Below are 72,089 nucleotides of genomic sequence, written 5' to 3' on the forward strand. Positions count from 1 at the left end.
ATCTGGTGACCGATCAGATAACAAACAGAAGGGTTCTGTAAGACATCTGATCGGTCTGGAGACCGATCAGAAGAGTTGAGCAGAGACACAGCCACCTCTCGTACAGAGAGGTGGGATCGGTCCGGGGACCGATCAGACTGGGGCCTGATCGGTCCCCATGACCGATCAGCAGGAAGCCTGATCGGTCCACGGGACCGATCAGGGTACGCACAGAGAGTTGGGCAACTCTCTGTGCTCTATTCTGATCGGTCTGGGGACCGATCAGCATAGAGCCTGATCGGTCCCCACGACCGATCAGACCAGCCCCAGACCGATCAGGGTGATGCCTGATCGGTCCACACACTAGCCGTTGCGACACAACGGCTAGATTCTGTGTCTTCTGTGTCTTCTTCGCAGGTGCAGGTATAAGACCTCTACAGGAGACGAAAAAGACAACAACTCTCTTTCTCACGAGACTGTGATTTGGGCTTTGCTGAGCTCTCATTGTGTTGAAGCTCTGCGTGAGTTTCCTGCTGGTTTTCTAGCCGAGTTTGGATCCTAGAAGCTGCTGCTTCACCTGGTTTCCAATCGACAACAAGAGGCAAGCAAGTGTCTTTACATTCCTGTTGTTCTTGTTTTCTTGTTCTTCTTGTACTCCTTATTGCTGTTACAAAGATTGTGGTGAGGTTTCTCCACCCAGAAGGAGTATATATATTAGCCGGTTCTCCGGGGACTCATCCACCGACGGATTGATAGGCTTCGTCCACCTTACGGGCACGCCGAGGAGTAGGAGTTTCATCTCCGAACCTCGTTACATCGACGCGTTGAGGTTTGATCTTCTTGTTTTCGTTTCTTGTTTTTATTTCCGCTGCGCTAACCCTAGTTTGTAGAAAGAAACGCGAGCAATTGGGGTCGGCTATTCACACCCCCCCTCTCTAGCCGTACGAAGAGATCCTAACAAGTGGTATCAGAGCAAGGTTTGCTCTTCATCGGATTAACACCTGGGGAGCACGAGCTAGAGGATGGATCTACTCGGAGAAGATGTCACCATTCCACCCTTCTACGAATGCGGCGACTTCGCGTATTGGAAGGTAAGGATGAAGTACTTTCTTATGACTTACATAATGAATTGGTTTTGTGTACAAGAAGGCTTTTCTCCTCCGGTGGATAGGGAAGGAAAACCTCTTGAGAAGAAGGAGTGGACCGGAGAACAAATTCACAAATCCGAAATCAACGAAGAGGTAACGAAAACAATTGAATTTTCATTACCTACTAATATTTTGTGTAAGATAGGTAAATACAACAATGCCAAGGAGTTGTGGGATAACTTGGCCAAGTACCATGAGGAGAGCTCCACTTCAAGCCATGAAGAGGAGCCTAGTGAGTCAAGTAGCTCACATCATGGAGGGAGCGAATTGGGAGTTGAGGGCTACTCAACATCCAAGGAAGAAGAGGAGGAGAGTTCCTCTTGCTCAAGTTCGGAGCAAGAAGAAGAAGTTTCCACCTCCGGAAGGGTTGAAGAAGAAAGCTCATCTCCATCCACAACCCTAGGTAACTCAAACACTGTGATTTCAAGCAAATTACACATAATGTGTTTTGAGTGTAGGGAACATGGACATTACAAGAGTAAGTGTCCAAAGAGGGTAAGAAAGACTCCACCGGCGCCAAAGGTCAAGGAAGCCGGAGTCCCGAAACGCAAGGGCAAGGAGCACATCGTGTGCTTCCAATGCAAGCAAAGGGGACACTATAGGAGCCATTGTCCGAGGGGGAGGCAACCTCACAAGGGCAAGAGACCGGGCACATCGATAGGGGGAGCTAAGGCAAACTCTAAGGTAACCTCTAAGGTTCATTTTTTGCAATTCTAATAAAATGCATGCTAGGAATTTTATTGCACTTGTCGATAATGACAAGCATGATAACCTTAGGAATCAATACATGTGCTTAGGAGCTAAACATGTGAGTCTAGATAAGGATAATTCTAGAAAGGCTAACCCTAGGATCAACCCATCTAAGGCTAAGGATAACCTAGGTAGGAATCCCAAATCAACTAGACATATGCCTAGGAATACCTCAAGGAAGAGTGATAAATCAAAAATTGAGGTATTAGAGAAGGAAAATCAAGTCTTGAGGTCAAGACTTGATACTTTGGAAAATGCTCTTAAGAATTTGGAGAAGTCATCTCTAGGCTCTAAGGGTCAAAAACCAAAGTCCAAGGACAAGAAAGGTTTGGGTCACAAACCAAAGTCCCAAGTGGTCAAGCCCACTTATCATAATGTTCCATTCGATTATGGAACAAAACCTAGGGCTAGGAAGACCATTACCAAGGTTACAAGGGGAGTCACCCCTATAGTTGACCTTGATGAGGCCCAAATGACCAAGGCTTCAAAGCCTAAGAGGGTCATTAGGAGGGTTGCTAGGGAAGTCATCCCTAGTGAATATTTAGTGAACCCAATGAGCTCAAATAGGTATTGGGTTCCTAGGAGTATCTTCTCTACCCCATAAATGGGTTAGAGAGTGTCAACTCCAATAAGAAGGGTAGTTAACCCAACTTTGAGGGAATTGACACTCAAGGAGCATTTTCAAGGTTTTTGGGAACCTTTGAAAATGGAATGGAATAATCTTTATCATTCACTCCTTGGAAGAGTAAAGTGTGCCAAAGTGAGAATATATTAATCTTACTTTAAATTGACACAATTTGGAAAAACCTAGAGAAATATCAAATTGGGATTTTGATATTCTCTTAGGTAATCAAGGCAATCTGGGCCTTAATTTAGAAGTGCTACTCTTGTAGAATTTTTAAATGGTATAAATCAAACAAGAAATCAAGAAATGCCAATTTGGGTCTTGACATTTTCTTGGAGCACTTTGGGCAATCTAGGATTAGAATTTAAGTTAGCTAAGTGATTAAGGATACTTAGATAGGTAATCTAGGTATTTTATTTGTGTTAACTTACCATGGTTGTTTGCCATATGCCATGTCATGACATCATAGTTAATTTATGATCATTTGAAATGTCATGATAATGCTTAGGTTATTTATATGTCATGTTTATTTAAGTTTCAAACTTTATGCCATGACATCATGACATTGGCACATGTTTTCATTTATGATATTATTTCATGCCATGTCATCATCTCTTGCATTAAGAATCAATGAAATTGATTTAAGGATAAAAACACATTTTGATATTGAGATCAAAGTGTAGTTTAGAAAATGCATGAGAACTTAGCCTAAGATGACCTTAACCCATATCTCACATAAAATTGACTTGAATGTGGTTTGATACACCTTAGATGTGTGTGAGATATTAGGATCATGAATTAGGATCAAGGTGCATAGTTCTTGTACCTAGATGAGCCTAATTCAAGAAATGGAGGATCATAGGGAAAGCTTGTGTACAAGTCATGTACATTTAGCCCTAAGATTATGGTCCTAAATTCAAATGGTTTTAAAAGCATTTTAAAATTGATTTGAAAAACCTTGATGAAGCTTTCCTAGTGATAGCATTCATCATTGAACATTGTGATACAAAGTTGAGTTAAACTTGAACTATTTCAAAGTTTTTGAACTTTGTATCAAGATTGAAAAATGGAAGTTATCTTCATAGAAAACTATTTTTCCATGATAGTATATGTTATGAGGAATGTATCCTCAAAATTTTACGATTTTTGGAATTTTCTGGAATTTATTAGGAGTTTCTGAATTTCCGGAGAAGGGAAATCAGAAATCTCTGATTTCAGAGTATGGATCGGTCACCGGACCGATCCAGGGAAGTCCTGATCGGTCTGGTGACCGATCAGTGAATAACCAGAAAGCGTGGATCGGTCTGGGGACCGATCCGGGGGTTTCTGATCGGTCCAGGGACCGATCAGTGCGTGCCAATCTCTGATTTTTCAGCTGTTGTCTGAAATTTCAGTTATGGAAGTGGTGTTTTTGGATTTATAAAGGTTTGGAACTCTCAAAGACATTGTTGGTGCAATGGTCAAAGGGGGAGTTGACCTTTAGGGGGAGTTTTACCTAATTGTCAAGGGGGAGTTGACTTTTAGGGGGAGTTTTTACTCCTTAAGACTTTTGAGGATTAGTGATATGGGATTATCACTAAGTTGATTGTTGAGTTTAGTATAAAGGGGGGAATTAAGAGTTTCAATGAAAGGTATGGGATTTTCATTAGGAAAAAACTCTTGACCTTGATACCCTCCTTTTTCTTTTTGATGTGTGTCAAAAAGGGGAGAGTGTTCATTGGAGAATTATTGGAGAACCCAAGTTAGGTTATCGGGTTAACCTAAGCTAGGGGAAGAATGTCAAGGAATGTTCGAGAAAAGAACATTGGAATTCTTTTTGATGTGTGTCAAAAAGGGGGAGAATTATTGGAGAACCCAAGTTAGGTTATCGGGTTAACCTAAGGGGAGAATGTCCGGAGTATGTTCAAGGAAAGAACATTGGACATTGGAAGATGGTTGGAAAACCTAAGTTAGGTTATCGGGTTAACCTAACTTGATTATGGGTTTTGTCAAACATCAAAAAGGGGGAGATTGTTGGTGCAACCTTAGGTCAAGGTTGACCTGGTTGACCCGACTCGAGGTGACTTGACTCGAGCTGTATTTTGATGTTTGACTTGGGAAGATTGTCGGTGCAACCTTAGGTCGAGGTTGACCTAGTTGAGTTGCATGTTGATGTTTGACACTCGTAAGAGAGTTCTATTCTTGATGTGAGACAAGAATAGATGGTTGGGAGATTGTAGGTGCAACCTTAGGTCAAGGTTGACCTGGTTGACCTGAAAAGTCCAAGTATGGAGACTTGGCACGCGAAAAGTCCAAGTATGGAGACTTGGCACTGGAGAAGTCCAAGCAGGGAGCTTGGCACGGGGAAAGTCCTGGTGAGTGAAGCCAGGCAGTGGGAAAGTCCTAACTGGGATGTTAGGCAGTTGGAAAGTCACAGTGAGTGAAGCGAGGCGGTGAGAAAGTCCTAAGCGGGATGTTAGGCGGGAAATCTGTGAGTGAAGCGTGGAAATCTGTGAGTGAAGCCGGTGAAAGTCCCGTGAGTGAAGCCGGGCAAGGAAAATCCAGATGGATCGGGTGATCGGACATCTGTGGAGAAAAAGTCCAAGTGGGTCAAAGGATTGACCGGACACTTGGTGGAGAGTCTAGCAGTCAAGGGATTGACCGGATGCTAACATGATGTACCAACAGGTCAAGGTTGACCGGATGTTGGTTTGGGAGACTTGGGACTTGGTTTGGGTAAAACCAAGCTGGATCGATCTGCAGACCGATCCAGAGCTTGGTTTTTGCCGTCGATCCGGTGACCGATCGGATAACAAATGAAGGGATTCTGTAAGACATCGATCGGTGCAGAGACCGATCAGAAGAGTTGGCGAGACACGCCACCTCTCGCAGAGAGGTGGGATCGTCCGAGGACCGATCAGGTGATGCTGATCGGTCCCCATGACCGATCAGCAGGAAGCCTGATCGGTTCCGGACCGATCAGGGTACGCACAGAGAGTTGGGCAACTCTGTGCTCTATCGGTCTGGGGACCGATCAGCATAGAGCCTGATCGGTCCCCACGACCGATCAGACCAGCCCCAGACCGATCAGGGTGATGCCTGATCGGTCCACACACTAGCCGTTGCGACACAACGGCTAGATTCTGTGTCTTCTGTGTCTTCTTCGCAGGTGCAGGTATAAGACCTCTACAGGAGACGAAGAAGACAACAACTCTCTTTCTCACGAGACTGTGATTTGAGCTTTGCTGAGCTCTCATTGTGTTGAAGCTCTGCGTGAGTTTCCTGCTGGTTTTCTAGCTGAGTTTGGATCCTAGAAGCTGCTGCTTCACCTGGTTTCCAATCGACAACAAGAGGCAAGCAAGTGTCTTTACATTCCTGTTGTTCTTGTTTTCTTGTTCTTCTTGTACTCCTTATTGCTGTTACAAAGATTGTGGTGAGGTTTCTCCACCCAGAAGGAGTATATATATTAGCCGGTTCTCCGGGGACTCATCCACCGACGGATTGATAGGCTTCGTCCACCTTACGGGCACGCCGAGGAGTAGGAGTTTCATCTCCGAACCTCGTTACATCGACGCGTTGAGGTTTGATCTTCTTGTTTTCTTTTCTTGTTTTTATTTCCGCTGCGCTAACCCTAGTTTGTAGAAAGAAACGCGAGCAATTGGGGTCGGCTATTCACACCCCCCCTCTCTAGCCGTACGAAGAGATCCTAACAGAAGGTACATGTGGACTCGCCAAGCTCTAGACTCGTACGAATCAGTGAGGGAGTGAACTGGATGTCAGTTCCACCAACCCTGGTGAAATATGTAGTATCATCAACCTTTTCAAGGTTGTGATAGAAGTGGGCACACAAATCCTGGTTTACTGTATTGTTGTAGTAAACCAGTTTCCCTAGGTGATAGTAATCTATCATCTGGACTACAGGATGACAGAACTGGGAGAAAAATGTCCTACCTACATATCTAGGTTTAATGGACTCAAAGGTAAACCTAGCAAAATCTATCCTATGCTGCTCCGAGGGGAATCTAGGGTTCGTAGAAGGGGCCCTAGCCGGTGTAGGATCAACAATACGACGTTTCCTATTTTTGACAATATATATAAAAAGATGCAGGATAACTACAAATAAGGACAATAGGGAGGTTTGAGATATACCTAGGAGGCATTGTAGGGGTATGAAGGAGAGTGGATGGTTTGAAGGCGCCTTAGGGGAAGAAATCACACGTTTTAGAGAGGGAATTGCGGAGAGAAACGAATCGAGAACGAACAGAAAAGGTTCGTTTCTGAAATCTTGGGTTGGAGGCGCCTTATACGGTGTTTAAGGCGCCTCAAGGGGGTAGATAGAGGCGCCTCGGAGACCATCCGAGGCGCCTTTGGTTAAGGCGGCAGGAAATTTCCCGCCGTGGTTAAGGGCGCCTCCCTCGTGTGGGAGGCGCCTCCGCTGTGCGCCAACGTGTCACAATTTTTTTTTTATGTATTAAGTTAATTGTTTTTAAAGGTTAGGTTAATTAAGAAAAAAATAAGTTAATTAAGGTTCATTAAATTTTTGAAAAATATTAGGTTGATTAAATTTTTGAAAAATATTTTAAGTTGATTAAATTTTTTGAAAAATATTTTAAGTTAATTAAAATTTTGAAAAATATTTTAAGTTAATTAAATTTTAGAAAAATATTTTGAAAAATATTTTAAGTTGATTAAATTTTTGAAAAATATTTTAAGTTGATTAAATTTTTGAAAAATATTTTAAGTTGATTAAATTTTTGAGAAATATTTTAAGTTGATTAAATTTTTGAGAAATATTTTAAGTTGATTAAATTTTTGAAAAATATATTAATTAAGTTTTAATTATGAGTTTTAATTTCGAATTTGAATTTGAATTAATTTTAATTACGAATTTTAATTTTGAATTTTGAATTTTAATTTGAATTAATTTAATTTTAATTACGAATTTTAATTTCAAAATTTCTAATCCTTAGTTATTTCACCCGATTTAAATTTTCAATCAGGGAATCCTATAATTTTTGTGAGATGAATTATGGTTTAATTTTAGGGGTTGGTTTAACTTTGTGTTAGATTCAGGTTTAGCTTTGGGTTCAGCAAGTAGGCATTCTTTGGATAAACTTTTGGGCAATGGTGAGTCACAAGGACATCATTAAAGTAACCATGCCTTCGAGGTTTTCTAAATAGTCCTACCCATTGAACTTAGTACAAAACCTTGGTCTAACTGGTTAGGATCTATAAAGGGTAGCTTCGGTCAGTTCTACTTAGCCAAATGCACCAGGTTGAAGCCATATCTGTTAGGACCGAATATGTAGTTAGAGGGGGGGGTGAATAGCTTGGTGCACTCGTCGTGCTTGACGTTGCTTGTTTCTTCAAAGATACGCAGCGAAAATACAAGAAACAAAAATACAACGCTAACAAAAAGGATTTACTTGGTATCCACCTCACAAGAGGTGACTAATCCAAGGATCCACACACTCACGCACCCTCCACTATGAAAAACACTCCTTTATGGTAACTACCAAAGGCGGAGAAGCCCTATAAGTTCACACTACAAGAAGAAAGGGAAAGGGAACAAAATACAAGCAAAAGCTTACAAGTTTGCACAAGAGAAGCCCTAACCCTAGCTTTCTTCTTCAGCTGTAGATCCACCTCTTAACTTGGAAAAACCTCCAAGAACCTTCAAGAACCTTCAAGAACCGGCGATCTGAACTTTGTGGAGAAGCTGTGGAGTTGGTGTGAAGATCGGGAGTGAACAGTGCAAGTTCTACCGAAGGAATCGAACGCCTGCAGCTAAATATGATGCCAACGGTTGGATCCCGATCGATTGGATTGCTCCCAATCGATCGGGGAGGCTTTGGATCGATTGGCTGATCGATCCAAGGCTTATCGTGCGAAATCACACTTCCCAATCGATCCACTGATCGATTGGGGGCTCTGGATCGATCGACGGATCGATCCAGCGCTGTTCTGTGCGATCGCACACTCACCCCAATCGATCCACTGATCGATTGGGAGGAGGCTTGTCGCGAAGACTGGCCCAATCGATCGGCCGATCGATTGGGCATGAGCCAATCGATCGGCTGATCGATCCAGCTCATGATTTCTCCCAAAATCAAGTCTAAAGCCTCCTAAACCAACATCTGGTCAACCATGACCTGTTGGTACATTATGCCTAGCATCCGGTCACCCTTGACCTGCTAGAACTCGCTCACCAAGTGTCCGGTCAATCCCTTTGACCCACTTGGACTTTTCTCCTCGTGCCAAGTATCTGGTCAATCCCTTTGACCTACTTGGACTTTCCTCCTTGTGCCAAGTATCCGGTCAATCCCTTTGACCTACTTGGACTTTCCTCCTGCCTAGCTTCACTTACTAGGTCTTTCACCTGGCTTCACTCACCAGGATTTCTTCTGCCTAGCTTCACTCACTTGGTCTTTCACCTGCCTTTACTCACCAAGATTTCCTTCTGCCTAGCTTCACTCACTAGGTCTTTCCATCTGCCTGGCTTCACTCACCAGGACTTTCATTCCCTAGCTTCACTCACTAGGACTTTCCATCTGCCTGGCTTCACTCACCAGGACTTTCACCTAGCTTCACTCACTAGGATTTCCCATTGCCTAGCTTCCCAGTTAGGACTTTCACCTGGCTTCACTCACCAGGATTTTCCCATTGCCTAACTTCCCAGTTAGGACTTTCACCTGGCTTCACTCACCAGGAATTTTCCGTCAAGTATCCAGTCAATCTTGACCTACTTGGCTCTCCTTCATACATGAATAATTGCACCTACAATCTTTATGTATTGTCTTCATATATTGTCAAACATCGAAACCACAACATCAAGACTCGAGCTTGACTCAATTCAAGCTTAGTCAACACGGTCAACCTTGACCTGGGGAATATTGCACCAACAATCTCCCCCTTTTTGATGTTTGACAATACCACTTGTAAGTTAGGCTAATCCCATAGCCTCAACCTTCTTCATGCCACTTGGTAATGAAGACGTAAGTTAAACTCTACATTCTCCCCCTAGGAGGGCAAACTCCCTCTTAGATAATGAAGGCCTAACTTAACCCTTTCATTCTCCCCTATTGGCACACATCAAATTAAGCAAACTCTCCCCCTGAAGAGTTGCCTAACTTTGTTCACAACTTCACTTGTTGCTCACAATCCGATAACGAAGGTCCCATACCCTTCACTATCATTAAATGCTCATCCTTGAGCATATACCACTTGTTATATTCACTTGTTATATTCACTTGTTGTGTGAATACCACTTGTTGTGGTCACACACGATTCAAATGAAGGTCCCATACCCTTCATTATCATCACATGCTCATCCATGAGCATGCACCACTTGAACAATGAAGATATCCACTCTCCATTGAAGTCAAATGCCCAACCTTGAGCATTTTCATGACAGAAGGTTAATCACCTTCCAAGGTGTATGAAAATTAGATTTCATATCCTTAAAGAGTAACTCCCCCTTAAAGATATGCACGTAACTTCTGTCATTACACCAACAATGATTTGGAATCCCTAAACCTTTAGGAAACCCAAAATTAGAAGTTTTGAAGTTCTTAAATTCAATAATGAAACCAAACCTCAACCTAAACCTCTATTTAGTCTTCCTTAACCAATTCATTCTTGTTTTCAACATGAAAACTCCCCCTAAATATATACAAATATATTTTGAGGGGTAAGGAATGGTTACTTAGACTAAAGATGGACCAAAATGCTGAAATCAGGCTTTACCAGCCAAAATCAGCATTCCCAATCGATTGGAGTTGGGTCCCAATCGATTGAACCTGCTTCAATCGATCCACTGATCGATTCAGGAGGGCTGGATCGATCGGTGGATCGATCCAGGAAGCTTCTGTTCGCGAGAAGCTTGCTCTCAATCGATCGCCCAATCGATTGAGACCCTTCAATCGATCGGGTGATCGATTGAAGCTCTGAAATTGCTAAAATTTCATTTCATTTAATTTCAGAAACCCCTAGAAAAATCTACAAAATTCCAAAAATTGTGAAAATTATTGTAGACAATATTTAGGGCATATATTATCATGGAAAAATAATTTTCTAAGAAAATACTTCATATTTTCAAAGATTGATACAAACTTGAAAACTTGCAAAAACTTTAGTGTTTTCTTCTAGTTTGTGTCTAATTTTCAATGATAATTACTATCAAAAGATAGTGTTGGATCGAGACCGCGCTAGAGGGGGGGGGGGGTGAATAGCGCTCATGGCTATTTTGTTCGATTATCAGAATCGTAAGAATTATCGGAGTAATTAAGCAACGGAATAAAACAAAACAAGCACACAGAGACAGGAGGATTTTTACTTCGTTCGGAGCCTTGATCGACTCCTACTCGAAGGCCCGCGATCCTTGATCGCTTCCGGTGGGCAACAACTATAAGCTCGGAAAAAGGATTACAAGATGAAGTACAAGTAAATGGAAAAACTAGTTATACCGACGACAAGAGTAGAATTTTGGAGCTTTGGGTCGTCGGAGACTTGTAGCAGCACTTCCGGGTGTCTTTCGGAGCAGCACGTTGAAGAGAGAAGAATTGGAATGCGTTATTGTGAAGTGTTGGTTGAATCCCCCTTATAAAGGGTGTTCAAGGCGCCTTGAGGGCTGTTCAAGGCGCCTCCATGCTGCCTGGTCTTCCGCGTGGATCAAAACTGACCTAGTCGAATTGCATCCATTCAAGGCGCCTTATAGCCCTCTCAAGGCGCCTTCCAATGCGCCTTCTGCCTGCTTCAAGGTGCCTCCAGTGGTGCTTCGAAGCCAGCTCAGCTTTTGCACCCGAGGCGCCTCCAAGCTCCATGGAGGCGCCTCGGACACTGTTCATCCGAGGCTTTAGGTTGCTCCTTTGCACCTGCAGGATACGTTAGTCCCAAACACTATCCTGCAACACAAAGTTAGCACAATAAACATGATAAATGAAGTATAGACAGTCTCCGGACTGTCCGAGTCTGACTTCGAGTTTCCAACCGGAAACCCTAGGTCGACCCGACGCCTACTGTTCCCTCTACGGGGAACGCGTCCTCACCTACTCCCCTCAGGAGAGATTACCTGATGCCAGTCCGGTCCTCCAGACCGACTGGACTTTCCGCCTTGGGTTACCACCCCCTAGGACCTAGGGTTACCGCCCCCTAGGGTTTTTCTCCACCTAGGGTTACCACCCCCTAGGACCTAAGGTTGCCGCCCCTTAAGGTTTTCCTCCACCTAGGGTTACCGCCCCCTAGGACCTAAGGTTGTCGCCCCTTAGGGTTTTCCTCCACCTAGGGTTACCGCCCCCTAGGACCTAAGGTTACCCCCCCATAGGATTTTCCTCCACCGAGGGTTACCGCCCCCTAGGACCTAAGGTTACCCCCCCTTAGGATTTTCCCCTGCCTAACCAAAGTTAGGACTTTCCTGAAACACTCATTCAACCACGTTAGATAACAAGGAATCTTAACTTTGAATCCCTTTGCCATTATCAAAACTGAGGTTCGATCGTCGGATGCTTACTGCACCAACAGATAGTCTTCATCAAGGTTTTCTAAAAGCATTTTAAAATGATTTTCAAAACCAATATCCAACCATGTTCCTTGGGCTCAATGCACATGACTTGTACATTAGCTTTCCCAATGATTGGAAAACACATAACTATGTGTTTTGATGAATCTAAAACTCAAAAGAATGCACTAAATCAACATCTTGAGTTTTGCTCATCATCCTAACATCTCACTTGTATCTAATGTGTACTAAAACACATACAAGTCACCTTATAGTTCTTTAGTGAGATGTAAACTTTGGTTTTGCCCTAATCTAGAGATCATGTATATCTACCTAGGCATTTTGAGGTTATGAACATCCACCAAGGATGTTACTTGTTAATAAATGCCATTAGTCATTAATTTACAAGGAACTAAAATAATGCATGATGATGTTATGACATACATCAAAAGAAATAATTTTCAAAAGAAAATTTCTATAACTATATGATGTATGTATGACATCACATGGTATTTTTGTGTTTTTCATACTCAAATATGAATGCAAAAATAGCTAAATAAATATGATGTCATGACATATGATGGGCAAACAAAGCATGACAAGTTTTAGCATAAATAAAATACCTAGGTTGTCTACCTAAGTATCCTTAAGCCTTACCTAAATTAAGATTTAAAACCTAGATTGCCCACTATTTCCCAAGAAAATGCCAATAATCCAATTTTGACATTTCTATTGCTTTTCCTAATTTGTGCCAATTTAAATTAAACATATTCCTCAAACTTTGGCACAATTTACTCTTTTAAAGAGTAATCAATTGATTTAAGGCATACATTGCCTTTAATTTCCTAAGAACATACCAAAATCCCAACTTGGTAGTTCTTATGATTTCCCCAATTTGTGTCACTTAAAATATCATCCAATTTATCAAATTTTGACACATTTTACTCTAATAAGAGTAAATAAAAATTCTTTTCATTTTCAAAGGTTGATAATAACCTTGAAAATGCTCTCCGAGTGTCAACTTCATCAAAGTTGGGTTAACTACCCTTCTAATCGGAGTTGACACTCTCTAACCCATCTATGGGGTAGAGAAAATGCTCCTAGGAACCCAAAACCTATTGGTGCTCCTTGGGTGCTCTAGGTACTCACTAGGGATAACTTCCCTAGATACCTTCCTAGTGACCTTGTTAGGATTCTTAGAAGCCTTGGTCACACTTTCTAGGTCAATTCTAGGGATTGCTTCCCTTGTGACCTTTTTAGTGACTTTTTTAGACTTCTTAGAAGTCTTAGTCACCTTAGTTGCAAAAATACTCTTAGGGATAACTTCCCTTGTATTTTGACTTGACCATTTGACTTAGGGTTGATTCCATAACTATATGGAACCCTATGGTAAGAGATTACATCCTTCTTAGCCTTAGGTTTGTATCCCAAACCTCTATGGCCCTTGGGTGACCCTTGTTGTACTCTTAGACCTAGGTTTTGCTCATTTTGCCCTTTTAGGATATTTTCCATCCTTTTTAGGGTCTTTTCCATTTTATCAAGCCTTGATCTCAAGACTTGATTTTCTATCATTAAATCCTTAGTTTTTGATTTTTCATTAAATCCATGAGCATTTTTATTTCTAGACTTATAACTAAAACCCTTAGTTTTCTTGCCTACATTTTCATCTACCTTCCTAACCCTAGGTGTGTTAGTTTTAGCATGAAGAGCCATGTGATTTTCCTTAAAGCTATCATGCTTTCTATTCTTATGGTAAATAACATTAAAATGATATAAATTAGAACTAGCATGCTTCTTACCATTATTTAAAGGGGTAGGCTCAATAAACGATACCTTTCTTTTTACCTTGGAGGCTCCCCCTTGACTTGTGCCTCCTCCAAGAGCCTTGACCTCTTTCTTCCCCTTGGGACATTGACTTCGATAGTGTCCCTTTTGATTGCAAGAGAAGAACACAATGTGCTCCTTGCTCTTCTTTGTTCCAGGAGCGGTCTCTTTGGGCTTCTCCTTGCCCTTTGGTTCCACTTGGCCCTTCTTCTTAGCCAATTTGGGGCACTTGCTCTTGCAGTGCCCATGTTCCCTACACTCAAAATATATAATATGATTTTTATTTTTAATTGAAATATTTATACCTTTATGTGTAGGGCTGGCATCTTCTCCTTTTGATCCGGAGGTAGAAACTTTCTCTTGATCTGACAATGATGCTCCTCCAATAGATTTGACTTGACTTGTGGAGGTGGAAGCTTCTTCATCCTCTTCTTCTCTTGACCCGGATGTGGAGACTTCTCCTTTTTCTTGATCCAGTGTCACCGAAGGTCGCTCCCTCTCAATCCTAGAGGTGGAGACTTCTTCATCTTTATCTTGTACATGAAACAAGGAGTATGCCCTCTCCTTGTCCTCTTCATTGCATTCCTTTGAAGATGAAGCTTCTTAGACTTCTTCTTCGGAAGTTGAGCATCTCTCAACCTCGGAATTCTCCTCCTCTTGATCTTGCTCCAATGAGTCACCCTCTTTGGATTTTTCTTGGCTTGGTACAGTGGAGGGGATCTCATGAATCTTTGCCAACTTGCTCCATAGCTCTTTGGCATCCTTGAATTCTCCAACTTGAACCAAAATATTGCTTGGCAATAAATTGACCAAAAGCTTGGTCACTTTATCATTTACCTTGCTCCTTTGAACTTGCTCTTGACTCCATTTGCTTTTCTTGAGAGGCTTGCCCTTGGAGTTTGTTGGAGCTTCGAAACCTTCCATTAGAGCAAACCATTGTTCTATCTCCATCATCAAGAAATTTTCGATTCTTGATCTCCAAGAATCGAAGCTTGTAGATACATATGGTGGAGGCACCCTTGTGTCGAATCCAAGTCCATCTTGGAATTCCATTTGAAGTTGAGCCTTTTGATGAAGTCTTCGACTTGTAGAATTTTGCTCCAACTTCTTCACCCTCTAGCTCTTTTCCCTTTTCGGCGATGATTCCGGTGAAGAGCAACCTTGCTCTGATACCACTTGTTAGAACCGAATATATAGCTAGAGGGGGGGGGTGAATAGCTCGGTGCGCTCGTCGTGCTTGACGTTGCTTGTTTCTTCAAAGATACGCAGCGGAAATACGAGAAACAAAACATACAACACTAACAAAAAGGATTTACTTGGTATCCACCTCACAAGAGGTGACTAATCCAAGGATCCACACACTCACGCACCCTCCACTACGAAAAACACTCCTTTATGATAACTACCAAAGGCGGAGAAGCCCTACAAGTTCACACTACAAGAAGAAAGGGAAAGGGAACAAAATACAAGCAAAAGCTTACAAGTTTGCATAAGAGAAGCCCTAACCCTAGCTTTCTTCTTCAGCTGTAGATCCGCCTCTTGACTTGGAAAAACCTCTAAGAACCTTCAAGAACTGGCGATCTGAACTTTGTGGAGAAGCTGTGGAGTTGGTGTGAAGATCGGGAATGAACAGTGCAAGTTCTACAGAAGGAATCGAACGCCTGTAGCTAAATATGATGCCAACGGTCGGATCCCGATCGATTGGATTGCTCCCAATCGATCGGGGAGGCTTTGGATCGATCGACTGATCGATCCAGAGCGCCTCTGTGCTCTCGGGAGTTTGCTTGGATCAATCGGCTGATCGATCCAAGGCTTATCGTGCGAAATCACACTTCCCAATCGATCCACTGATCGATTGGGGGCTCTGGATCGATCGACGGATCGATCCAGCGCTGTTCTGTGCGATCGCACACTCACCCCAATCGATCCATTGATCGATTGGGAGGAGGCTTGTCGCGAAGACTCGCCCAATCGATCGGCCGATCGATTGGGCATGAGCCAATCGATCGGTTGATCGATCCAGCTCATGATTTCTCCCAAAATCAAGTCTAAAGCCTCCTAAACTAACATCCGGTCAACCATGACCTGTTGGTACATTATGGCTAGCATCCGGTCACCCTTGCCCATGCCTTCGAGGTTTTCCAAATAGTCCTACCCATTGAACTTAGTACTAAACCTTGGTCTAACTGGTTAGGATCTATAAAGGGTAGCTTCGGTCAGTTCCACTTAGCCAAATGCACCAGGTTAAAGCCATAACTTCTTAGACATGCGATGACTAAGCTTCCCCAACGTACTATAATCCAATATTTCACCAGTACTGTGAGTCAAGTTAAAACTAGCCCATTTTAATCTAACCTTAATTACCCTGCCGAGTAGTCTATTCTTGGTTACCCTTGTCGGGTGGATTAAGTTTTGAAGTGCCAGCTATTCTGGAGCCTTCCCTAGGATTTTTAAGATTATGTAAGAATTTAATTTCTGAATTTAATTTGAATTTTGAATTAATTTGATTTTAATTTGATTTTTGATTTAATTTGAATTTCAGATTGAATTTTGATTTGAAATTTAAATTGAATTTTAATTTAATTTGATTTTATTTGAATTTGATTTTAATTTGATTTTATTTTTAATTTGAATTTTGATTTAAATTTTGATTTAATTTGATTTTAATTTGATTTTATTTTTATTGTTTTTCTTCTATCTCCCCTTGGATCATAACCTCGGTATGGTCTATCGAGGTAATGTATTTGATCCTTAGGGACCCAATATTGACCAAGTCCAACTTGATTAACCAGGTTGGACTTGGGTACCTATGCTTGGAATGATTTTTTATTTTGTCTATTTACTAAGGACAAGTAAGATCTATATTTTCTTTTAGTTTTATACCCTAGCCCAGTTTTGTTGTAAACGACTCTTTGTGTCCCAAGAATTAGGTCAAGCTTCTTGGAGCCCAAAGAGAACTGTTCTAATGTATTTTTTAAATCCTTAACCTGAGTTTTCAGACTGGAGTTTTCTTCCTCAAGTTTTTGAACTTGAGTTGAATTTCCAGTCCGACTTGGGTCAGGCAAGATTTTGGGGTTAGTCACTTCTTTCAGGACTACTACTTCCTTTAGAAGTGACTTGGCTTTAAGATTTGATTTTGCTAATTTGTGTAATAAGTAATTGAATAAATTATTAAGTCGAGGAACACTTACAGCGGGGTCTGGCCCTTCGGACATGGATACAAATCCGTGGCTTTGCTCGGACTCAGCTTCCAACTTGCTCTCGCTCTCAAACAGGTTGATCTGGTCCTGGGCCATCAGTGCAAGTAGACTAGTTTGATCGAGTTCGTCGTCGTCGTCTTCTGAGGAAGATTCGTCCCATGTCGCCTTTAGCACCTTCATTTCCTCTGCTTCTTTGCATCCTTCTGATTTGGGCAGTTGGCCTTGATGTGCCCTTTCTGGTTGCATCCGTAGCAGATCACTTCAAGCTTGACTTTTGAACTGGATTGAACCTCCTTGGATTGTACTGCCTTCTTTAGATCTCTCTTGTTGAAGCCTTTCTTTTTCTTGTAAAGCTTCTTCACTAGGTTCACGAGCTCGGAGGTTAATTCGTCGTCTTCATCGTCTGAGTCAGGTTCGTCTTCCTCCTCTGGTTTAATTCTTCGCCGTGATCTTGGTTCGCGTGTTCGACTAGTACCTGCAACTAAAGCAATACCCTTCTCGGTTGGCAGTGTATTAGTCTATTAATGCAGTTCGAATTCCGAAAACGATTCATCTAATCTAATGGAAGATAAGTCCTTGGAGACTTTGTAGGCATCTACCATTGATGCCCACAATGTACTCCTCGGAAAAACATTGAGTGCGTACCTTATGATGTCCCGATTCTCGACTCTTTGCCCGATTGCATGGAGGGAGTTGAGGATGTCTTGTATGCGTGTGTGGAGTTGACTAGCTGTCTCTCCGTCCTACATTTTTAGATTATATAATTTATTAAATAAAAGATCTCTTTTACTCACCTTGGTGTCGAAGGTGCCCTCGTGGAGTTTGATCAGTTTCTCCCATAGCTCTTTTGCGCTGGAGAATGGTCCAACTCTGTTGAGCTCTTCCTTGGCCAGTCCGCACTGAAGAGTACAGGTTGCTCTGGCATCGGCTTCCACCTTCTTGATTAAGGTCGGTTCCCATTTTTCACAAGGTGTCGGCTTGCCATCTTCGTCGGTTGGTAGTTGTATTCCAGTCTTGATAATCATCCAGGTATCGAATTGGATCTTGAGGAAGGTTTCCATTCGTCCCTTCCAGTACCCGAAGTCTTCTCCAGTGAAGAGCGGGGGGGGGGGGGGGGGGGAACGGTGCTGAAACCCTCTTGTTGGGCCATTGATAATGTGGAAAATAAAGAAAAACAGAAGTGTCCCAAGACTAGGTCTTGGATTAGCAGTGTGGGAAATAAAATTAATATCACGAGCTCAAGTGGTGTTGCACCAACTTCGAGCAAAGACCGATTTGAAAAAAAATAATTAGAATGTAGCAATTTAGCTAAATTCTAATTTACTCCATAAATTTGAAAACACAACAAAAAAGATGCGTGATTGGTGGTTGCACCAGATCAACGCGACCCCGCTCTGATACCAATTGTTGGATCGAGAAGCGCTAGAGGGGGGGGGGGTGAATAGCGCTCGTGGCTATTTCGCGTTTCGGAATCGTAAATCATTCGAGTAATAAAGTAGCAGAATAAATAGAAAGAATCACAAAAACACATATGACACAGGTCGTTTACTTGGTTCAGAGCCTGTGACGACTCCTACTCCAAGGCCCGCGATCGTTGATCGCTTACTGTGGGCAACAACTATATCGTGCAAAGAGTTTGTACAAATGTAAGTTACAATAAGTGTAGTAATTAAAGAAATCTTATACCGACGACAGAATCAAACAATATCGGAGCTCCGGGTCGTCGGGAACTTGAAATAGCACTTCAAGGTCGTCACGTAGGCAGTAGGTCGATGAAAGATTGATTTAGAATTTCTTTTTTGAGCCTCTGCCTCGAACCCCCTTTTAAACAGTGCTGGAGACGCCTCCAAGCCTGTCCGAGGCGCCTCCAGGCCGCCGAGTCGCACGCGTGGATCAGCTCTGATTTGGTCGCACCTTATCCCATTGAAGGCGCCTCCAAGCTGTTCCAAGGCACCTCCAACGCCTGGTCCAAGGTGCCTTCAGCTTCCTCCGAGGCGCCTCCAGTGCCTCAGGATAGCTGGCTTCGACTAGCACCCGAGGCACCTCCAAGCCCCATGGAGGTGCCTCGGACACCGTTCATCTGAGGTCAAGTGTGCATTTTTGTTCCTGCAAAATGTGTTAGTCCCAAATACAAAAACCTTGCAAAACAAAGTTTGCACAGACATATTATAAGTGATATAATCAACAGTCATCGGACTGTCCGGGTCTGATTTCGGATTTTCAACCAGAAACCCTAGGTCGACCCGACGCTTACTGTTCCCTTTATGGGGAATGCGTCCTCACCTACTCCTCTCAGGTGATTTACCTGTTGACAGTGCGATCCTCCAGATCGACTGGACTTTTTCTCAACGTTCGAAGCTTTCAGACTTTCTTCTAGACTTCCACTTCCCGGCCCGTCCAGTCTTTCACCTGGTTCGCGACACCAGGACTTTCCACCTAGGGTTACCCCCTAGGACTTTTGCCTGAAGCTCTCGACCCACCAAGACTTTCCACATAAGGTTACCACCCCCTATGACCTAGGGTTACCACCCCTAGGGTTTTCCACCTGTCTAACCGCAGCTAGGACTTTTGCCTAAGTACCACTTAGGACTTTCCTGCAAGCTCCATGAACTTATTAGATCACAAGATGACTTAACTTTGAACCCTTTGCCATTATCAAAACTTGGGTTCGATCGTCTGATGCTTCCCGCACCAACATGAACATCCACCACTCATTCCTTTTCTATCCTCCTCCTATTTTTTGCTCTTGCAAAGTATTGGAGAACAAACTGAAGAGATCTTCAGAAGAAAACTGCATTCCGCATTAAATTAAAATTGCAAGAAAAACTATAGAACACTGAGTTTGAAGAAAACTGCAGAAATGAAGACAACTGAAAATGATAAAAGATCATCCAAGTACTTCAATTTGAATTACTTCAGAAGTTCAGATTCAATGATTCATGTTTAAAGAAAACTGCAGGAACACCAAGCAATCAATGGATAAAAGATCAAACTACATTCTGCATACTTCTCTATTTCTGTTCTTACAGATTTGAGTTTTCTTAAGTTTCCAATTTCTCACACTTGCAGCAGAAAAGAAGGTTGCACTAAAAGGACTAACACTCAAGTAAATCTTTATTGGGTGCTATCATCACATGTACTAGGCACTAAACTAACCTTCGAATTTCAGTAGCCCTGCTGTGCACTTCCTAGCATCCTGCTCTTCTTCAAATTCTGTAGCTTCATCCATCTCTGTAATTAGATTAAGATCCAATATTGGCACAAGCAACTTCACCTTACTTGCAAATTTTGATGTACATTTCAAAATGGCTAACAGATCCTTTGATAATTAACAACAGAGTTAACTTGATAAGAAAACAATTTTAGTGCCTTTTCAAAATCCTAGATTTTCAGGAATTCTGAATAAAGTTTCAGAATCTGCAATTGAAAGTAATTTCAGTTTGTAACATTGAGACTTCAACTTTGTCCTGTTTCTTCAGAATATCAACATCTACACTGTTTATTTATGTGTCAATCTGAACATTTCCTTCTATGAGCTTTTCTTGCTTTATACTAATGACATTAGCTTCATTAATCACCTACAGTAGCCTATCGTCAACGGCTTCTGAATTCTGGATTCCCAGATTGCAACTTCAGACTTCACTTGATCAGAATTTTCAGCAATTCAGCAATCAAATTCAGCAAGAATTCAAAGGTTTCAAACTTCAGATTCTTTAAGAGAATGCCTGCACTACAAAATCCAGGAAATTAAATATAGTTTCACTGATCTTCACTAACAATTGGTTGGAGCTCTTGAATTTCAACTCAAACTATAAAGATTCATCTTACAAAATTCAGACTATGCTTGAGCATTTCACTGATCAAGAATCATAGTAAAAACTCGATCCAATTCAGAAGCTTCCAGCTACAAATCTGGGCACAACAATTAATTAAGAACAACTCAAATCAGCTTACAAGGCATAAATCTGGAGTCCTGCACCCACTACAACTTGATTCATTTTCCTGATCATGTTAGTAAGAAAACATCTCTAATGTCACCTTCTTTAACAAGCTACTTAACTGATGTCATGTAAAACTGAGTAGTTTCCTTATCACTGCAGTTATGATCTAGCTCCACTCACTAATGTTTCTCATTTAGTGCTGTAATCACAAGAAGTTGAATTCTAACCATATTGATCAGAAACAGCACTAGTAATTGACACAAAAACAGATTCTGTAGCTGAACACAAAATCCAGAACTTGCAACTAACTTCTGCAATTAGATTTCAGAATTATCAGAATTGAATTAGTTACTAAAATATACATCTTCAAGCTTCTAATTCAGACTTAAGATTCCAGATTAACTTAACAGCATGAAGAAATTGACTTGTAAGAATGTATCCATTGACACAATTTCAGATCTCATCTCAGATTCCTACAGATTTTCTTCCTGCCTTCAGTCTAAGATGCAGCATTGTCATGATTCCACATTAATGTTTCTGCATTCTACATTAACATTCTTAAATATATGCACATGTTGCAGCATCCTTTTAATTTCTTCACAACATCTATTTGACAACATACACCAGTTTCAAACAGATTCATCTCCAGCACTTTCTGAGTTTAGAAATCACAAATCAGTACCATTCAAATTATAGAAGACATGGAAGTAAATGAACCCAATTTGTTACTTTGAATGCCACAGTTCCTCTAGTTTTCCTCACTATTTTGAGAGCTGGTGATAAAAAATTGATACACATTTAATTCATCACCTAAAACTGAATTCCTGTGTTGCCTTACTGCATTTCTGCAGTTTTCTTGCTTCAATTCCAGCAAAATTATCTAGCTCATAAGCCCTGGAAGATAGCTCATAGAATAATGAATCAAAATAGCTCATATTCCATTCCTTTCATATTCGAATAGCAAGAGAACTTGGCTCAAATCAGCAGATTACCTATGGCACAAAGCTGATCATTTAAATCTGGATTCAGTTCCTTTTAAAGATGCACACTTATTTCCTCTTAAAATTCTCTTCTACACTTGATCAACATTAAGTCTTAACTCCTTCCAGGTTTCAGCATCTCCAAATGGTTACAATCCATTTCTCAATTTGGCACAAAACTGTCATATCACTTGTACTGTATGTTTCTGCATTTATGAATTCTGCACTATGTTCATTTCTATCCTTGCAGCCTTTTCTTTTCATTTGTTCCATTCTCGATCTGACATTCCATTTCTTGGATTGAACATCACTTCTCAACATTACTATCTTCTCTCATTCTTATCATTCAACCAATTTCAGCTTTTCAATTACTATCCAGTGTCATAGCCATTCCATCTTTGCATTGTTAGAATGTATCTTGTTAGAAGCTATTGACGCCAACATTCCATTTGTTTCTTCACATTACAAAGCTTCATGTAAGCTTTTCTTCTCCTTGATATCATTCCTGACTTTTTGATACTCCAACAGCTCTCAACTTCAACTTCACAGCATTTAACAGTTCTGCATTTATCTCTCAGAATTCTGAATTTCAGCTTTTTAACTTAGTATCCTAACCTGATGTCGTTGCTTTCTCACTTCAAGCTTCAACAATTTATTCACAAAGAACATAACAATCATTTAAGTCAAAAGATAGCTTAATTTCCATCTTGTTCCAGCTTTAGTACATCAATAAACAGTTGACTGCAACTTCACAATTCTACACTTTAATGCTATCAGCATTCTGTCCAACAAATTTGTAGAATATGGAAAGGAATTAAAGACAAATTGCTGCTAGAAATTCAAAAGTTTCAACGAATTCCAAAAGCTTCAAAGGCTTACAATGAAAAAGTTACACACACTTGATACACATGTAAACTGAATTCGGTTTCCAGCATTTTCCCCACTGTTAAAAATACCAATCACTGCCCTTTTCTTCAACTTTCCCCAGCAAATGATACTATGTTCAAGTACTTCATAAATGGAATAATAATCACCAAATGAATTCTCCAATAAAGTCCATTGTGATCAGATTCAATAACTACAGAAGTTCACTTTTCTGGCATTATTTTTGTGTCTAGAATGAGTTCCTGAAGTCATCCTTCCTTATCTTGCACATGCCATGAAAGGTACGCATACCATTTGTTTCAAACATACTCTTAGATTTCAATTAAGCTTCCACTCATTTGGATATTGCTTCCAAATCTTGATACAAAACTGATACAAATTTTTCAACTCTGCACTACAATTCTACAGATTTCCACGGCCTTTCCTTTGTGTTACAGTTTCAGTTTCTTGCTCCTGATCAGAGAAAATTTTACACCATTGCATTCCTGCACTTCATCACTTCTAATTGTTAACGAAAGGGCAAAGCTTCCTTTAAAAGAAAACCACACTTTGTCACTGAAATGATAGAGATTACACTTCATGTTGCTGCTGGTTGAAAAGAACATGCATCTTTGGCACAACATTGACACTAAGCTCTTCATTTACATATTACTGCAACCTCAATTTTCTGCAGATTCTCATTATTGCATTTTCTACATTTCAGATCCAATTCAGCAAGAATTCAATGGATTTCAGCTGCCAAAAGGTTTATAGTTTAAGACTTCAGCTTCATTTCAGAGTCTGATTCTGCTTCACTGATTTCTTTTACTGATGACCACAGAATCTAGTAGCTGATCATAATTCAGCAACTCCATCATCTCTTCTTCATTTCCACTTAATACCTACACTATTCTGTATCATGCTTATTTTTGTATGGCATATACCTTACAAAAATCCAGCTTCAATAGGTTAAAACATTCAAATTCATAGAAGTATTAAACACTTCTGAATTGGAGTTGATGAGCTGAAACTAATTGAGTTCTACAATCCAATAGCTCTCTGGTTCTAACTTTCTTTTCACTACACTCATTATTGAACCAATTGGAAAATACACTTATGTTCAGTGCTATTTAGTTTTCTCATTTAACAATCCATCATTGCACAGAGATAATAATCAGAATGAGCCCCTGTACACTGCCACAACCAGATTTCTATAGCTCTATAAAAAGATTCTCCATAGTATCAATTTTCAGAAATCCAAGTTGTTTGAACTTGCTCTCCATTAAGTTCTTCCATCTTAAAAAAAACATCCATACATTCACAGCTTTTCTACTCTCACATCAAATGTATCAGTCTTTGGCACAAGACACACAACCTTTTTAATCTGTTGAGCTTCCTCTCTGATTGGTAATTCAGCCTCCAGCAAGTATTGGTAATCCCTTGCATTTTGCATTTGATAGCAGCAAGAACAGATATAGCTTCCAAAAAGTATCATTCAACACTAAATTGATAAGGGCTCGAATTCTAAATGCTGCTGTTCAAAATCAGCATGAGGAGTTGGCACACAACATCAAGTTTAGTAACTTAACTTGAACAAACAGCACATCAGATTTTCAACAATATCAAATGTCAGCTCCTTGGATTTTTAAGAGCAGCACATACAAACCAAAAGTAGCCTCTAAACTAAGCCAAAAGTAGAAACTTAAATAAGAACTCCAATTACTGCACATTGTATTAAGTAACCATAATCAAGGTCCATGTTTGAGACTCTCACATCACTCTCAAAAATCACAATTCAATACTTATGAAACCATCCCTCTTCTTCAAAATTCTTGAGCATACTAATTTTCCCCCACAATTAAAACTTTGTCCATCATCAAACAATCTAACTCATCAAGATAGTCAACCAAAACCCTCAATGAAATGGACCAAGCAAAGGTAATCAAAGGTTAAAATGCAAGAGAATAATGTTTTAAGAAAATTATGAAGAAAGGAATTGGAATTTATGAGGGATCAAGAATGAAAACAATCCTTCATCTCCATGCACACATATGCTATTGTAAATTTGAAAAGAAACTAAGAAAGTTCTAGAGTTTTAATTGTTGTAAGTGCATGCCACACAAAGAAAATAATGGTGTATAGGCTCTAAATGGTCCTCTCTAGATAATTTTCTTGCAAACAAGCTCAATTGATCATAATGGAATCTACCACCATTTTAACCAATATCGTGTAAGTAGAGCATTCAATCATGCCACATGACCTAAAATTGATGGTCCAATTTAAGAAACTTTTACCATCTTAAAAATATTACTTAGAAAATTCCCATGGAGACTTTTATTCAAATGAAATGCTATGTAGACTAATCGAAATGCAAAGTATGAAAGAAAATGTGAAAATAAAATGCAAAATGTAAAATCAAAGTGCAAATGCAAAGTATGAAACCGAAGAAATGTATAACGAATTTATTAACAAAGCATGAATTAAAATGTAAAAGAAAACAAAATTGGAACCAACTCCCCTTTCATTTGCCAGTGGTTGAAGAAGGTTTAGAAGTAGAATCCACCTCGGAAGTGGAGTAATCAAAGTTCCACTCAAATTCTTCTTATTACTCATTTTTCCTTTCAAAATTCTTTCTGGAGGTCTGAGACGGTTCAGTTTAAGTACCCACTCCGGAAGCTTATGTTCTCCTACAACATCAATCAAAGAAAACACTTTCCACACGCATGTGGGATAAAAATAAAATAGGAGAACATTAGTGTGGATAGAAAATGTATCAAATAATGAATCACATCTAAAAAAATCATTAAATGGTACCTCTATAAAATTTTCTGAAAAATCACAAGAAAAACTCACCTTGTCATCTTGAACGGTACTTGGAGTGGTGATTCTTATCTCTTTCTCATCAAGTAAATGCTCAGACTCTAGTTCTGGTGAATGTACATTTTCATGTAGTGATTCTTGGGTGCTTGGCTCCATTGCACAAGTCCCTACACTTACATCCTCTATTCTTGGTGATTCTTGAGGTAATGCTTCCAGTAAGCATTCCCCTACACTTAAATCATCTTCAACAATTAAATCCTCATTTCCTGCATCTTCAACAACATCTAAAGCAACAATATTAGTAGAATCATAAATTTGGACAACTACATCATAATCACAAATAATACTAGGAAATTCTTGTGAATAAATGGAGTAGGGTAAGGCCTAACAAAATCACTACTCTCCATCTCTCCACTGGAGTTCTGTGCATGTAACTGATTAATGGATGATACAATCCGATCTAATTGACTCTGAATATTCTATATCCTTGCAAATTGTTGCTCTTGATGCTCACTCATTTGTTGCATAACCTCATTGCATTTCCATATTGATTCTTCAATTTTTTCTTGTGCATCCTCATACCGATATTCAGGAGCATAAATCCCAATCTAAGGCTGATAATAATAACTCAGACTCCAATCTCCAAAATACTGATAAAATGGATCTATGGTAAAAAGAATTTCCTATTCTTACACTAACAATTAGCAAATAAAATTAGAAGACTCAGGAACAAATAAAATCAAACACATGAATATATAATCATGAAAGTAATCAAACAACAATCCTAAAAACACCGCTACAAGTTTCCCCGGCAACGACGTCAAAATTTGATAACGATGTCTGTCATACTCGTAAATCAAATTAACAATGTATATTCCATTGAACCCCTTATCTACACAATCATGTTGTAGTAACGAAACCAGGATCGATCTCTCGAGGAACCAACGGTAGGATGTAATCTAGGATTGTGTTTTATTCCTATTTTTGGGGGTTTGACATATAAATGGGGGTTTAAACTTGAATCTAAGTGTACCAAAAGTGAAGCACAACAATAAAGAAATTAATATAAAGCAATAGCGAAACCTAACTAGGTGCCAATGATTAAACCATAACGCATTGTCACCCTACATCATAATTAAACCATCAACACACTTAAACTAAATATGAAATGACGATACTCAATTAAATCTGATCTAAAGCAAGATGTAAGCCCTAACTTAGAACTTAAACACTAAAAAATTAACCAAGCATCAAATAAAACTTAACTAAATTGCATCAATGAAATTATAACTACTAAACATGATAAAGAAATGCTAAATTGCAGTGATAAGAACATAACAAAAACTAAAATAAATCTGTTCTATCTACAAAATAGTAACAAAGCAAAATAAACCCTAACCGAACCAACTCACAACCAATCTATACAAGCAACACACTCTTGCCGTCACACAAGAGTGCTGAAGTCGAGAACACCCAACTCCAGTCCTCAATGAAGCATCTCAGCTGCTTATAAGTTCAAGGTATAGTCAACAACGCCGGTGGACCACCTCCGGCGAGCTAGAACAACCCTAAACCCACTCAAGTGCCAAAAATATGGATTTCTTCTACCCGGAGCTCTCTGAATCTGGGATGAAGATGCGGGTGATGGTTTGCTGTTGGATGGAGCTCAGGAACGCCGGCGGACCACCTCCGAACGTTGCTGATGGGAATCGGAGCTCAGATTTGGAAGAACACCTCCAAATATGGCGAAAATAGAGGCTTGCGGAGAGAAGAATTCCGCCAAAGGGAACGCCCGCCAATGACTCCAGATGATCGGAATCAGCTGTCGTGAAACTCTACAATGAAGATGTCGCCGGAAGAGTTGGTCGGAGAAGGAACGGGGTCGGAAACCACCGGTGGCGCTCGCACGACACAAGACTGCGCGAAGGAGTCGACGAAGCCACGAAGGTACTGTAGCTTCTCTTTTGAATCTGATCCAGATCTGAACGGACGGCTGAAATCGATTTGGAGCTTGATCAACAGTGGAAAGTCACCTAAAATCCGATCCGGAGGTACTGATCTTGATCTAGGGTCTAGATGTACTCTCCCTTAGTTCGGATCGACCAGATCTTCACTAGATGGTTCAAATTTGTCCAATCTTCGATGAACGGTCCATAATACTCCGCAACTTGATCTTCTGGTTTAAACTCCGATTCGAGCACAAATTCAGTTCGAATAGATCCAAATCCAAGATCCTTTGATGCCTACAAAATAAGAATCAAATATTAGTATAAAGTAACACCAAAAATAAGATAATTTGTAATTAGGTCCAAAATCTATACAATGCATAAAATTTTATGTAACCATGATTTAAACCTATGAAATCAACATCAAACCATGCATATATGAATCAAAATAATACAGTAAAATCATGGTTATCATGGTTGTGGGGCCAAATCTAGGGCATGACACAAGAGGAAAGATGGCACCACCACTGTGCCGGGCCGGAAGGAGAAGGCTCGACGAAGACTCTAGGGCACAACCCAAAAGATTGGCGGCCCTGGAAGAAGAGGTTGCGTCGGTGTCAAGCTAGGGCACCGAGCGTCAGTGTCAAGCTAGGGCACCGAGCGTCAGTGTCAAACTAGGGCACCGAGCGTCGCACCTCGGATCAGGAAGGTGAGAACTCGGCCAGAGTTAGGGCATGGGTCGGTGTTTGCTTTCGGCGCGATCGGTGGTGGCAATTCAGTAGGAACAACGCAGCGTGAGGGAGAGGTTCGGGGGCGATGCGAGAGGCGATCGATGTCGAGTCATCTGTGCGAGATGAAAAGAAAACCAACAGAGGAGATTCTGGCGCAGAGAAGGAAAGAGATCAGGGAAAGGGAAGAGGAGGAAGAGAAAGGGGGAAGACGTGGAGAAGAAGGAATCGGGCAAGATGAAGTGCCCAACTTCCCTTTTGCCACCCCTTTTGTCTGCATGGGAGGAGAAGCGACGCACAGCGCCGTCGGGTGGAGGAGAAGAAGAAGAAGCAGTGCGGGTCGGGAGGGGGGGGGTCGGCGAAGGCACGGGTGAGAAAACAGAGGAAAAGAAAGAAAAAGAAAATAAATTCAACTTTTCCTCGTTAAAATGGGGTAGCCTAAATAGGCTTTATCGTGGCCCAATATTTATCCCCGTAACCTACGTCATACGACCTCTGAAAAATTCTCAGAAAATTTGTAAAAATTTCTGAAAATTCCCTTATGGTTATTCGTAATTTTTCGGTATTTTACATTTAATGACCTATAGAATTTACATTTATTCCAAATTACATCAGTAAAAAGTGTTCATTCATGTTTGTTTTCTTTTAAAAAGAATTTGGAGCACTTTGAGACCATCAAACATTGTTGACAAAAATATATAATGTGTTGATGGACTATATCAAAGACACGATCAATTTATTTGGTTCACAATCTCCCAAAGTTGCTACATCTAAGAACTAATCCTAGCAAACTATCACTAGTAAACCTTCTCCTTCTCTATTTTTACAAAGCAACACATAACGAAACAAAGATACAAATATAAATAAAAGTAAAACAACTTTGTAAATGGAAACTTTTTTAGATGTTTTCTTGTTTCTTTGGAATTTTGGAAACTTTAGAAAATTAGGATATGAATATCTCTTTGAAACCATCAGACATTGTTGACAAATTGTCTTATGTGTTAGGACCGATACAAGCTAGAGGGACACAATCGGCTTACTTGATTCATAACCTCCCAAGGTAGCTACATCCAAGGCCTAATCGTAGCAAACTATCACCACTGATACGAGATGTAACAAGTGTACTCGGGAGATGACATGGTGATTAAGGTTAAGGTGGCGTGATGATCAAAGTTAATGGAAGAGAACATCCCCCATTTGGCTTCATCGTTCACCTAGCAATAGGGTTCTCAGGTCTAGCTTGGCTGGGTTACAAGCCAGACAAGTAGTAACCAACCGATCCTTATGCTGGTCAAATATATGAAGCCTAGTACTCTACCTAAAAGATAACATGTTCAGTTATTCAGTAGCTAACCGGGTTTTGAGGCGGTCAGCTGTTTAGGACGGTTGGGGTGTCTAATTTATCTCATAATCGACCAGCCATAGGTTTTATTAGAATATGGGTCCACCTCCCCAGGGCTCATGAATCTCTCTATGCCCGCCTAACCGGGTAAGAGGTCGCCCGAGTCTGAATCACTTAACCTCATATTACTACCTGGATGGATTTTTAGCAAAGCATAGTTTATTAGGGGGACTTCCAGGGAATACAAAACATCTTATCATTTTTCAAACAGATTTCTAACATGACCCAGACATCATATTAATATTCTCCAACGAATATCTCAATGATATGCCGAACATAACTAAGCAGCTTAATATCGAGAAAGATATAAGGGCGGTCGGCCTTACTGGCCGACTAAAATACATGCAGTACAATACATAGCTGACTATATAGAATGTAACTGAGCAATTCAACAGAGACAACCGATCTTAAGGACCACCCAAGATATACTTGGAAAATAACTGTTGGTTGCTACCCGGAATACCATTCTAGTTCTCATGTACAAAAATTTGTACATGCATAGAACTATCCTAGTTACCCATATGCTCTACTAAAGTTAAATTTGGATTGCAAATGATGCTTAACATTATTAATCCAAATTTCTCTTTAGAAGTTAAACTTGGATTGGGAACGAAACTTAACATTCTTACTCCAAGTTCAACCGATGTGATCTTCCTAAGTTAAACCATATTACAGAAGTTATCAAATATCTATTTCTAAGATCGACTTCTAGGTTAAACATGGCGAGGCACTAGGCCTTCTTGGGTATGAGATCATCCACCACTTCCTAGACAAAGCCTCACAAAGAAATTAGATATTTAACTTCTTACAGTAAACTAGGTTTAACTATAGAGATCTCAATAGAAACACATTATTGAAACATGAAATCAAAAAATAAAATCGATAACAAAAAGCATAACTTAAAACTGATAACGTCTTGTGTTTGGTTTTTCAAGATCTATACAAAAGATGAACTAGTTATGATGCGGAAACTAATAACTAGTTGTACCTTTTATAGCTTATAGACCTCTTGAAATTCTATTGTATTCCTCTACTTCTCTTGGACGTCGTGTGGGCGATGATCTACCAAGATGAAATCCACCCAAGCCTTCTCTTCTCGCTTCCAAGTTTCGGCCACCAACAACCTCCAAAGGATGATGAGTTTCGGCCACCAACCAATCTCCAAAGAATGCTAGGAAACAATGCCTCCTTTCTCCTCTTCTTCTTCAAGCAAAATCCGGCCACCAAACAAGCTCCAAGAGATGATGTCGTCGGCCACCCAAGAGGAAGAGAAAGAGAATAGGAAGGGCCGGCCACAATGAATAAGACACGAGGAATAGAAGATGTGTTGTTCTTATGAGGTGAGGTACCTCTACCCTCTCTTTTATATTTCTTGGTCATGACAAAAAAGGAAAGTTTTAAACATAATTAAAACTTCCTTATATTCCTTGCCAATGACTAAAAAGGAAAGTTTTAAAACAAAAAATTAAAACTTCCTTTTCTTCTTGTCATGGCCGACCATATCTATTGCTTCAAACAAGGAAAGTTTTAAACATAAAATTAAAACTTCCTTATTTGTTTCCGGTAAGAAATTTTAATTAAAAAAATTTCTTTCTTTAAATCCCTTGTTGGTTGTAAAAGGAAAATTATATAAATTAAAATATTACTTTTAAAACATGTGGACGGTTGCAAAAAAGGAAAGTTTTATAAAAAATTAAAATCTTCCTTTTAACTACAAATAAGGAAAGATATCAAACCTTTCTCTTAATCATTTGTAGAAAGCTATAAAAGGAAAGATTTAAATTTTAAAAACTCTCTTTTAAAACCATGGCTTCCACATAAGGAAAGATTTAAAATTTAAAAACTCCTTTTAATTTTAATGTGGCCAACCACCCTTTCTTGGGCTCCAAGCTAGGGCCGGCCACAACTTGGCTCCCTTCTTGGTTTGGTTTGGCCGGCCCTAGCTTGGGCTCCAAGCTAGGCTTGGCCGACTGGTAGCTATCCAAATTGATGTCACAAATAAACTCCCAAATTAATGTTATGATCGAAAACCCACAACTACACAAGGAAATGTTTTAGTATAAGGCCCGAGTTGAATTTCCGAGGATTATGCTAGAACGTGCTTGTCTTGGATTAAGAACACTCTTTTTGGGTTTTCTAGTTATGAAATGGGGATTTGGTATTCAAAATGAACTTTTTACTGTGAAAATTAAATCACATCCAATGCTACCCTATAGCAATTCGAATTCTGAACAGATCAGAAACAAGTTCTACCAACTCAACGGGAAATAAGCTAAAGTTAACCTAATTCCAGTGCTAAACCTATCATTGAGAAAATTAATTAAAATCAATCTAAAACACTAATCAAAAACTTACAAGAATTACTATTAAACTAATTCCTTCCTACTCAAATCCTAACTCAGAATTTCAGCCTACTCTTTGCAGATCAGAACTCCACTAAGGCTCAACACGATCTTTTTAACTTGTCACGCTTGGAATTAATCAAGCTTCAAAATTAATTTGAATCCATCCAAACAACTAACTTATCAGTTACAAAGGTTTGATAAGAAATAACTAAACACAAGCTTAAGGGACACAATTTCAGCAGTGACTGCTGAACCAACAGAACAAAGCAGAACTTGAAAAAAAGAGCACAAGAACAAAACTAAACAAGAAGATTCGTTCAGTAATTAAACTAAAAAGAAGTCTAAGCTACGAACTAGAAAATTCAGGAACAAAAATGCAGAAATAATAAAACCTAAGCATCAAAAATAAACTACAGTAAAGCTTAACATCCCTACACACAAATCTTGAACCAAACTTGTCTTCTCCTTGCCACTGCACAAAGAATCTGCAGAGAACACTCCAACAGAAATCGGACTGGTGTCCTCAAGCTTCAAAATGAACTCAGATTCACTTGTATCAGCTCACAAAACTTTAGCGAGATCAGATTTTGACTTGGTACTCTGTTGCACGCTGCTGGGTGCACTGTTGCTGGAATCGCGAACTGAGGAATGGAGCTTGGAACGTTGAGGTGTTGTCGGAAATGGTTCAGAATAACCGGAGGACCACCGCCGATAATCCCGTGAAGAAATGGAGGCTCAGACTAGAAGAACGCCGCTGATCTGAGATGGAAATCGCAGCTCACAGCTACAGTGCTCTGCCCGCCAAAATGCTTCGCTGATGAAATACGATGGATGGAATCTAGTCGTCGGAGGCTGAGGAACTCCACGCCGATGAGGACAAGCTTGCTCGAAGATTTGGAAGAAGGAAGGGAGCTGCGTCCGCGCCGTCACGAAAACTGGCACGATGAACAGTAGCGCGAGTTCACTGTTCACCGTGCCAAAAATTCCCTTTTATACCTAGGGTTTGGTCCAGTTGGGGTTTGACTTGAATCCAAGCTCAATTGGGGTCAGTTAGGGTTTTGGGCTCCATTTGGTTGAGTGAACCATGCCTCCACTTGAATCATGAACCCATTAGTACCCTATAAGACCAAATTCACATAATGAGAAATAAATCATGCATAAGATGGAAAAACATCATAAAGCTCATAAAAACCTTGTTTGGGGAAACATGATCAAAATTGGAATTAAACATGTGCAAATATATAAAGAACACCAAATATTAACCCAAAATTAATGTGTCAATTCATAGCTTATCAAATCCCCCACACTTATTCTTTCACGCCTCGTGCAAGTGAACCAACTAAAATAACAACTAATATGGTACCTCCTTCTCCTAACTAGTCTTGATCATGTCCAAAAGAAAGTAAAAGGAAGTTATATGTAAGTATCAAGTTTCATAGACTCACACATTCATGACCTCTATTTTCACCTTGGTTCAATACTTAGTAAATTTCATCCATCATGAATAAAGTGAAAATGATAACATTTCTAATTCTCCCAAGGTAATTTGAGGTGGCTCTCTATTAATCTCAAATCTTGCAAAGGTGGAGGGCACTCAAGCTACTCATAGCAAATCCACTACCATAAGCTTGCTTTTCATCTAATTCAACCTTCATCACAATATCAAGATGCATAATTATGAAAATTCACAACCATTGGAAAGAAGAGAAAATTAAAATGTAAAGGGAATAATTAATTCTGATAGAGCAAATAAAAAGATAAAGTTCAACTCAAGGTGGAAGACATGGAATTAGAATGCTATGTGATGTTCAATTTCAGCCACGCATGAAGTTCTGCATTTCTTCATCCCATTGCTTCTTGTTACTGATTTGGTTTTGTAAACACACCAATCTGCACTCTTCCTTTAACTTCGCTCCATTCCCAGTGCAGATTGTATAGCTGCAGTGCAGATTGTATCCTCAATTTTCCGAAACTGAACTAGCAACTAACATTCTGTTCCTACAACTCCATTCATTTCCTACGCTGCAGCTTCTTCGAAATCCCCAATTGAATCTGAAATTCTGCACTCTGGAATAGCAAGAAAACCTTGGAAGAAAGTTAATATTTTAACTCCATTCATTTCAGATTAAAATAGCAAGATAACTTGGCAAAATTCAACAAATTGTCTTTGGCACAAAACTGGTCTGCCTTTACTCCGAGCAAAATCATGATGTAGTTTCGTCTGCAAATGTTCACTTCTTTACTCTTAACACTCTCTTATGCATTTGACAGGCAGTAAAGCTTACTCTCTTTCCCTGCAATAGCACAAAAATTTTAGCTTGGATTTACTTTTTCTCATTGCAGTAACAGTCCAAAATTCAGGCTGCCATTTTGGTTCAGTTTCAGTTTCCAGCTTTGTTTCCTGGTTTGGTATACAATTTCTTGTCTTAAATCTTGTAAACTCTGGAGAAGAAGGATAACCAATTATCAATACTAAGTGGCAGCTAGATTTCAGATTTTGCTATGGTCATTAGCCCCTTAAACTCCATTCTGCACTCTAGTTTCAGCTTTCCTTCAATGCTAGACTTTGTATCAATCTAACATGTTCACCCACAAGAAATTTTCAATACTCCTTCATATTGTCTCTACAGACCCTTTACAATGCATATCCAAAGTCCTTCCATTTTCCAGCAGCTCTAGCTCATCGCAATTATCATTCCAATTTGGCACAAAACTGCCATTTTATTTTCTGTAAAACTGCATCTTCTGATTTTCTGCACTATACTCATTCATGTCATTTCAGCAATCCCCCTCTTTGTTTTCCTTGCTCAATTTCAGATTTGACACTCTATTTCTTGGATTGATTATCACTTCTCAACATCACTATCTTCTCTATTCTTATCATTCAACCCATTTCAGCTTTTCAATTACTATCCAGTGTCATTGCCATTCCATCTTGCAGTGTTAAAATGAATTTTGTTAGAAGCTACTAATGCCACATTCCATTTGTTTCTTCACATTATAAAACTTCCTCCAAGCTTCTCCCTTCCTTAATATCATTTCTAAAATTTTGATACTCCATAGCCCAAAACTTTTACAGCTTTCAGCTTATCAGAATTGTATAATTCTGCCTTTCGCTTTCAGAATTCTGACTTCCGGATTGGTAACTGGATATCCACATCTAATGTTACTACTTTCTCACTTCAAGCTTCAACAACTTATTCCCATAAAACTTTATAAATCATTAAGTCAAATGATAGCTTGATTGCCAATTGATGCTAGAAACAGTTACAGCAAAATCAATTAGAAAGCTTGCTGCAAATTCAAAATTCTGCACTTTTGATACCATTCGAATTCTACCCAGCAGGTTTGAAAAGAATGGAAATGAGATAAACAGCAATTGCTTCTGAATATACAAGAGTTGCAATTAATTCCCAAGGACTTTAAGGACTAGTGATGAAAATATTGCACACTCTTGAAATTTTGAAAACTCCATTCTGATTCCAACATTTTCCTCACTGTTTAAGGTACCAATTGATGCCCTTTTCCTTCAAGTTTTCAAGGTAATTGATACTCCATTCAAGTGCTTCGTTGATGAAATAATTGCCACCAATTGAATTCCCCATTAAAGTCCATTGTGATCAGATTTCCCAGCTACAAATGAAGCTACAAATAAACTGAATTCTGTTGTTTTTTTTTCTTATCTTGCAAATATCATGACAGGTACATACCATTTGTTTCCAATCTCTTCTTGAATTCCAATTAAGCTTCCTTCACTTCGAATATTGCACTCTGATTTTGGTATAAAACTGGTATAGAATTCCCAGATCTGCTCCACTTCTGCAGAATTCTGTTTCCATAAAAACTCACCATGCATCAGTTCCCAGATTTCAATTTGTTCACAAGATATTCAATCAAGTGTATCAATATTGGAACAATGACACAACATTTTTCATCCACTGAACTTACTTAATTCTGCAGAATTCAATTTCTCAATCAAAACATTCTCCACCAAAACAAAAGAACTCAATTTCAATTAAACACCTCCCCCACACTTATTCTTTTGTCCGTCCCGGCCAAAATAAAATCATCACATATCATCCAAGTTAACCATATCCAAAGAAATAGAACATGAGAAAAGAATAAAAATATGATGATTCATGACAAGAGAAATAGCAAAAATAGGTGAGGGCAATGTGATAATGGAGTAAGTTTCATAAAAATGACTCAACAATGATCTAAAGGTATAAATCAGATTTGAAGCAAGTTCTAGAGTGAAATAAGCTACAAGTGCATCACTTAAAATAGGCTCAAACCTCACTAGGTAAATAAAAGTTATCATACCATTTCATCAATCAAGAATCCATCACTAGTATCAACCTCTTGCTATCCTAGAGTTCAATCATGCCATAAAGTCTTTAAACATGATAATCAAATTTAACATTCCTTTTCAAATCCCTAAAAATGATACAAAGAAATATCAAAAGAAGGAAATACCATTTGTTCCTAAAACAAAGACTATCAACCTCAAAGAAATGGTAACTATCATGAACATAAAACCTAAATTCCAAAACTATAACTATGCAAAAATAAAAACTACTAATGAGACTCAAAATTTATTTATGCAAGAAAATTCTAAATGAAACCGAAACTTCTCCTAAACAAATAAGAAAATGACTAGCACCAAAAATTTATTCATTTGCAAAGAAACAAAAGATAAAGTGAAACTCCCCTTTAACTCGGGTAGATAGCATCAACATGTTCCATTTCCTCCACCACCAAGCCCTTCACTTCTTCATGAAACTTTTTAAGCCTTTGTCCATTAACTTTAAAAACCCGGCCAGTAGACATATCCTGGATCTCAACCACTCCATAAAAGAACACATTAGTAACACAATAAGGTCCTTCCCATCTAGATCTCAACTTACCTTTAATCAATTTGAGACGAGATCGATATAAAAGTACTTTGTCACCAATTTGGAAGTTTTTCACCTCAATTTGTTTGTCATGAAATCTCTTGGTCTTTTCTTTATAAATCCTTGAGTTCTCACAAGCTTCCAATCTAATCTCTTCAAGTTCTTGAAGTTGCAATTTCCTTTCTTCTCCAACCGTTTCACTATCAAGATTGCATGCTTTAACCGCCCAATACGCCCTATGCTCAATCTCTACGGGTAAATGGCAAGCTTTTCCATACACAATCCTGTATGGAGACATTCCTATAGGGGTCTTGAAAGCAGTCCTATAAGCCCATAGTGCATCTTCAAGTCTTTTGCTCCAATCCTTCCTATTTGGTCTCATAGTCTTTTCAAGAATTGATTTCACCTCCCTGTTAGACACTTCTGCTTGCCCATTTGTTTGAGGATGATAGGATGTAGAAACTTTATGTGTAACCCCATACTTATGTAGCAAAGCCTTCATGTGTCTGTTACAAAAATGAGACCCTTGATCACTTATGATCGCCCTGGGTACTCCAAACCTGCAAAATATGCGAGACCTGGCAAAGCTAACAACAACAGAAGAGTCATCAGTCCGAGTGGGAATGACCTCCACCCATTTGGAAACATAATCAACTGCCAATAAAATGTAAACAAAACCGAAAGAAGCAGGAAATGGACCTATAAAGTCAATACCCCAAACATCAAAAATCTCACAAAATAATATGAATTGTTGAGGCATTTCATTTCTAAGTCCTATGTTCCCAGTTCGTTGACATCTATCACATGATCGATAAAAAGCATAAGCATCACGAAAAAGGGTAGGCCAATACAAACCACATTCTAAAACTTTCCTAGCAGTTCTTTGTGGTCCAAAATGTCCTCCACACTCAAAAGAATGACAAAATTAAGTACAGACTGAAACTCAGAGTCAGGTATGCATCTCCTAATGATCTGATCACTACAAAACTTCCACAAATAAGGATCATCCCAAACATAGAATTTTGAATCACTTTTTAATTTATCTCTTTGAGCTTTCGAAGATTGTTTGGGATAAACATGTGCAACTAAGAAATTCACTGATCCGCATACCATGGAGACTCACCCTGTAACTGTAGAAGCTGCTCATCCCTGAAATCATCATCAATAGCCGAATGGTCCAAGTCTCCTTCGATCCTGCTCAAGTGATCTGCAACCAAGTTCTCCTTCCCGCTCCTATCACGTATCTCTACGTCAAATTCTTGAAGCAGAAGCATCCATCTGATTAATCTAGGCTTTGCATCAGGCTTCTTGAGGAGATACTTCAAAGCTGCATGATCTGAAAAAATAATCACATGAGAACAAAGAAGATATGATCTGAATTTATCTAAAGCAAAAACAATAGAAAGAAGCTCTTTTTCTGTTGTTGTGTAGTTTGTTTGAGCTGAGTCCAAAGTCTTGGAAGCGTAGCAAATAGCATGTGGTGCTCCATCCACTCTCTGTGCTAGTACAACTCCCACTGCATAATCTGAAGCGTCACACATCAACTCGAAAGGTAAGGACCAGTTTGGGGGTCTGATAATAGGTACTGAAGTAAGAGCCTCCTTCAATCTGTCAAAAGCCTCTTTGCACCTCTGATCGAAATCAAACATAACATCCTTCTGAAGTAGCTGAGACAATGGTAGAGCAATCTTACCGAAGTCTCTAATAAATCTCCTGTAGAATCCTACATGACCAAGAAAAGCTCGCACCTCCCACACGCATGCGTGGTAAGATAAAGAAGATATAGCGCTAACTTTAGCAGGATCTACTTCAATGCCCTTCCTAGAGACTATATGACCTAAACCAATGCCATGCTCTACCATAAAATGACACTTTTCAAAATTTAAAACCAAATCCGTGTTGATACATCTACTCAAAACTCGAGACAAGTTTTCCAAACATGCATCAAAAGAAGAGCCATAAACAGAAAAATCATCCATGAATACTTCCATGCAATGCTCTAATAAATCACCAAAAATACTCACCATGCATCGCTGAAAAGTACCTGGAGCGTTGCATAATCCAAATGGCATCCTACGATATGCGAATGTACCGAAAGGGCAGGTGAAGGTAGTCTTCTCCTGGTCCTCTGGGTCGATGCAAATATGAAAATAACCAGTGTAACCGTCAAGAAAACAATAATGGGATTTACCTGCCAGCCGCTCTAACATCTGATCAATAAAAGGAAGTGGATAATGATCCTTTCGGCTTGCTTGGTTCAGCTTCCTATAGTCCACACATACTCTCCAAGAATTCTTCACTCTCGTGGGCACCAGTTCGTTCTCTTCATTAGCTACCACTGTCACACCTGACTTTTTCGGAACCACATGGATGGGACTTACCCATTTACTGTCAGAAATTGGATAAATAATGCCAGCCTGTAAGAGTCTAGTCACCTCCTTCTTTACCACATCCAAAATCAAAGGGTTCAGTCGTCTCTGTGGCTGTCTCACTGGCCTCACATCCTCCTCTAAGTGAATCTTATACATACAAATAGAAGGACTAATCCCAGGAATGTCTGCCAGAGTCCATCCAATGGCCTTCCTATGCTGTCTCAAAATCTCTAACAATCGTTCCTCCTAATCCGGTTCCAAATTCTGAGCTATAATGACAGGTAGCTGCTGATTCTCTCCCAAATAGGCATACTTCAAATGCTGAGGTAATGGCTTCAATTCCTCCTGTGTCTGGTCAATAGTAGGTGATTCTAGGGGTAGTGCTGCTGAGCAATCCCCTATACATACCTCTTCCTCTCTGAGCGATCCTAGGGGTAATGCTTCTCCTAAGCAATCCCCTACGCATTCACTTAAGTTAACATCAGATTCCACATCTAAAATATCTCCCAACAATGCAACGAATTCATTCTCCATACCAAAATCTGAAACCTCTAATTCTGAATCAACATCTGACAAGAACTCCATGCCATCCAACTCCTCCGAGATATCCACGCTAAGTATAGAATGATCCTCTCTAGGATGCTTCATAGCCTCAAAAATGCTGAAACGAACCACTGTATCTCCTATCTCCATAGAAAGAGTTCCTGCATCTACATCTATCTTGGTTCTAACAGTCTTCAAGAATGGACGCCCAAGAATAAGCGAAGCCCTGTTTGCCAGCACATCACCCTCCATATCTAAGATGTAAAAATCTGCAAGAAAAATTAACTCCCTCACTTTGACCAATACATCCTCAATCACTCGTGCTGGGTGTGCTTGACTTCGGTTGGCCAACTGAATCACTACACCTGTAGGTTGCAAAGGCCCAATTCTTAATGACTGAAAAACTGATTTAGGCATCACATTAATAGAAGCTCCAAGATCTAACATCGCATCCTCAAAGATACAATCTCCTATCACACAAGGTACGGTGAAAACTCCTGGATCTTCACACTTCTGAGGAACTGGCTGAAGTAATGCTGAAACATTATTTCCCATACTTATTAACTCATTTCCCTTCAATTTCTTTTTGTGCACACAAAGATCCTTTAGGAATTCGGCATATTTTGGAATTTGCTTGATCATGGTAAGCAAACAACCTTGTTGAATAATTTCACCAATTCTTGATATTCTCTAGCCTTTTCTTCCTCCATTTCTTTTCTTGGTTGTACACTTCTTTGAGGGAAAGGTAACGGAATGGAAGACTCAGCTCCTTGCTGGGTAATATTGCTGTCCAGATTCTGTGCAGAATTTTCTAGATTCTGTGCTGAATTTGGAGCTGCTGGTGGAGTAAATTCCAAGCCGAAATCTGCTCCATCTATTTGATTAGAATCTGAAACTTCTGGTTGATTGAAATGTTGCTGATCAAATCCAGTAATCCCATGCTGTGCAGAATCTGGCTGCTCTGAATTTGCTGGAAAATTCTGGAAATTCTGTGAACTCGAAGCTGCAAATGGCCTGGAAATATTCTGCTATGCTCCTGTTGAAAAATTCGGGTTTGGTTCTGAAATTGTTTTACCACTTCGAAGAGTTAATGCACTCACATTTCCTTTAGGATTTGGAGTCGGTTTTGAAGGCAATTGTCTAGATCCTTGATTTTGCATCTGATTAATATTACTAGCCAGCTGCCCAATCTGCCTTTTAATGTTTTGCAGTGCTGTATCAGTCCTTTGCTGATGTTGCTGCTGTTGCATCATCTGCTGTTGCTGTTGAAGCACTTGCTGCATCAAATCCTCAATTTTTGAGCTGCTAAAGTTCTGCTGAGGTTGCATTGATCGTGGGCTTGTAGAAGAAGGCAGTGCAAGCTGAGATTGGTGTTGATTTGCATTACTAGGCTGTTGGAAATTCTGCAAAGGTTGCTGAACATGCTGGAAATGTGTGTGCTGATTTTGTAAATTCTGAAACTGTGGCTGATTTGCAATATTTGAATGCTGGAAATTCTGGAATGGTTGAAATTGCTGATTTTGGCTGAAATTTTACTGAAATTGAGGCTGCTGTAGTTGCTGAAATTGCTGTGAATGACTTGCTGGATGATTCTGGTAATAATGTTGATTCTGTTGATGCTGATAATATGGCTGATGAATCTGCCCTTGTGGTTGTTGCTGATAAAATGCATTCCCATACCTCAAATTAGGGTGCTCCCTCCATCCAGGATTGTACGTTGAAGAGTTGGGATCATGTTTGTGTTGCTGAAATTGAGGTCTTGAAATGATTGCAACGGATTCATCTTGATGTAGATTAGGACAATGATTCGAAGAGTGATCTTGGCTTGAACAAATTCCACACAACTTCATCATTGGTAAAGGAAAATTTGAAACATGACTCGAATTTTGCAACGCCATTTGCTTTACTAGAGAAGTCAATTTTTGCAAATTGTTCCTAATTTCTTGTTGTTTAGTTGAAACCAAATGAGTTTCATTAACCACTCTAGTACCAAGAGCTCTACTCCCAAATTGCTGTGAGTTTTCTGCCATATTTGAAATTAGCTCTCTTGCTTGATTTGGAGTCTTATTCACCAAAGCTCCTCCAGCTGCTGCATCTATCATGCTCCTATCCATGGGAAGTAGACCCTCATAAAAATACTGAACAAGGAGCTGATCACTAATTTGATGTTGTGGACAACTCGAACACAGCTTCTTGAATCTCTCCCAATAATCATAAAGAGTCTCTCCAACTACTTGTTGAATACCACAAATGCTCTTCCTGATAGTTGCAGTCCTAGAAGCTGGGAAAAATTTCTCCAAAAAGGCTTTCTTCATATCAATCCAACTTGTAATGTATCCAGCTGGAAGACAATATAACCAGTCTTTAGCTGCTCCCGTCAAAGAGAATGGAAAAGCCCTCAACTTAATGTCTTCTTCTGAAATCCCTTGTGGCTTCATGGTGGAACAAACCACATGGAATTCATGTAGATGGCGGTTGTGATCCTCTCCTGATAAGCCTTGAAATTTGGGAAGCAGATGAATAAGTCCTGATCTGAGTTCGAAATCTCCTGCCAAATCTGGATAAGTAATGCATGAGTACTTATAAGCCACATCTGGTGCTGCAAACTCTTTCATAGTTCGATCCCCTTCTTTTATCTGATTATCCATCTCTGAAATTCTGCTCTCACATGTTGCTGCTGACCTAGCCCTGTCTCCTTAAAGCCCAAAAGGTTCTCTCAATCTCTGGGTCAAGTTCCAGCAATGTTGCAAAGGAAGACCTAGTCATGCAAGCCAATAAACAATCACAATTCAGTAGTTATTCAATTAAATCAGAAAAAATCAGCAAACTAAAGCAGAGAAAATTATTCACAATCCAAAACAAACAAACAAACAAACAAACAAATCTAGCTAAGTTTAAAAAATTCCCTGGCAACAGCGCCAGAATTTGGTAGCTATCCAAATTGATGTCACAAATAAACTCCCAAATTAATGTTATGATCGAAAACCCACAACTACACAAGGAAATGTTTTAGTATAAGGTCCGAGTCAAATTTTCGAGGATTATGCTAGAACATGCTTGTCTTGGATTAAGAACACTCTTTTTGGGTTTTCTAGTTATGAAATGGGGATTTGGTATTCAAAATGAACTTTTTACTGTGAAAATTAAATCACATCCAATGCTACCCTATAGCAATTCGAATTCTGAATAGATCAGAAATAAGTTCTACCAACTCAACAGGAAATAAGCTAAAGCCAACCTAATTCCAGTGCTAAACCTATCATTGAGAAAATTAATTAAAATCAATCTAAAACACTAATCGAAAACTTACAAGAATTACTATTAAACTAATTCCTTCCTACTCAAATCCTAACTCAGAATTTCAGCCTACTCTTTGTAGACCAGAACTCCACTAAGGCTCAACATGATCTTTTTAACTTGTCACGCTTGGAATTAATCAAGCTTCAAAATTAATTTGAATCCATCCAAACAACTAACTTATCAGTTACAAAGGTTTGATAAGAAATAACTAAACAAAAGCTTAAGGGACACAATTTCAGCAGTGACTGCTGAACCAACAGAACAAAGCAGAACTTGAAACAAAGAGCACAAGAACAAAACTAAACAAGCAGATTCGTGCAGTAATTACACTACAAAGAAGTCTAAGCTACGAACTAGCAAATTCAGGAACAAAAATGCAGAAATAATAAAACCTAAGCATCAAAAATAAACTGCAGTAAAGCTTAACATCCCTACACACAAATCTCGAACCAAACTTGTCTTCTCCTTGCCACCGCACAAAGAATCTGCAGAGAACACTCCAACAGAAATCGAACTGGTGTCCTCAAGCTTCAAAATGAACTCAGATTCACTTGTATCAGCTCACAAAACTTCAGCGAGATCAGATTCTGACTTGGTACTCTGTTGCACGCTGCTGGGTGCACTGTCGCTGGAATCATGTACTGAGGAATGGAGCTAGGAACGTTGAGGTGCTGTCGGAAATGGTTCAGAATAACCGGAGGACCACCGCCAGTAATCCCGTGAAGAAATGGAGGCACAGACCAGAAGAACGCCGTTGGTCTGAGCTGGAAATCGCAGCTCGTAGCTACAGTGCTCCGCCCGCCAAAATGCTTCGCTGATGAAATATGATCGATGGAATCTAGTCGTCGGAGGCTGAGGAACTCCACACCGATGAGGACAAGCTTGCGCGAAGATCTGGAAGAAGGAAGGGAGCCGCGTCCTCGCCGTCACGAAAATTGGCACGATGAACAGTAGCGCGAGCTCACTGTTCACCATGCCAAAAATTCCCTTTTATACCTAGGGTTTTGTCCAGATGGGGTTTGACTCGAATCCTAGCTCAATAGGGGTCAGTTAGGGTTTTGGGCTCCATTTGGTTGTGTGAACCATGCCTCCACTTGAATCATGAACCCATTAGTACCCTACAAGACCAAATTCACATAATGAGAAATAAATCATGCATAAGATGGAAAAACATCATAAAGCTCATAAAAACCTTGTTTGGGGAAACATAATCAAAATTGGAATTAAACATGTGCAAATATATAAAGAACACCAAATATTAACCCAAAATTAATGTGTCAATTCATAGCTTATCACCGACCACCTAGAGGTGGGCAAGAAGTTAGGTTTTCGTGGATATAAGACTTTATAAATAAGATGCTACAATAGGGACCTAGAGGAGGAATTGGTTTTGGTCTCCCGATGAGCTTGAGCTTCCCGTGTTAGCCTCGAACACTCAACTTAAGTTCATTAATAATAACTCATACCACTAAAGAGTTATTATTGCACTACCGCACCAATCCCACATTACAATATGGACTCTTTCTTATTATGAGCACGTTAGTCTCCCTGTGTTTAAGATATTGAATGCCTACTAATTAAATGAGTTACTGACAACTCACTTAATTAATATCTAGATCCAAGAGTAGTACCACTCAACCTTATCATCATGTTGGACTAAGTCCAGCTGCAGGGTTTACATGACAATCCTTATGAGCTCCTCAAGGGGACATCATCAACCTAGATTCACTACAACAAAAACCTTCATAGACATCGGTTTTCCACCGGTGTTCTATTAAATTTTCGACCGATGTCTATGAAGGCGATGTAAAAGGTCTGCCATTTTAGACATCGGGTTAACACCGGTGTAGTATCACTTAACAACACCGATGTTTGATTCGGTTATTAACCGGTGTAGTATCACTTAACGACATCATTTCATCAACGGTGTAAAACCGATGTAATATTATATGTTAATAACACCAGTTTTGGCTGCGGTGGAGAACCGATGTAATATCAATATTGTTTAACGACACCGATTCGATTTCTGAAATAGTGAAAAACCGATATTATACAACATTTTAATAGTACAAAATTTATTTAATATTATTATACATCGGTGTATCTAAACACACCAAGTAAATATCCATGTTACCAATACATAATATTATTCTTTCAATATAAAAAGATAATAGATATTGTACACATCAAGTCCGTATCCACAAATTACACAAATATTCCTCTTACAACATCAAAAGATAATTAACTATGATGCCTAAATCACATTGGCTGATGACAAATCACCGACAGGGGCTAAATCACCTTGAAAAATTATATCAAGCTTACAGTTATAGAGAGCAGTGTTGCCATTTTCAGTCAACTTCTGTAAAAATCTTCTACCATTGTTGAATTTATGTTTGTAGCTGATGCCAAACGCATTTCATCAATTTCTATTGTAAGAAAGGCGTCGCATACAACCCGTCTAACTCGGAGAAATTTTGGGCAACCTGATAGGATGTAGCTGTAATGAGCAAAAAGATCAACAACGAAAGTTCAACTGCAATAGATAGGGCACTTACCTACAATTGGGCATCGAGGATGTGGTTTCTTTGTGCTTATGTAGTGGATTACTGGCTCCTTCTCATAAATATGATTGCAGTCCATCCTGCTTGATGAAGAACAACAGATAGAAAGAACACGGTTTATGACTTTAATAATAATAATAACATACCTTTTGCTTGGGAAACAAAAAAAAAAGTGAAACAGACTAGTCATAAGCTTCTTCATCACTTGATAAATAAATGTACATTAAGCATTGTTCAAGGAACATGAACAATTGAATCAACAGAATCTATTAAAAGGTTTTTTTGAGTTGTTAGAATGAAATATAAGTAGAAAGATATGGAATGTTGTCTACGACATTAACATATCTCACATTGCATTCTAAAAAGCACACAAATTCATAGTTCACAACTAATCAAATAAGGATTCATGCCAAATTGAATATGGTTCAAGAAGGAACATGATTTCCAAGGAAACCAAGCTCTGCATTTTAAGAAAGAAGTTCACTTAAAATAGTTGTTTTTAGTTAACTTGTGAACCGTTTAATATTTGTTCATTCACAAAGAAAAAAAATGGCTCTGTACATATGAAACAATCTCACTTGACCGTTATGTTTTCATCTTTCATTACTAACAAACAAAAAATTAGGGAATTTTAATTTATATTGGATAAAAACATAATTACAAAACTTTGGTAAAGAGTGAAGCACTACTTTACCAGCGGACAAGATTTTGCAATTCTATAACAGGCTTTCCTGTCAAAGGGCACTTCATATTTAATAAGTTATTCTGGATACTGGTTATGACTATACACTACAACAAAAACCCTCATAGACATCAGTGGAACAACAACGGTTTTAAGCAAAAACCGATGTCTTTGAGTATTTTACACCGGTTTTTCCAAAAACCGGTGTCTATGAGCGCAGATTTTCGCTCATAGACATCGGTTTTTTAGGCGATGTCTATAAGCGTCCGTTTTTTCGTTAATAGACACCGATTTTAACATCGGTTTTTAAAATCTGATGTCTATGATAATTTTCCCTCCAATACTTAGCTAAAATTTTCAACTCTTCCCTCTAACCTAACCCTATATGATGTCGTCCACGGGAGGCAGAGAGAGAGAGCCATCTTCGGGCGACTCACCTTCTCCGCCTCTATTTTCTCCTCCCCTCCCATCGCCGACCCAATCTCGACCTCCTTTATTCTCCCAATTCGAAGCAGACAGAAACAGAGATCGGAGATCTGTGCTTCCGATTCACCGCTCGATCCGCCAAGATGCAGATAGGTTCCGAGAAGGCGTCGTCCCTTGATCTCTTGTCGGTCGTCGTCACCTCCCTCTCCGATGGATATGGGCTAACGATAAGCCCAAAGTGTCTAATGTAGGAGGAAGAGGAAGCTGCTAACGATCAGCAAAACCAGACGCAAAGGTGTCTCCGTTTTTTTTTGTTTTTACTCCTCTGCCCTTTGCGATTGTTTGTTCAACTACCTTTGAATCTTCAGGAGTTTGATGATCTCCTGTTCTCTATGCAGATGTTGATGTCGTCGACGATGGAGCATGATTACATAGGTCTGTCGGAGCGGAACTCCTCTGCCGGCGGAGTCGAGGGAGGGGTTCTGAACCTCAAGGCCACGGAACTCAGGTTGGGGCTGCCTGGGTCGGAGTCGCCCCACCGCGTGGAGAAGATCAGGCTCACCCTGGATTTGCTCCCCAAGAGCTTCGTCTTGTGTGATGGCTAAAAACCCTGGATCCTCCAACATAGGGTTTCTTCAGTTTGCTTCGACTCCAAGGTTTCGCTGCGGCCGCCCGGAGCTCTTATCAGCAGCGGAAATGGTAAGAATCTCCTCGCTGTCTCCTCCATTTCTTCGATCATGTCGATTCGAATGGTCAAATCGAGTTTTTCATCTTAATTTCTGGTTTTTAGCCATCACACAAGACGTTCCGGATCAAGAAGAAGCTGGCGAAGAAGATGAGGCAGAACAGGCCAATTCCTAACTGGATCCGCCTGCGGACGGACAACACCATCAGGTGCGTCTGCTTTAGTTGGTTGTTGCCTCTCTTTTTTTTCCCTAGCCATCTGATCTGTTAACGGATTGTTTCGCTTGGTTGTTCAGGTACAACGCGAAGCGCAGGCATTGGCGTCGAACCAAGTTAGGGTTTTGAGGTTGCGCCTGATCCACCCGTTTGCCCTTCTTGATTGTTTTGGTCAGCTTTCGCATGAATCATGCCTTGTTTTAACAGATTTTCATGTTATTATGTGTGTCTGAGTCTAGTGGAGATTGTTTTTAAAGTGAAATTTATATCACACCTGAGATTTACTGTGATGCATAAATACTTTAAAATTGGCTTCTTCGGGATTTGAAGTAGCATTTGAATGGTGTTCTTTGTCTCCACTTATCTTTATAGGTATTTTGAATGATCCTGTTTCAATCACTAATTGTATATCAGTATTTTACTTCATGATATTTCTTGTCCTAGACTATGGCCATAACTGCATCCTCTAAGAATAGACTTGCATTAGATCTTGATGCTACACACTAGTACATCTCCTATGTAACAATCAACATGATTAGACACCTTTTGAATGTTTCAGAAACACTAGTTACGGATGGCGAAACTATTGATTCCAGTCGACTTACAAATTAAAGGACCTAAACCCCTCTTCAACAACAAACATCATATTAGAGATAATTTTCACACTAAAATATTACAATTTCAACACCAAATATTATTTCAATTCCAATCCAGTTACACCATATCATACCAAAAACGAATATTCATTAGAATATTATATTTTTTATTCATAGTTTAATTATCAACCTACATTTTAATTTATTAACATTTTTATATGATAATTATTTGATTGATTTTTATTCATAGTTCTGATTTCTGTTTTTTGTTTCTTTTTTCCCCCCTTTTGGCATAGCTTGGATCTTTTAATCGAATTTGTTATAATATCCCTCGCCGTTTCACTGATTTTTTCTTTTTCTTGTTTGCTCTTCGCTGTTTTTTCCCCTTCTTCCTTACGTTCGGTGAAAATAGAGTCTTTTTTGGGTGCACAAACATAGAATCTGGGTGACATCCGTTTGGTGGTTTGTGGTTCAACAAGGGTTTGCAATGGTATAAACTCTGCCATTCATTTAATAGGAAGAATCGATTTTTTTCTCAGCGCCAGGATCTTTGTATCCATGAAATGACATTACTAAGCAAGGAATTTAATCAATTACTTTATGTAAAATATTATGTATGCTTTTGAGAGACTAAGATCTTCCCTTGAACATTAACATATGTATTCAAGTTTTGTCTACTTCTGGGTTTCTAGACTCGAGTGTTTTGATACTGAAATCATAAAGTAATTTAATCAATTACTTTATGTTCAATTGTAAACCATAACACTTTGGAACAGACATGAGATGCATATTTTTTCCATAGACCTACTGCCAAATTATCTTCTACTTAATTGATCATGTACGATACAGATGTAATTAATTATATAGATGGGATTTTTAGTTTGTTTCTGTTATGCTGAAAGAAGTTAGAACATTGAACATGTAACGGGCATGCATATGGCAGAGCACAGGTGGTTGGTTGGCCACCAATCCGTAGTTATCGGAAGAATACTATGATTACAAATCCATCTAAGGTTAAAGATGATGCTGATGGAATACAAGGGCAAGGGTGTCTTTATGTGAAGGTTAGCATGGATGGAGCTCCTTATCTGAGGAAAGTTGATCTCAAAATATACAAAAACTATAAGGAACTTTCATCAGCACTTGAGAAAATGTTCAGCGGCTTCACAATTGGTGAGATTTAATTATTCCTTATTATTTGTTTTTTTTAAATGAAATAGAAAATAACGAAGAATGTTTTTTGTTCAGATATATGTTTCTTTATGCCATTATTTGCAACAATACTCATTTTAACAAATATCAAAACCTTAATTCAATTTTTTCCCATGAGAAAATAAATTAAATCATGGATGGAAGCCTGTCTATCCAAATCAAATTAATTTCGCTGAAACTTAATATGGTGCATATGATTGACTCCTTTCCATTCGAATTCAGGTCGGTGTGATTCTCATGGAATACCAGGCAGAGAGGAGTTATCTGAGAATCATTTGATGGATCTCCTGAATGGTTCTGAGTATGTCATTACTTATGAAGACAAGGATGGAGACTGGATGCTTGTCGGTGATGTGCCATGGGCGTAAGTAACCTTATTTGCTTTTCATAGTTCATGTGTTTTCTGTTTCATTAATTCTGTATATTTCTATTTGGACGTAATGTAATCAATTTGTCTTTCTGGTCATGAATTATTTGTTGTCCCTGAAACTTCCATTCACATTCTTTTCTGCTAATTAAATGAAATATTTCAGGATGTTCACAAACTCATGCAGGAGGTTGAGGATCATGAAAGGTTCAGATGCTATTGGACTTGGTCAGTAAAATCCTTTCCTTCACATTTCATTTTCTGGATTTTCGATCTGATATGTAAAGAAGCATCCCTTCATTCCATGTTTTAGTGTGTCCTTAAATGAAGTTTGAGTTTATTGTGCCACAATTAAGTTGCTTGCTTTTGCTCACATTTTCCATGCAACCTCAAGACTAACAAAACTATGATTGTTTCTGTAGCCCCAAGGGCCCTGGAGAAATGCAAGAACCTGAAAAAGAGTATTTTATCATGGACACAATAATCAGATAGCTGTAAGTGTATTTGAGAATGGAAGTTGAAAGGGTTTTAGTATTTGTTATCTACTCTAGAATGTTAATTGTTACATGGATAATTAGACCTTTGATGAGGTATTGACATCATATCGTGTCAGCTATAAAATGTATGTATATATGTCATGGATATCCTTTACACAAGACTCTATTTTTATTATTCTTTGTGTGGGTTTAGCAGTCAGTAGAGGCACTGTACTATCAATAATCTTTTCAATTTTGGTGAATGTTGAAGTTTACACCTGCTTTCTTTTTCAGGAGAATGTGGATATTAAAATTTTAACAAATGATGATGTTCTAGGTGATGCAATACCTTATGATCAACAAGATGCAATGCGCCACCTCTGTTACCAATTCCTTGATTTAATGCCGCCTACGGTATGGATACTTCACCTTGTAATAGTTGTTATTTCTTTCAATTATATTATCCACATTAAATGGTCATTAAATAATACTACATCTGTAATAGGAAGTTGCTGCAATTACACTGGAATTTTAGATCATAAGCTCTACTTTTTTTTCCTTCTTCTAGCACCTCTTGATTTATGATTCAGTTTTTTCTCAGTTTGCCACTTTTCTTTTATGGTCTTTCTTTATGAATTTTATTTTTCAAACCTTTATGAATCTGTTATACATAATCAGTCAGGGAGCCTCTGTTATTTATTGATTCACAAGTACCTGTTATTTTGGTAACTAATATAGTTATACTTTAGATCCAGCCCTACTAAAATTTTCAATTAACAGTCACATTTTCACAATGCGATTTGGTCTTATTTGCTGTGGTTTTATTTGATCGTATTAACTCATTTATATTTTATTTCTTATTAGTTCTCTGTTTCTTATTCTTGGTTATTAGGGAAGAACAAACCCACAATTTCCTGGTTCACATCCAGTTTCTCTTAACAGGTGTGTCTTTATCCTTGTCAATATATATATATATATATATATATATATATATATATATATATATATATATATATATATATATATATGTGTGTGTGTGTGTGTGTGTGTGTGTGTGTGTGTGTATACATACCTTATTTATTTAACATCTTTAGCCTGACGTGAAAGATAGCTAGTAGTTCATTGTGTTTCAATGTTCAAATCTGCAAAGTTATGAATGTATATTTGGATTTTTGGAACAAGCAATCTATTGGTTTACATATATTGTGTTTCCATCTAATATTGTGTTTCCATCTTAAATTCCCATGTAACCATGTTTTGGCTGGTTTGCATTTTAGAATGAGCAACCAAAAGCTTTTATCATTCCTTCCCTTTGAAACATTGATGTAAAAGATGTATTTTAAAACATCTCCAGATGTCTGTAACTTTGTGTATTACTATATTTTGCTATGACCTTACTGTTCTAGCCTATGACCTATTTAGTTATCATCTAGTCTCGTGCCATACAGTTTTCATTTTTATCCTTCTATGCCAGCTCAAATCCTATTCTTTTCTAGTGATTACAATTTCAATACATGTCTGTGTCATGAATTTCCACTGTATATGCTAAGTGTGTCAAGAGTTATCTCATGTTGCTTTTTCTGGGTGGTGTAGTTGCCGTTTTCTGAAAGGTGGAAACTACTTGAAGAAGAAGTAATTCGACCAAGGAATTATGAGAGAAAGCAATTAGAATCTGACAGCAAGGGACATCCCATTTATAGATATGATATGGAGCCATTTTCAGTATGTAGATGTCAAGATTACATTTGAAGTGCGGTTCTACCTTGATGTGTTAAAAGAATGTTCTACCTTGATTTTGATATCTATTAGCTAGCTTTTGATGTAAAAAGAATGTTTGAGTATTTTATGGATATTGTTGTAAGAAGATTATTTATATAATTTGTGAATATTTGTGTATTTTATGGATATTATTGAATGAAGAATATTTGTACAATTTGTGAATATTTGTGTATTTTTTTTTGTTATTGTCGGTTTTAAAATCAAATCTGTGCTGTTAGAAAAAATACATATTACATCGGTTTTTCACCGATGTAAAACCGGTGTTATAAAGTAATATTACATCGGTCATTTACCGCTGCCAAAACTGGTGTTATTAACAAAAGCTATTACATCGGTTTTACACCGTGTATGAAACGGTGTCGTTAAGTGATACTACACCGGTTAATAATCGATTCGAAAACCGGTGTCGTTAAGTGATACTACACAGGTTTTAACCCGATGTCTAAAATGGTAGACTTTTAACATCGGCTTCATAGACATCGGTCGAAAATCAAATAGACACCGGTGGAAAACCGATGTCTATGAGCGATTTTGTTGTAGTGATATCTTCTTGCTCCTCACCAGGCATTGGTTGATCAGCATGGTGAACATTCTGCAATAAATTATGTAATAATTTAACAATGTCATAATACTTTTCGACCAAATGCATGCTAAAATAAAATTGAAGAATACATGTTTCTCTTGTCTGCATACCCTCACATCACTAATAAAGACAATATATACATTGCTCTTGAATAACAGAAACACACTAAAGAAAAGAGGACTTTTTTCACAATTAAACATGCTTAATTCATACATAAAACTGAGAAATGACAAAAACCAAAATTCATAGACTAATTGGGAAATAGAGGAGAAAAAACTGAAAATAACTTAACCATAAATAATGAATGCAGAGGAAATACCATAAACATATGTAAGCAAAAAGTTATTATTCCAGTTTTAAAGTAAAAACTTATGGCATGCATTCAATCATATGAAAATAAGCAATGCCACCATGTAGTTTTTTCATATACCAAACTGAAAATATGATCACACACTCATAAAAGAATAGTAGGATAATAAACTTCACGCATATGGTGCAACGACAAGCATTAGTTTTAGTATTTTTTTTTATTATAGTCAAAAAATATGTTCTTCTCTTATGATTTGCTTAGTTATAATAGTCTTCACATTCCCTTTTGAGATGCCCCATGATTTAATTTTCTACATGGAATTGGAACCATGGACAAAATTATTTCGCATGAGGTTGACATGGTGTTACTCAGGGTACTAACTGAGTCAACTGTGAGCTAGTAAAATATCCCATTAACTTAAGAAATTTCATTTTGTCAAGACTCTTCCATAACACACCAATAAGCTTTCTTTAAACCCTTCCAGTTTCAACTATCTAATTAATTAAATATAAGGAAAAATGTACTCCAACAAAAAATATGGAAGATGCAGAAGCTATTTAAATGTTAAGCAAAAAATTGAATACCTTCAATCCATTTTTTCCAATAACATAATCAAGATCATCCGAAACAAGAAGTGACTCGAGTGTCTATGACTCAAGTCTGGCCTTTACTTTTTCTGACAACTCATACAACTTCTCCTGAGAAAACGGGAATGCTTCCCATGCCTCAATTTCATACTCTTTAATAAGTTCATTAAATCTACATTCATAGTTTTCCCATCCGCTCCAATCAAGATGACAGTAGAGCATTTATATTCCTGGAGACCAAAATAGCAAAAAAGCTTATCGCAGCTTTTGTCATTGAAAGGAAATGCAAGCCAGGGCATGTTTTCTATGGCATCATCATAATAGGATTCGTCGTCTTCCAAGGACACTAGCACAACCTCAAAGCTCTCTCCAATTTCCTTGAGCTTCTTATAGATTTGTGCGAGTATTGGAGAGAACTCACTGCAACAATCCCTATTGCATGAGATGTACAAAGCCACTATTTTTCCTTCGAGATTTGAAACAGAAACCTGTATCAAAATTATCATATATCAGTAAAAAAAATTAATTAATGAACAATAATTAAAGACACAAGTGATTAAGCATTTAGTATATGTTGAGGCATTTAGTGTATCAGTTAACAGAAACTTTAAACATCTCAAACAACTACTGGTACATTTGAATCACCTTAGATCTATCATTTGTGATCGAGTAGTCACGGGAAGATGAAACTAAGATACTTCGAAGAGTTTGATCCTTCTTAGCATTCTCCACTTCCTCTCTTAATTTATTGATCTTTTCGACAGTAAATGGATAGGCCTCTGTACCACAAAATCTACTATTGGCATATGAAATTGTGTTAGGGGCAAACTAGAATTGATACCACAAGTGACAGTAACTAGCATTTACCACGCAAGAGAATCATGCAAAGAAAAATGATAAAATCAAGTCAGGGTAGTGTTTGAGGAAATTCATCAAACACATTGCATGCATCAATCAATTAATACTTGCAATCAAGATATCAAGAAGATGAAACTGTCGAAGATGAGGAAGGACGTCAGTAGCCTGTGATCATTTACCAAGAGATAAATCATTTTAGTTTAATTGTTTAATTTTTTTTCTACTTAAATTTGCATAGGCATCATAAACACTAAGACACGTTCTATGTTTGCTACTATTCCTTGAAAACACTTGTCACTCTGACAAAATGAGCATGAAAATAGAGTGAGCACTGCAGAAGATCATAGAATTTCAAACAATAAGAAATCCATAACTTTGCTGAGAAATTGGAAGATTATTTTCTACTTACAAAATGCCAAGTCTTCCAGAGTCGGCAATCAAGAGATGGCCATGAAACAGATCATATCAGCTAAGGTTAACATTCAAACCCACAGAAGGTCCCCTCTCAGCAATAAGTTCGAACAAAAATGCAAAATATGCATTTAACTCCTGATCAAGCTCAAATTGGTCAAGTATGGAAGCACTAGTACTTTCATTTCGGATGAAAGACAAAAATACTTGACATTTGTTACCCAATTCACAAATCGATAACCATAAGGAGTACTTGGGGAATACTTGACATTTGGTGCTCGGCATCGCAGAGCACGGAGAGCTCAAAGGCCTTCTTCAGAAGGCCTCTCTAGTGCTTGGAAAAGGTCACCTGCCTGCTGGCCAGGTTCTCTATCCTCCTCATCTGCGTCTTCCCCCTCACCATGTCGATCGATTAGTTGATAACACACCTGGAGGCAACGCTGAATCCTACCGCGAGCAGCAAAATCAGTGAGCAAGGAGCTCCGATCAGTCTTGGCCACGCGAGGATCGACAAGGAGGGATCAAATCAGAAGAAGGAGATGAGGAATCGAGGTTACCAGATATGGGATCGAGAAAGAGTGGAGGAGGGCGACTTCTAGCGACCCGACGACGACTCTAAACCACACAGGCAGCCTCTTCTCACCCAAAGGGAGGAGTTGGAGGAGATGCGGTGTGGTTGGATGGAGAAGCAAGGACGTTCTGTGTTGATCCTGATCGGGAGAGGAAGGGGCGTCGATCTAGGAAAGGAAAGAGGGAGATGCAAATTTCGGCTAAGTATGGGTGGGAAAATTATATTATTTTATTTTATCATAGACACCGGGTTTTAAAAACCGCTGTTAAAATCGGTGTCTATTAACGAAAAAAGGCGCTCATAGACACCGACTTAAAAACCGATGTCTATGAGCGAAAATCTGCGCTTATAGACACCGGTTTTTAGAAAAATCGATGTAAAATACTCAAAGACATCGGTTTTTGCTTAAAACCGCTATTGTTCCATCGATGTCTATGAGGGTTTTTCTTGTAGTGATTACTTGGACACAGTTTCATTCTATAATCAACAATACACCATATAAATAATATTATTTTCCAACTTATTGGGCCTATTGATTTAACGAACTAAATCACACCCTTTGATAAATTAAAGAAATAAATATTAAGTATACGTGCTTATTATTATATCATGATTAAGAGTATGTACTTCCATAATAACAGAGGTTTTGTTCTTTTATATAGTCAGTATAAAAAGAAACTACCTGAAATGGTCATGCTCAATACACTCATAGTGTAATAGTGTAATTTATTAGTCAAGATAAACTAATACCTAATTACACTACAACCACTCCAATGGTTTGTCCCATTCCATCTTGGTTGTGAGCAACTATTTATAATTTATAAGGAACTGATAACATAATCTTCTGTGTGTCTCCTCACACCATGTTATCTTCAATATAAATTAAATGAACAACTACACTTAATATAAATGTAGATATTTGACCAATGTAATTCTTATAAATATTTATAAAAAGCTAGACTTTTAGTATACACTCTAACAACAACATCCTAACAACTCATCAGAATAATAAATATGTGTCACGCCCCAGAGGAGGCCCTCCCAGACAAAAATCCGACAACATCTCCCCTGTACCGGTGGCAATTGGGACCAATAAATACATACACACAACATAATAACATATTCATCAGCCCACACTACAGGATATAAGCACAACCACGCAGTATAATAAGCTCACACGGCTGAAAGTAAACGCAGCGGAAAGTCACAGAGAAATATGAATGTAAAACCAACTAAGTTACCAACTAAAATACCTGCAACCACTAGACTAGACTCCAAAATCCACATCGACTTATTCAAAAGCAAAATACGCAAAATTTGTTAGCTATTTGAGCTGCAAAAACCATTTTTTGTGTTGCGGAAACCCCGAATGCTAGCCACGGATCCGTGTAAAAAATTAATAAAATTCTTGTACTTATTTCCTACTCTAGATCGATCTACTTTAGATCTACATGGTGAGTGTTATACCTTTGAAGTGAAGCCCTTCGCAAATCCCGCTTGTCCAAGGTCCGTCGGATCTCGAGTGTGTTCAAGCGTACACACCTCTAGTAGTATCCACATGAACAAGAAGTGTTCTCTAACACTCAAGGATGGAGAAGAGAGCACCACAAGTGTGCTAGCACTCCCTAGGGCTCTCGGGTGGGATTGGAAGAAAGGTAGGAGAAAAGAGAAAGATATAATCTCAAACGCTCCTCTTATTTTTCTATGTGACTATCACTCTACCTTTCTTCTTGGATAAACTCACTAACTTTCTTATCTTCCTTAGAGCTCTTAGCAAAGAGAGGGGAAGGAGAAAGGAAGAAGTAAGTAAGATGATACAAAATGAATGAATTAATTCAATGCCTATGAATCTTCCATTCATATGGCCGGCCACACAAGGAATGCAATTAATTGCATTCAATGAATCTTAATGCATTCATTTGGGCGGCCAATGAAACTTCCATTCATGTGGCTAGCCACACTAGGAATGCAATTAATTGCATTCAATGAATCTTAATGCATTCATTTGGATAGCCAATGAATCTTCCATTCATATGGCCGGCCACACTAGGAATCTTGCTCTCCCTTGATGATTTGGTAAGGATGTGTTGGCTAGCCATGCCATGTAGGATAAGTTATCCTTCATGAGGTGGCATCAAGTAAAACTTGATATTTCCACTTCCATATTGTCAAGTCAAACTTGATCACTCATCTTCCTTGGTGAGTTAAATCCAACCTAATTGAGTCTAACTCAAAAAGCCTAAATTAGATTAATCTTAATCTAATTTTTGATTCATCACATGAACCTAATTCAATTGGTTCATCATATGAACCTAATCCTCATTCACTTGTTCTTTGTGTGTGACCCAATAGGTTCTTGCAATGTTGGCAATGTTTCTAAATCTTATTTAGAAACATAAGCAATGAGTGACATCTAGCAATACATCATTGCTACCCAAGTTGCAAGAATGTTGAGATCCAACATTACCGTCGTGACTACTAATTGTGACTCTCACAATATGTGATAATGTCCTTCTATCCACGATATCTAGATTGATCAAATGAGGCTTAGACCGTGTCATCCTCGAAACAATCTATGTCTTGAACTCCAAGTGGACTCACTCTAATCAAATGAGCTCAATATCTCATATCGACTCATTTAGGCATGGCCATGCACTTAGTGGTCTCACTCTATTAAGAACCAAGATATCACTCCCATCATATAGGAGGGATAGATCCCATCTACATCACTAACATCTCTCTGCATAATTTGTTACATACCCAGTAATCGCCTTTATAGTCCACCCAGTTACGGGTGACGTTTGACAAAGCCAAAGTATGTAACTCCTTATGTAGGGAACTATAGTGACTTCAGGTCCAAGGACTAATAGTCATACTAATAGCCACATGAGAAAATATATGACACTCATATAACGATCCATGATACTTTCTCATGGCGGGTCATTCAGTATACATTCTCCAATGCATACCCATGTGTCAACTTGATATCTCCATATCCATGACTTGTGAGATCAAGTCATCGAGTTGACCTACATGCCAGTCTCGTCGCATTAACATTGTCCCAGAATGTTAATACTTGACTAGGAATGATTAAGAGTAGTGTTCTCTATACCATCTCACTATCGATTCAACCAATCGATTGATATAGATAAGAACCTTCTCCTCAAGGACGCTATTATACTTAGTTATTTGGCACCAATACAAGTAAGAATAATAACCAAAAACAAATGCCTTTATATACATAAAAATATGATACAATGAGTCCATACAACAATCATCATATGATTGGCTCTAGGACTCTAACTAACAATCTCCCACTAGCACTAGTGCCAATCAGTGTAGGCTCTAAGGCCCAATGACCTAGTGTGATCATCATGCTTTCTCTGTGCCAATGCCTTGGTCAAGGGATCTGCGACGTTAGCTTCTGTGGATACTCTACAAATCTTCACATCTCCTCTATCGATGATCTCTCGAATGAGATGGAAGCGCCATAGTATGTGTTGGGTCCGCTGGTGTGAGCGAGGTTCCTTAGCCTGCGCAATTGCTCCATTGTTGTCACAATAGAGCTCAATAGGATCTGTTATGCTAGGAACCACCCCAAGCTCAGTAATGAACTTGTGGATCCAAACTGCCTCCTTTGCTGCTCCTGATGCAGCAATATACTCGACCTCTATTGTAGAATCAGCGACTGTGTCCTGCTACGAACTCTTCCAGCTCACAGCACCACTATTTATGCAAAACACGAACCCTGACTGCGATCGATAATCACCCTGGTCAGTTAGGAAGCTAGCATCACTGTAACCCTTTACAGCTAGCTCATCATCACATCCATATATCAAGAAATATTCTTTAGTCCTTTTCAAGTACTTAAGAATATTCTTGACCGCTATCCAGTGACTTTCACCTGGATCTGATTGGTATCTGCTCATCATGCTCAAAGCATTCGAGACATCAGGACGAGTACATAGCATGGCGTACATGATAGATTCTATGGCTGAAGCATAAGGGATCTGATCCATGCGGTCTCTCTCCTCTCTAAAAGAGGGACTTTGAGTCTTCGAAAGACTCACACCATGTGACATCGGCAGAAATCCCTTCTTGGAGTTCTGCATGGCAAACCGTAGCAGTACCTTGTCAATATATGTACTCTGACTTAGTCCAAGCACTCTCTTAGATCTATCTCTATAGATCTGTATGCCTAGAATATGAGCTGCTTCACCTAAGTCCTTCATTGAGAAATAATTCCCTAGCCAAGTCTTTACAGACTGCAGCAAAGGGATGTCGTTCCCAATGAGTAGTATGTCATCCACATACAATACAAGGATGACAATTGTGCTCCCAACAACCTTCTTGTAGACACAAGGTTCATCTTCATTCTTGATGAAACCAAACTGTTTGATCGCATCATTGAATCGAAGATTCCAGCTCCGAGAAACTTGCTTTAGTCCATAAATGGACTTATGCAGCTTGCATACTCTGCCATTATGTTGTGGATCTACAAAACCCTCAGGTTGTGTCATGTACTCATCCTCGAGCAGGTTTCCATTTAGAAACGTGATTTTGACATCCTTCAGCAAGATCTCATAATCGTGGTATGCTGCAATAGCAAGGAAGATCCTAATGGACTTAAACATCGCTACTGGAGAAAAGGTTTCATCATAGTCAATACCATGAATTTGCTTGAAACCTTTAGCTAACAAGTGACCCTTATAGATAAGTCCATTCATGTCAGTCTTTCTCTTAAAGATCCACTTACACCCTATGGGTTTGATGCCCTCAGGTGGATCAACCAAAGTCCATACTTGGTTGGTGTACATGGATTCCATCTCGGATCTCATGGCCTCTAGCCATTTCTCAGAATCTGGTCTCATCACAGCTTCCTGATAGGTGTTAGGCTCATTCTCAATGAGCATAGCATCATCAGGGTTAGACAAGAGAAATGAGTATCTCTCAGGCTGACGACGTACTCTATCAGATCTGCGAAGAGGTATGTCTACATGAACTGGTTGTTGCTCAACTCCTTGTGCAACATTCTCATCATCCACAACTCTTTGTGATTCCAATTCAACTTCCATTAATGCCTCAGTGCTATGATCCATATCTTGAACTTCTTCAAGATTGAACGTACTCCCACTAGTTTTTCTAGAAACAAAATCCCTTTCTAGAAAAACCCTAGTCTTAGCTACAAACACTTTGTGCTGACTGGGAATATAGAAGTAATATCCCTTCGTTTCCTTGGGATATCCTATAAAATAGCACTTATCAGATTTGGGTCCCAGTTTGTCCGAGACTTGACGTCGAACGTAAGCCTCACAACCCCAAATCCTCATAAAAGACATCTTAGGATTTCTCCCAGTCCATATCGTATATGGTGTCTTTATCACAGCTTTAGATGGAACACGGTTAAGTGTAAAGGCTACTGTGTCTAGAGCATATCCCCAAAAGGATATAGGAAGATCTATGTGACTCATCATAGATCGAACCATATCTAATTGGGTACGATTCCTCCTTTCGGATACACCATTCCACTGTGGTGTTCCAGGAGGAGTGAGTTGGGATAGAATCTCACACTCAGCTAGATAGTCACGAAACTCATGGCTAAGGTCTTCACCACCTCGATCTGATCGAAGTATCTTGATACTCTTGCCAAGCTGGTTTTGTACTTCATTCTTGAATTCCTTGAACTTTTCAAAGGATTCTGATTTATGTGTCATCAGATACACATAACCATATCTACTGAAGTCATCAGTAAATGTAATGAAGTACCTATAACCACCTCTGGCAGCGACATTGAAAGGGCCACATACATCACTATGTATAAGTCCTAATAAGTCTGTTGCTCTTTCGCTGTGTCCACTAAAGGGAGTTTTAGTCATCTTGCCTAGTAGGCATGACTCGTATGTCTCATATGATTCAAAATCAAATGAGTCCAGCAAACCATCTTTATTGAGCTGGGATAAGCGACTCTTATTTATGTGACCTAAGCGACAATGCCAGAGATAGGTTTGGTTCATGTCATTTGACTTGAACCTTTTGGTACTTATGTTATAGATAGGGTTTTCCAAGTCTAGAATATAGAGTCCGTTCATCAGAGGTGCACTATAATAGAACATATCATTTAAATAAACTGAACAACATTTGTTCTTTATCATAAATGAAAACCTTTCTTGTCTAAACAAGAAACTGAAATGACGTTCTTAGTTAAAGCAGGCACATAACAACATTCATCTAATTCTAGTACAAGCCCAGAGGGCGGAGATAGAAAATAAGTCCCTACAGCAACAACAGCAACCTGTGCTCCATTGCCTACTCGTAGGTCCAACTCGCCCTTTGTCAATGCCCTGCTATTTCTCAGCGCCTGCACATTAGTACAAATGTGAGTAACACATCCAGTATCCAATACCCATGATGTAGAAATAGATAGATTGACTTCTATAACATACATACCTGAAGTAGAAGTCTCACTTCTCTTCTTCTTAAGATCTTCGAGGTATACTTTACAGTTCCTCTTCCAGTGCCCGGTCTGACCGCAGTGGAAGCATGTAGCATCCTTGGCAACCCCTCCAGTTTTAGTAACTTCCCTTTGCCCTTGGCTTGGGACTTTTCCTTACCCTTAGGCTTGTTAGCTAGAGCCCTAGAGCCAATCATTTGATGATTGTATTTTGGACTTGTTGTATCATATTCTATATAAATAAAGGCATTTGGTGTTTGGTTATTATACTTACTTGTATTGGAGACAAATAAACTAAGTATAATAACATCCTTGAGTAGAAGGTTCTCACCTATATCAATCCGTTAGTTGAACCGATAGTGAGATGATATAGGGAACACTACTCTTAATCATTCCTAGTCGAGTATTAACATTCAGGGACAATGTTAATGCAATAAGACTAGCATGTAGGTCAACTCGATGACTTGATCTCACAAGTTATGGATATAGAGATATCTAGTTGACACATGGGTATGCATTGGAGAATGTATACTGAATGACCCACCATGAGAAAGTATCATGGATTGTTATATGAGTGTCATATACTTTCTCATGTGGCTATTAGTATGACTACTAGTCCTTGGACCTGAAGTCACTATGGATCCCTACATAAGGAGTTATGTACTTTGGTTTCGTCAAACGCCACCTGTAACTGGGTGGACTATAAAGGTGATTACTGGGTATGTAACGAATTATGCAGAGGGATGTGAGTGATGTAGATGGGATCTATCCCTCCTATATGACGGGAGCGACATCGATATTCTTGATAGAGTGAGACCACGAAGTGCATGGTCATGCCCAAATGAGTCAATATGAGATATTGAGCTCATATGATTGAGTAAGTCTACTTTGAGTTCAAGATTTAGATTGATTAGAGGATGACATGATCTATGCCTCACATTGATCAATCTAGATGTCTAGGATAGAATGACACTTGTCATATATTGTGAGGAGTCACAATTAGTAGTCACAAGGTGATGTTGGATCTCAACATTCTTGTAACTTGGGTAGTAATGATGTATTGCTAGATACCGCTCATTGCTTATGTTTCTAAATGAGTTTAGGGGCATTCCCAATGTTACAAGAACCTATTGGGTCACACACAAAGAACAAGTGGATGGAGATTAGGTTCATATGATGAACCAAGAGGATTAGATTCATTTGATGAATCAAATTGGATTAAGAGTAATCCTAATTGGGCTAATTGAGTTGGACTCAAGTTGATTCATGTGTTCAATGAGTCTAATTTAGATTATGACTCATTGAATCAATTTAATTAAATGAATTAGATTCATTATATTAAATTGACTTGAATTAAATAGTTGGATTAGATCAACCATGAGAGAGATTAAGTCAAGTTTGACTTGACTTGAGAGGAAGATGAAGAGTCAAGTTTGACTTGACTTTATGCCACCTCATTGGTGAGTTGGCATTAAGTGGACCAATGATGATGCTCCACATCATCATGGTTACTTAAGTGAAGTGCCACCTCAAGGGAGTTACCAAGAGTTGTGACTCTTGGTATCCCATGGAGGTTACAAACCACTTAATTAGATGAAAAGAGTTTCATTTTGCAAGTGTAACTCTCATTCAAGTGATCTTCCTCCTCCTAAGCTCTCTTCTTGCTCCTTCTCTTCTCTTGGTCGTGGGTTTCAAGCAAGGGAGAAGAAAGGAGAGTGAATCTAATCCAAGAAGAAAGGTTAGTGAAAGTCACATAGAGATTTTAGAGGAGTGTGTTCTCTTCTTTTTCTTTCTTCTTCTTCCAATCCTACCCGAGAGCCCTAGAGAGTGCTATCACACTTGTGGTGCTCTCTTCTCCATCCTTGAGTGTTAGAGAACACATCTTGTTCGTGTGGATATCACTAGAGAGTTGTCTACGTTGACAACTTCGAGATCCGGCGTTCCTTGGACTTACGGGATTGCGAAGGGCACGCATCAAAGGTATAAAATGTTTTTCCTTTATAGATCTACTGTAGATCATAGTTTGAAACTCGTACTCATATTTTCAAAAGTTTTCTTCGCACGGATCCAATGGCTAGGGGGTTTCGGGGTTTCCGCGACGCGAAAAAGTGATTTTCGCGGCCCGAAAAACCCAACAGTGGTATCAGAGCCACGTGCGAAGCTTGTACGAGTTTAGTTTTTGTTTTTATGACAAAAATTCAGTTCTGTGATATTCTGTAATTTTATGGATTTTAGATTTTTTATGGGTATTTTTCTCGTAGAAGCGAAGCACAAGTGTTTCGGCACTTATAGGCTTCGACAACCGAGAAGAATTTTTCAAAACGGCAACGTTTTGCCCCAAAAATTTTTTGGGACAGCGGGCTAAGGCGCTCTTGGATTGCTTAGGAGCAACTCGCGATGGTTAGATCGCGGGTAGGGGTACTGCCCCTAACCCCGCAAGGGGATTTGCTCCGCGATTGCGCCTGAAATCGCTAATCGGGACCGCCGGAAAAAATTTACTCATAAAATCTGTAAAATTATAAAACAAATTACAGAAAATTATAGAAATATATAATTTTGAATTATATATTAATTTTGTGATAGTCATGGCCCAAACGACCCAAATTGGATTTGGAAATGTGTTGTAATTCATAATACGGCCTGTGTGCCGTTATGTGATGTGCGTGCTGTATTTATTTTATTTTTATTTTATTTTCACGGCCTGTGCGTCGTGCCTTTCTCTTATATTCTGGTTGTAAATTAGATTTAGACTCGAATGTAACTCGAGTTTCAAAATTGTAATGTAATTTTGAAGCGGTGGAAGGTTCACACGAGACGGAGTTACGAGGAGGGCGCGAGCAACACAAGGTGGTCAAAGGAAGAAGCTTGAGAAGTTGTTGACCTTAGGTTGACCATCCGATCTTCTCATTGGCTTGAGAAGATCGTAGTAGGGCCATGACACAATCACAAAATAATTTAATTAATTGCTTATATGTATGTGATGCATGTTTAATTAAGTAGTTAATTAGTGCCTAGCGATTAGATTAGATCTAAATCGTGCACATGATGCACCCTTCGATTAGATTAGATCTATCGAGTATATGATATGCATCATCGTTTAGATTAGATCTAAATCATGTCAACTCGTAATGCCTACCATGCCGTGATACCTACCACTACCTCGATTGCATGTTGTTGTTGAATCTGCCAAAGCAGAGCAACACATACTATCTTGGTAGGGTACGGAGGGACAATCTTGGTCCCGCCTATCAACGCATGGGTGAGTGCAACTCAATTAGATTGAGTATTCCTAGTTAACTCGGTTGGATCGAGTACAACTGTAGGCATTTTTCCAACGGTTGGAAAGGTAGGACAAATTCACGTTTATATTAACTCTCGGGCGTATTAGCCAAAGCTAACTTGAGTTTTAATATAAATGCGGATTTTGATCCTATAAACAAGAGTTGCATAGAGATGTAATTGGTAATCGTTACCTACCGATCATACTAAATCTTGGGCGTATTAGCCAAAGCTAACTCAAGGGTTAGTATGATGTGGATCTTGTCCCACATGAATTATAGAATTCAGTGGGAGCATCATTTAGTTAAAGGCCTAATTAAATGATTAAGAATATGATACTTATTTCTGCATTTATTTCTGTTGTAGAATTGCCATGACGTCAAATACGAACACTTTCTCTCTGCGATCTGTCCTTAAGAAGGACAAGCTCAACGGAGCAAATTTCCTGGACTGGTACAGGAACTTGAGAATAGTTCTCACCCAAGAACGTAAACTGTACGTTCTGGAGCAGCCCATTCCGGAGGCTCCTCCTGCCACTGCCACGCGAGCAGACCGAGATGCTTACAAGAAGCATCAAGATGACGCATTAGATGTGTCTTGTCTTATGCTCGCAACCATGAACACTGAGCTTCAGAAGCAACATGAGTTGATGGGCGCTTACGATATGGTTGAACATCTTTGTCACCTATATCAAGGACAAGCAAGGCACTAGAAAAGGAACTCCAAAGAATACTTGGAAGATCTTAAGAAGAAGAGAAATAAGATTTCTACTTCAGGTATACATGTTATAGAAGTCAACCTCTCTATTTCTTCATCGTGGGTATTAGATACCGGATGTGCTTCGCACATTTGTACTAATGTACAAGTGCTGAGGAATAGCAGGGCATTGACGAAGGGTGAGATAGACCTACGAGTAGGCAATGGAGCACGGGTTGCTGCTATTGCTGTAGGAACTTACCATCTATCTCTTCCCTCTGGGCTTGTACTAGAATTAGATTATTGTTGTTATGTGCCTGCCTTGACTAAGAACATAATTTCAGTTTCTTGTTTGGACAAGAAAGGATTTTTGTTTATAATAAAGAACAAATATTGTTCCGTCTATTTAAATGATATGTTCTATTGTAGTGCACCTCTGATAAACGGACTCTATATTCTAGACCTTGAGAGCCCTATCTATAACATAAATACCAAGAGGTTCAAGTCAAATGACATGAACCAAATCTACCTCTGGCACTATCGCTTAGGTCATATAAATGACAAGCGCTTATCCTAGCTCCATAAGAATGGTTTGTTGGACTCATTTGATTTTGAATCATATGAGATATGCGAGTCATGCATACGAGGCAAGATGACCAAGACTCCCTTTAGTGGGCATAGCGAGAAAGCAACTGATTTGTTAGGACTCATACATAGTGATGTATGTGGCCCTTTCAATGTTGCTGCTAGAGGCGGTTATAGATACTTCATCATGTTTACTGATGACTTCAGTAGATATGGTTATGTGTACTTGATGACACATAAGTCAGAATCCTTTGAAAAGTTCAAAGAATTCAAGAATGAAGTACAGAACCAGCTTGGCAAGAGTATTAAGATACTTCGATCCAATTGAGGTGGAGAATATCTTAGCCATGAGTTCCGTGACTATCTAGCTTAGTGTGGGATTCTATCCCAACTCACTCCTCCTGGAACACCACAGTGGAATGGTGTATCCGAAAGGAGGAATCGTACCCTATTAGATATGGTACGATCTATGATGAGTCACACAGATCTTCCGACATACCTTTGGGGCTATGCTCTAGACACGGCAGCTTTTATACTCAACCGAGTTCCATCCAAGGCCGTGATAAAGACACCATATAGGATATGGACTGGGAGAGATGCCCAGGTGTCTTTCATGAGAATTTGGGGTTGTGAGGCTTACGTTTGACGTCAAGTCTCAGACAAGTTAGGACCCAAATCCGACAAGTGCTACTTTATTGGATATCCTAAAGAAACTAAGGGATATTACTTCTACATTCCCAGTCAGCACAAGGTAGTTGTGGCAAAAACTGGGGTCTTTCTAGAAAGGGACTTTGTTTCTAGAAAGACTAGTGGGAGCACGTTCGATCTTGAAGAAGTTCAAGATGCGAACAATAGCACTGAAGCCTCGATGGAAGTTGAACTGGAACCACAAAGTGTTGTGGATGATGTTGTTCCACAAGGAGTTGAGGAACAACAACCAGTTCAAGTAGACATACCTCTTCGCAGGTCTGATAGAGTACGTCGTCAGCCTGAGAGATACTCATTTCTCTTGTCTGACCATGATGACATTGTGCTCATAGAGGATGAGCCTACCACTTATCTGGAAGCTATGATGAGACCAGATTCTGAGAAATGGCTAGAGGCCATGAGATCCGAGATGGAATCCATGTACACCAACCAAGTATGGACTTTGGTTGATCCACCTGAAGGGGTAAAACCCATTGGGTATTAGTGGGTCTTTAAGAGAAAGACTGACATGGATGGACTTATCTATAAGGGTCGCTTGGTAGCTAAAGGTTTCAAGCAGATTCATGGTATTGACTATGATGAAACCTTTTCTCTAGTAGCGATGTTTAAGTCCATTCGGATCATGCTTGCTATTGCAGCTTACCACGATTACGAGATCTGGCAGATGGACGTCAAAACCATGTTTCTGAATGGAAACCTACTCGAGAATGTGTACATGACACAACCTGAGGGTTTTGTAGATCCAAAGTATACTAGCAGAGCATGCAAGCTGCATAGATCCATTTATGGACTAAAGCAAGCTTCTCGGAGCTGGAATCTTCGATTCGATGATGCAATCAAACGGTTTGGTTTCATCAAGAACGAAGATGAGCCTTGTATCTACAAGAAGGTTGTAGGGGATATAGTTGTCTTCCTCATATTGTATGTGGATGACATACTACTCATTGGGAAGGACATCCCTATGCTTCAGTCTGTCAAGACCTGGCTAGGGAGTTGCTTCTCAATGAAGGACTTAGGCGAGACATCCCGCATTCTAGGGATACAGATCTATAGAGATAGATCTAAGAGATTACTTGGCCTAAGTCATAGTACATATATTGACAAGGTACTCCTTCGGTTTGCCATGCAGAACTCCAAGAAGGGATTTCTGCCGATGTCACATGGCGTGAGTCTTTTGAAGACTCAAGGTCCCTCTTCTAGAGAGGAGAGAGACCGCATGGATCAGATCCCTTATGCCTCAGCCATAGGATCGATCATGTGCGCCATGCTATGTACTCGGCCTGATGTCTCGTATGCTTTGAGAATGACGAGCAGATACCAGTCAGATCCAGGTGAAAGTCACTGGATAGCGGTCAAGAATATTCTTAAGTACTTAAGAAGGACTAAAGAATATTTTTTGATATATGGAGGCGATGATGAGCTAGCTGTAAAGGGTTACAGTGATGCTAGCTTCTAGACCGACCAGGATGACTATAGATCGCAGTCGGGATTCGTATTTTACATTAATGGTGGTGCTGTGAGCTGGAAGAGTTCGAAGCAGGACACAGTAGCTGATTCAACGACAGAGGCCGAGTATATTGCTGCATCAGAGGCAGCAAAGGAGGCAGTTTGGATTCACAAGTTCATCACTGAACTTGGGGTGGTTCCTAGCATTGCTGACCCTATTGAGCTCTATTGTGACAACAATGGAGCTATAACACAGGCGAAGGAACCTCGCACACACCAGCGGACCAAACACATACTACGGCGCTTCCATCTCATTCGAGAGATCATCGAGAGAGGAGATGTGAAAATTTACAGAGTACCTACAGAGGCTAACATCACAGATCCCTTGACCAAGGCTTTGGCACAGAGAAAGCATGATGGTCACACTAGGTCATTGGGGCTTAGAGCCTACACTGATTGGCACTAGTGCTAGTGGGAGATTGTTAGCTAGAGCCCCAGAGCCAATCATTTGATGATTGTATTTTGGACTTGTTGTATCATATTCTATATAAATAAAGGCATTTAGTGTTTGGTTATTATACTTACTTGTATTGGTGTCAAGTAAACTAAGTATAATAACATCCTTGAGTAGAAGGTTCTCACCTATATCAATCGGTTAGTTAAACCGATAGTGAGATGATATTGGGAACACTACTCTTAATCATTCCTAGTCGAGTATTAACATTCAGGGACAATGTTAATGCAATAAGACTAGCATGTAGGTCAACTCGATAACTTGATCTCACAAGTCATGGATATAGAGATATCAAGTTGACACATGGGTATGCATTGGAGAATGTATACTGAATGACCCGCCATGAGAAAGTATCATGGATCATTATATGAGTGTCATATACTTTCTCATGTGGCTATTAGTATGACTACTAGTCCTTGGACCTGAAGTCACCATGGATCCCTACATAAGAAGTTATGTACTTTGGTTTCGTCAAATGTCACCCGTAACTGGGTGGACTATAAAGGCGATTACTGGTATGTAATGAATTATGCAGAGGGATGTGAGTGATGTAGATGGGATCTATCCCTCCTATATGATGGGAGCGACATCGATATTCTTGATAGAGTGAGACCACGAAGTGCATGGCCATGCCCAAATGAGTCAATATGAGATATTGAGCTCATTTGATTGAGTGAGTCCACTTGGAGTTCAAGATTTAGATTGATTAGAGGATGACACGGTCTATGCCTCACATTGATCAATCTAGATGTCTAGGATAGAAGGACACTTGTCATATATTGTGAGGAGTCACAATTAGTAGTCACAAGGTGATGTTAGATCTCAACATTCTTGTAACTTGGGTAGTAATGATGTATTGCTAGATACCGCTCATTACTTATGTTTCTAAATGAGTTTAGGGGCATTGCCAATGTTACAAGAACCTATTGGGTCACACACAAAGAACAAGTGGATGGAGATTAGGTTCATATGATGAACCAAGAGGATTACATTCATCTGATGAATAAAATTGGATTAAGAGTAATCCTAATTGGGCTAATTGAGTTGGACTTAAGTTGATTCATGTGTTCAATGAGTTTAATTTAGATTATGACTCATTGAATCAATTTAATTAAATGAATTAGATTCATTATATTAAATTGGCTTGAATTAAATAGTTGGATTAGATCAACCATGAGAGAGATTAAGTCAAGTTTGACTTGACTTGAGAGGAAGATGAAGAGTCAAGTTTGACTTGACTTTATGCCACCTCATTGGTGAGTTGGCATTAAGTGGACCAATGATGATGCTCCACATCATCATGGTTACTTAAGTGAAGTGCCACCTCAAGGGAGTTACCAAGAGTTGTGACTCTTGGTATCCCATGGAGGTTACAAACCACTTAATTAGATGAACAGAGTTTCATTTTGCAAGTGTAACTCTCATTCAAGTGATCTTCCTCCTCCTAAGCTCTCTTCTTGCTCCTTCTCTTCTCTTGGTCGTGGGTTTCAAGCAAGGGAGAAGAAAGGAGAGTGAATCTAATCCAAGAAGAAAGGTTAGTGAAAGTCACATAGAGATTTTAGAGGAGTGTGTTCTCTTCTTTTTCTTTCTTCTTCTTCCAATCCTACCCGAGAGCCCTAGAGAGTGCTAGCACACTTATGGTGCTCTCTTCTCCATCCTTGAGTGTTAGAGAACACATCTTGTTCGTGTGGATATCACTAGAGAGTTGTCTACGTTGACAACTTCGAGATCCGGCGTACCTTGGACTTACGGGATTGCGAAGGGCACACATCAAAGGTATAAAATGTTTTTCCTTTGTAGATCTACTGTACATCATAGTTTGAAACTCGTACTCAAATTTTCGAAAGTTTTCTTCGCACGGATCCAATGGCTAGGGGGTTTCGGGGTTTCCGCGACGCGAAAAAGTGGTTTTCACGGCCCGAAAAACCCAACAAGGCTTGCCCTTACCTTTATGCTTGTTCACCATCAAAATGGAGTTAGGCTTAACCTTCTTAAGGTTGAGCTCAGCAGTTCTTAACATGCTAAGTAGCTCAGGCAGTGGCTTGTCAATTTCGTTCATGTTGTAATTCATGACGAATTGACTATAACCCTCTGGCAAGGATTGCAAGATCAAGTCAGTGGCCAGCTCTTGGCCAAGTGGGAATCCCAACTGTTGGGTCTTTCGGGCCGCGAAAACCCCTTTTTCGCATCACGGAAACCCCGAAACCCCCTCCACCGGATCCATGTGAAGAATAAAATTTCGAAAACATTACGAGTATGAGTTTACAAACTCTAGATCTACATTAGAGTATGAGTTTTATCCTTGATGTGCGCCTTTCGCAAATCCCGCTCATCCAAGGTGACGGATCTCAAGATTGTCAAAGTAGACCTCTAGAAGTATCCACACGAACAAATCGATGGAGGGAGAACCTTAGAGTGTGCTAGCACTCCAAGAAGGTCTCGGCAAGATGAGGAAAGGAAGAGCAAGAAGAAAGAGCAAGGAAGAAGATGGATAAAAAATGCCTTGAATGAAAATGAATCTCATTCATTCCCCTTAGTGGTCGGCCACAACAAAGTGTAACTCCTCTCATTAATGTGGCCGGCCACATTAAAGCAAAGGGAATTTGTAACCTCCATTAGGTGGCACACACATGTGTTAACTCTGATGATGTGGCACATCATCATTGGCCACTTAATGCCAAGTCACAAATGATGTGGCATAAAGTCAAGTCAAACTTGACTCTTCCTCTTCCTCTCAAGTCAAGTCAAACTTGACTTAATCTCTCTCATGGTTGATCTAATCCAACCATTTAATTCAAGCCAATTTAATATAATGAATCTAATTCATTTAATTAAATTGATTCAATGAGTCATAATCTAAATTAGACTCATTGAACACATGAATCAACTTGAGTCCAACTCAATTAGCCCAATTAGGATTATTCTTAATCCAATTTGATTCATCACATGAA

General features: G+C 39.2%; 4 protein-coding genes across 4 annotated transcripts; 2 read left to right on the plus strand and 2 right to left on the minus strand.

Moving 5' to 3' along the window:
• Window positions 1-39,540: 39,540 nt before the first annotated feature.
• Window positions 39,541-40,479, minus strand: LOC122004290. Its single transcript, XM_042559201.1, has one exon. It carries the CDS (start codon window positions 40,477-40,479, stop codon window positions 39,541-39,543), a length of 939 nt encoding a protein of 312 aa, XP_042415135.1.
• Window positions 40,480-41,369: 890 nt separating this feature from the next.
• LOC122004291 lies at window positions 41,370-42,485 on the minus strand. Its single transcript, XM_042559202.1, has one exon. It carries the CDS (start codon window positions 42,483-42,485, stop codon window positions 41,370-41,372), a length of 1,116 nt encoding a protein of 371 aa, XP_042415136.1.
• Window positions 42,486-47,446: 4,961 nt separating this feature from the next.
• Window positions 47,447-47,864, plus strand: LOC122003676 (60S ribosomal protein L39-like). The gene is made up of 3 exons (XM_042558753.1): window positions 47,447-47,508; window positions 47,600-47,703; window positions 47,790-47,864. The coding sequence occupies exons 1-3, from the start codon at window positions 47,506-47,508 to the stop codon at window positions 47,836-47,838; spliced, it is 156 nt and encodes a 51-aa protein (XP_042414687.1). The 5' UTR covers window positions 47,447-47,505; the 3' UTR covers window positions 47,839-47,864.
• A 1,341-nt stretch (window positions 47,865-49,205) lies between these two features.
• LOC122004292 (auxin-responsive protein IAA21-like) lies at window positions 49,206-50,368 on the plus strand. Its single transcript, XM_042559203.1, has 4 exons — window positions 49,206-49,478; window positions 49,740-49,881; window positions 50,051-50,112; window positions 50,307-50,368. Exons 1-4 carry the CDS (start codon window positions 49,298-49,300, stop codon window positions 50,366-50,368), a joined length of 447 nt encoding a protein of 148 aa, XP_042415137.1. The 5' UTR covers window positions 49,206-49,297.
• Window positions 50,369-72,089: the final 21,721 nt, after the last annotated feature.

Source organism: Zingiber officinale, chromosome 7B, assembly GCF_018446385.1.
Source record: "Zingiber officinale cultivar Zhangliang chromosome 7B, Zo_v1.1, whole genome shotgun sequence".
Classification (NCBI taxonomy): domain Eukaryota; kingdom Viridiplantae; phylum Streptophyta; class Magnoliopsida; order Zingiberales; family Zingiberaceae; genus Zingiber; species Zingiber officinale.

Excerpts from the sequence above, each read along its gene's own strand:
- LOC122004290 (XM_042559201.1), bottom strand. The coding sequence starts at position 40,479 with ATGATCAAGCAAATTCCAAAATATGCCGAATTCCTAAAGGATCTTTGT.
- LOC122004291 (XM_042559202.1), bottom strand. The coding sequence starts at position 42,485 with ATGGATAATCAGATAAAAGAAGGGGATCGAACTATGAAAGAGTTTGCA.
- LOC122003676 (XM_042558753.1), top strand. Across the intron at positions 47,704-47,789 it reads CGGACGGACAACACCATCAG|GTACAACGCGAAGCGCAGGC; the intron begins GTGCGTCTGCTT and ends TTGGTTGTTCAG.
- LOC122004292 (XM_042559203.1), top strand. The coding sequence starts at position 49,298 with ATGATTACAAATCCATCTAAGGTTAAAGATGATGCTGATGGAATACAA. Across the intron at positions 49,882-50,050 it reads GTCGGTGATGTGCCATGGGC|GATGTTCACAAACTCATGCA; the intron begins GTAAGTAACCTT and ends GAAATATTTCAG. Across the intron at positions 50,113-50,306 it reads TTCAGATGCTATTGGACTTG|CCCCAAGGGCCCTGGAGAAA; the intron begins GTCAGTAAAATC and ends TTGTTTCTGTAG.